At 44.9% G+C, this 71,262-nt stretch overlaps 2 protein-coding genes, 2 non-coding genes and 1 pseudogene across 7 annotated transcripts; 2 read left to right on the top strand and 3 right to left on the bottom strand.

Moving 5' to 3' along the window:
* Positions 1-330: 330 nt before the first annotated feature.
* LOC136659280 (procathepsin L-like) lies at positions 331-9,383 on the bottom strand. The gene is made up of 5 exons (XM_066636416.1): positions 9,293-9,383; positions 6,892-7,175; positions 4,232-4,400; positions 2,706-2,820; positions 331-724 (listed from the first exon to the last, which is right to left on the bottom strand). The coding sequence occupies exons 1-5, from the start codon at positions 9,381-9,383 to the stop codon at positions 625-627; spliced, it is 759 nt and encodes a 252-aa protein (XP_066492513.1). The 3' UTR covers positions 331-624.
* Positions 9,384-13,652: 4,269 nt separating this feature from the next.
* Positions 13,653-48,994, bottom strand: DPP9 (dipeptidyl peptidase 9). 4 transcript variants are annotated; one of them, XM_066635251.1, is made up of 21 exons: positions 48,823-48,994; positions 47,165-47,254; positions 42,502-42,758; positions 42,026-42,138; positions 37,975-38,148; positions 37,559-37,727; positions 36,641-36,754; positions 34,931-35,059; positions 34,357-34,418; positions 32,097-32,197; positions 31,760-31,937; positions 29,516-29,681; positions 29,328-29,407; positions 27,480-27,632; positions 26,424-26,559; positions 25,703-25,848; positions 22,385-22,531; positions 21,186-21,338; positions 17,485-17,627; positions 15,560-15,671; positions 13,653-15,039 (listed from the first exon to the last, which is right to left on the bottom strand). In XM_066635251.1, exons 2-21 carry the CDS (start codon positions 47,218-47,220, stop codon positions 14,947-14,949), a joined length of 2,682 nt encoding a protein of 893 aa, XP_066491348.1. In that variant the 5' UTR covers positions 47,221-47,254; positions 48,823-48,994; the 3' UTR covers positions 13,653-14,946. The 4 variants fall into 4 exon arrangements, with proteins under 4 accessions (XP_066491348.1, XP_066491347.1, XP_066491346.1 ...); XM_066635250.1 differs by having other exon boundaries at positions 48,819-48,994; XM_066635249.1 differs by having other exon boundaries at positions 48,828-48,906.
* A 726-nt stretch (positions 48,995-49,720) lies between these two features.
* On the top strand, positions 49,721-49,792 carry TRNAG-UCC (transfer RNA glycine (anticodon UCC)). The gene has a single exon. It is a non-coding gene; the product is annotated as a tRNA-Gly (tRNA).
* A 404-nt stretch (positions 49,793-50,196) lies between these two features.
* TRNAV-CAC (transfer RNA valine (anticodon CAC)) lies at positions 50,197-50,269 on the bottom strand. Its single transcript has one exon. It is a non-coding gene; the product is annotated as a tRNA-Val (tRNA).
* A 5,162-nt stretch (positions 50,270-55,431) lies between these two features.
* Positions 55,432-55,551, top strand: LOC136659647 (5S ribosomal RNA; annotated as a pseudogene).
* Positions 55,552-71,262: the final 15,711 nt, after the last annotated feature.

Raw genomic sequence — 71,262 nt, forward strand, 5'->3', positions numbered from 1 at the left:
CACCTTCAGCCTTCTTCCCGTTTCTAACTACAAAGAAACATTTATGGGGCAGAAGTTTCCACAATTATGAGAAGGTCGCTACTGCTGTGGAGAGCTGGTTTGCCTCCAGATCTACAGCCTTCTACGGCTAAAGAACTGTTCAACAGGCTTGAGAAGTGTGTGGCCCTAGGCGGTGTATATGCAGAGAAGGAAGAGTCAGCAGACCAAATTTCAGATCCCTAGCACATCCAGATCATGGTGAGGGTAAGAACTCTTTGGCCTCCCCTCATATTGTCAATTTTTTATGTGTTTCATTCAGTGAGCTGCTGTGGTTGGGAGGAGGCAGCATTTATTTATTTAAATAAGGGATACCTTGTCCCACAGTGGTGTTGCAGCACAAATTTATGCACTAACTTTCTGGAATTTTAAAATTATTAAAAACAGTGGCCAAATTCAATCTTCTCAATGCAAAAGCACACAGTGCCATCAGATTCAGACCAGCTTTCAGAGAAGTCCAGAATCACACAAGATTTCATTTCTGCCAAACACCATGAAATTTGAAGCAGCAGCTTAGTAAGTCACCAAACTGAAAACGCTGAAGTTGAAAAGGTTCCGGGAAAACAGAGATCCTGGCCACTTGGTTGGTTAAACAACAGGGTAGCTTGCTTGGTTGGTTACACCGCAGCGATTATAGACTCCTTTCAGCAATCGCATGTAACCTTGTTCACCCCACCGCTCAGACCAGCTGCAGGAAAGTGAATTCAAAAGGAGAGTGAAGGTCAAGAGATATATCTTACTAGGGGGCCATGTGTTTAGCAGAGCTTGCCTTTCTTTGAAGCAATGGCATATGAACTCCTAGATGACTCGCTAAAGGATCTAGAGAGAGGAACAGCTGGGGCTCCTACTAACTCTCATTGAGTTCTGTGGGACAGATGAATATAGGAAACTGACCAAAGTTGAACTTGGCAGCAGAAGACAATCTAGTTCAGTGCTGTCAATAATGACTGGCAGCAGCTCTCTGTGATCTCAGACCAAGATCTTCCTCTGCCCTACCTGAAAATATCAGAGATTGAAGCTAAGAGTCTTCTACATACAAAACGTATGCTCCAGCCCTGACCCATTTCACACCACATGGGTGAGAAGGCAAGAGACTGGTCAGAGGTCACTCTGTTCTCAAGCATGTCATTAGGATTGGTGTCACCCAGTGAGGTCACTCATCATGGTGTCACTCCCATAGACCACATCTACCCCCAGAGCTCTGGGTATGCCTGATCTGCCCAACCGGCCATCTTTCTCCTTCTTGTTGACTAGACCTGACCTCACAGAGAGCAAAAGTCAAAGGGTGGACCAACTGGGAGGCCAGGACTACTGGGCTGGTAGACCTGGGCTCCACCTTGGGAAACTTGGTAGAACTGGGCTCCAAAGACTTTTCCAGCTGCAGCAGATACAACAGAAGTCTCTCAGCCATCCTTCAGCCACTGCTTTCCCAGGCTTAATCCTGGCCCTTTTCATCTTGACAGACATACCAAAAGGCTGAGGCCAGGGCTGCCTTGGTCCAGGTACAGCTGGGCTTCAGAGTTTTGGGCGTCACCCTATGCGACCCCCACCCCCACACACATACTACCCTAGTGACACTGTTCTGGAAAACAGTTGCATCTGCATAAAAACAGCTCAGACTTACACTGCCCTTTGCATGTCATGGTTTTTTTTAACCCTCTGTTGTGTGTATCCTCTCTCTCTCTCTCTCTCTCTCTCTGCTGAGGATAACATTTCATGCATCTGTCTAAGTAGACTCTGGATCTCAAAAGTTTATGCCACAAGATTCTTTGCTGCCAGAAAGTAGCATGTCTCCCCTCAGGGCTCCTGCCTGGAAGGGGTGTCTGATCCCCTCAGACAGGCAAGAAAGGGGCCATATTTAGCCCCACCTTAGCAGCATTTCCTGCTGTATCTTTTATTCTGTTCCACGAATATTCTGCCACTTAACTCCTTGGAAAAAACAAAATAAGACCCAGCACTATTAAGGTTGGTCAAGATATGCCATTAGCCTCTGACTCTGGATGTCAGAGACTGACAATCTAGAGAGGCAAATTCCAATCAGGCCAACTGTAAAGCAAGTAAGTGGAGAGTCTGGGAGCAGCTCAATCTGTTTCCAAGTAATGAGTTGCTCATACTGAGTCAGGAGTTACCCAAGTCTAGGGGGAGCCCTATTGTTTCCCCATGTCATCTGCCCTTCTTGCTGATTTGGCAGCTGCAATACCACTCTCTGGCCATCCACTGTGGTTGTGGTGCTAAGGAACAGCAATCTCTGCTGCACTTGTGCTGGGAGTCCCACTGCCAGGATCCCCACCCAAACCAAGACCCCCAGAGGGTCCAAGACCCCCTGTACCTTACACAGGGTCCATATGAAGCTGCCTTCTACTGAACAAGACCGTTGGTCTAGCTTGAGTCTGTGTTTTCTATACTGTTTGGCACTGACTCTCCAGAGTTTCAGACCAACCATTTTTCTCCAGGCCAACTTAATATGAGGGATTGAACTTGAGATCTCAGAGGCTTAAACCAAAGAGCCTGTCCTTCCTACATGGGGTATCACGGCCTTCAGATGGAGAAAGAGTTGCCCTCCCATCACCCAGTTATCTTGGTTGGCATCTCATTCCTGGAGACAGGCCACCAGATCTGTTATGCCAAGCAACTTTTTGCCATGGCCCCCCAACTCCCTTCTCTGTTACCTGTTCTTTAGGATCCAATAATCTGTGTTCTTCCCATTTTCCTGGAATGTGCCATAGCCAACGGCCAGCATGGCATGGTTCACCAGTTGGCTGCGCCAGCTGCTATCAAAAATTCCTAGACAGAAGAGATGTTTGGAAGGTGAAGGGCTTAGAGAGAGAGATAATCGAGAATACAAACTCCCCGATACATTCACACACTATCTCTGCCACTGCCCCAGCCTTGCCACCCCCAAAATCCAGGCATTTGATATTGGATGACAAGAAAAAAAAATGGTAGAGAGGAGGGTACATATCTATGCTCAAAAAAATGCATGTAGCACCTTGGGCTGTTGCTAGTTCAAGCAATTGGTGGTGTGGCAATGAAAGACAACTTCGAAGTGAGAAAGAACCATTCCAGCTCAAACACCACAGGCAAATCCAGCCCAAGTCCTTCTAGTGCCTGAGGTGGCACACCAAGTGACGCTCCTTACTTGATTATGTGCCAGCTTCTGTTCCTCTGACACTCTAGCCCAGACCTGGCCCGGGGGCCAGATGCAGCCTCAATCCAGCCCGTGGCCAGCCTCTTGTCCCCTGAAAGCCTCTGGCCCACTTGGCCGAACATGACTGGAACTGTGCTCTGGTTGCATCTGGAGGGTGTTCTAAGGGCCAGAAAGTTTGAATGAATGAGCTCACTCATTCATTTATTCACTCATCGAAGTTCCATCTCTAATTTATTTATATAAATTTTATATTTAAATGTTTTTCCGGCCCTCAACACCGTGCCAGATATTTGATGCGGCCCTCTGGCCAAAATGTTTGGAGACCCCTGCTCTAGCCTACCACTCTCCTCTCTGCTCTAGTTCTGCTCTATCCTTCTTTTCCTTTTCCAATCCAGGAAGTGGAAAGAGGTAAATAAGATGAAGAGGAGGATCAATGGAGACAAGCAGGCAGGCAGAAGGGGGCGCCCCCTGCCAATCTGTTGCCTGAGGTGACTGCTTCAGTTGTCCTCATGAATGGGCTGCTCCTGACCACAGGCATACTGCTAGCACCAATTTATCACCTCAAAGACCGTTCAATACATATTCAGCTGAGAGACAGCAGAATAACTGGGTGACAAGACAGCAGCCAACTGACTCAAGAAGGGAGTCGATGAGAGTGCAAAGAAGCAATGGAGAGGCGAGGCTGGGGCAATGGCCAGAAAAGTCACAACCCGATCTGGACAACAGTCTCATTTATGCTAAATTAACCTCTGTAATGAGGTGTCATGTTTTGGGTATACTCCCTTCTTCAGAAGTGGAGCACAGAGTGGCAGATCCTGAAATGCAGGAATACTCGCTCTTCTAGCAGCCTCCATTCCTGCTATAACTTCATTCCTTTCCCTTTCTCTGTTGTCTCCCTTGTGTTGCTATCCAGAGTGTAAGCTCCTCAAGGCAGGGACCTGTCTTCTCATTCCTTGTAACGTGCTACATACATCGATATAGCCCCATATTATTACGCATAACAACGGTAGATATTTGGTTTTTCTCCTCTTCTATAGAGCATCTTACCTGACTGATAGAAATGGAACATGAAGTTCCTGGCATCCACAGCAACAGACACTGGCCCAACTATTGCCACAGTTTGCTCCAGGGCAGCCTCACTTCCTTCTTCAATCACCACGAGAGATGTGCAGTTGGCTGCCCGGTCCCGGGGATTGAAATGACAGCTGGATTCGTCCTTCAAAGATACTTTTAAGTCAAATTTGCTTTTATTGACTTACTTCATTTATAGACCAACTTCAACTGCAAAGAACCTTCAAGAGGACCAATGAGGGCTCATTTCAAACTGGAATGCTTTGAAAATTCCTACCAAATCATAAGAGCAGCCAACACCAACACCTCCCTCAGTCAGTCCCCCAACACTGGGCAGAATAAATCTGTTTTCTGCAGGTTAAGGCAGACATAGCCAGGTAGATCTGACAAGAATTTGCCATTAAAGCAGCTATTCCAGAAAAGACCCTGCTCTTGGAGTGTGACAATCTAGCTTGAAGTAACCTAAAGGAGAGCTCGTACGTCCGAATTGAGAGCCATTGGTCATAAGCAGAGGTATTTGTGTTTGTTAAACATGTAAAAAAAAACACAACACACCTCGTTTTGGTGTTTAAGATATTTTCCAGAAATTAAAATAGATTACTTTTTCAATTAGAAATGCAGTGACTGCATCTGCTATTTCACCTACCCAGTACACCTTTAAAGCATCTAAAATTAATAAAAATGAGAACAGAATAAAAACACATAACACCACTCTCTGCCCTTTTCATTTTTTTCCAAATCATAAGATCTGCCCCCCCCCTCCAAAAATAATTTTCAAAGACCCCTAGTCTTAAGGGCTGTGGGTGTGTATATCCTATCCTGCTCATTTTCCCAAACTTAGGTTGCAATCCTACCTACACTTTCCTGGAAGTAAGCCCCATTTAACACAATGGGACTTACCTCTGCATAGGATTGCATTATTAGAGTTTCAGTTACATTTTTACAGAGTGGTTTTCACCATCCAATGCAATCATCATACATTGTAACAAAATAATTATTGCAACAACCCTGTAAGGTAGGCTAGTATTCTTTTGAATCTTACATCTAGTTTGACCTTTAGAAGGCAGGCTAAGCATGTCCTTACTCAGGCCACCAGATGGTATCTACACTTACCTGTGATGCCATGAGCCAAGAGCTCTCACTAAACTCTAACGGAAGTAACGCCATTTTAACATCAGTTCTGACACTGGTCCTAAAATGATTGTTAGCAAGATGCTGTGAGCCACCCCGGCCCAGTGCCTGACTCTCTAGTGCAGCCATTTTCAACCACTGTGCCGTGCCACATTGGTGTGCCACAGGAATTTGGGGGAAGGTCATTTATTAATAGGGCCAATGGGAGCTGTGAGCCCCCATTGGCAGCATGGTGTGCCTTGTCAATTTTTAAGAACCTGGTGGTGTGCCTTGACCATTTTAGTGCCTTATCAGTGTGCCATGAGATGAAAAAGATTGAAAATCACTGCTCTAGTGCCTTAGTGCTTGAAAACCAGACAGAGCTGGTCTGTGTTATCTTGCCAAAGCAACAACCAATAGGAAGGTAAAGGGGGTGTTTGAGTGTGGCAAGGATGGAATTTTACTGAACCCTTTTTCTATGCCTGTCTATGTTTGAAACGAGTATTAAAAGTTAGCTGCGTCTAGCTACACTTGCGCATGATCTCAGGCAACTGGCCTCCTTGCATTGGTACCAGCAATAAACAAGCTGTTTTCTGCTGTACCTTCCCTCAGAGTGTTAAATTGGGATCTAGCACTCCTGGTAACAAACCTCACACTGCCTTTGTGGGTTCAAGGGCAACACCTGGGAGTAAACCCCATTGAATATAAAGGGACTTACTTCTGAGTAGACATGCATAGGATTGGTCTCTCCATTAGTTGGACCAGTTGGAGGGCTGGTGTAGTTTGGGGGGCTAAGAGCCTGAGTTGCAAATTGGGACTTCTCTGATCTGAATCTCACCTGTATAAACTTTCTAGGTGGTCTTAGGCAAGCTGCTCCCTCTCAGGCTCAGCAGCAATGCAGGGATGGTCATGCCTGCTTACTACCTTGCAGAGCTGTTGAGACAATTACATTGGGATGTGCTTTGCAGACTCAAAGAGCATTGCAAATGCATTGCATTTTGTCTGCTGTTCAATGTGTTTGATTTTTGTAATTCTCTATGACCGTCATGCAAATTGCACAAGCAGCCTTCGACCTTTGGTTTAAGGCAACATTTTGAAATTGTATTGCAGAAGGAGCACTGAGGCTGTCAGACGGTGGTTTCCCTAAAGCCAATAAGTGAGTCCCGACAGAGGCCTTGCACCTTGGTCTCAAACCAAGGCCTTGCAGACCAGGCTCTGAGCCACCATGCTATAACCAGTGTACTGCAGGAGTCCAATAAACTCACCAGGAGAGTGTGTAGCAGACTATAACTGGCAGCCTGTACCAGGTCTCCCCACCCAACTTGTCATCCAACTTTTTCCCTCTTGCCCAGTGCAAGTCTCAGATACAAATTGCAACCTCAATTTTTGTTTTCTTTTGAGAAAAGCAAGTTAAGTCCCAAAACAGCAGTACGGTATTTGGGATGCCAAGTTCTGTGCCCCACAAACAGTGGGTTCTGTGCAATCAAAAACACTGGAAGACACGCATACTTGTTCGCATATCATACTTTCTCCACGTAGGGGTAGGCAAGCTCCAAGTTCATGCCTCCATTACTATGCACATAGTCAAAGGCCCGGGTGATGTACCCTCCATGGCACCCATGGTTACCCAGCTTCCAGGAACAATCAATGAGGTTCTGCTCACTCAGCGAAACCAGCTTGCCGGTCTTGTTGAAGACCAAGGCTTCCAGGGCTCCAGTGGCACTGAATGCCCAACAAGCCCCACACTGACCCTGTGAAGAGAAGTACAGCCCTGCTGGGTCAGATGGAGAGATCCCATAGCCTCCAGTTTCTTTTCAACAGCAGGCAGCCAGATGCTTTGGAGAAGGCTGCAAGCAGTCCAGGTGGCAACAGCCCTTTTCCTACTGTCTATTCTCAATATTACTATTCAATGGTAGACTGTCCCTGAAGCTGGATGTTCAGTTTTAATGATGGGATGAAAGGAAACCAATACAATCCAGTAAACTGGGCTGGATTTGGGCGATCTTGGTTCTCACCGATTCTGTATCTTTGGACAAGATTCTCTCTCCACATGTACATCTTCCTCCTCCACCCCCCACCCCTCCAGGCAGAAATACTGAAAGGGGAAGAGAGAGGCAGAAGGCAGCAATTGTCTGAATATGGGGAACGAAGGGGAGAAAGAGATGACCAAGGCTGAATACTGTCATGATGACCTTTTTCTCCACAGAAAGAGTCTGCAAATGAGTGAAAGGTTTTGTTGGAAAATGAAGAATTCTGCCATTGCTGCATTCAACTTGAAACAGTCAGGACATCTTGGAGAACCACACTTTTAGAATTCTCACCCGGAATTGCAGAATACTAGAGCTTGAAGGAACCTCAGAGGTCATCTAGTGCAACCCCCCTTGCAGGCAACAGTGGTTCAAACTTTTTAGCACCAGGACCCACTTTTTAGAATGACGATCTGATGGGACCCACCAGAAGTGATGTCATTAACCTGGAAGTAATGTAGTGGCCAGAACTGACATCAATTTAGGCTTCAAACTTAAGGCATGATCTTTCAAAGGTCACAGCATACTTGTGCTGTTATTTTGCATAGCTCGAAATTCAAACTTTCCAGCTCAAAGTCAAAGCAGAACACAGACTGGAATCCTTCTCCAACCACACAGCCCTCCCCTTTCTAGCGTCCCATCTTCTCACCTATTCAGGGCAAAGCCTATTCAGGGCCTTTCTGCCACCAGGGGCCCGCCCCACCCCACCCTGACCGGCCACTCTGTACCTGTGTTTTCAGCTATTTTTTTCAGTGGTGCCCAGGGATGGACACTCAACTTGGAGACTACTGGAGTAGTGAAAACAAGTGTTTTCCATGACTTGAGTTGAGTTCACAGGCAACACCAACTTGGTGATTTAAGAAAGACTCAACTTAAGTCATGTCTCTCTTTTGTGTTTGCTTGTGACTTGGTTTTGTGTGCGTCTGTGTGCTTGCTTACTTTTTTCACTATTTCAGCATTGTGCCAAAGACCTCATGGGGCAATCTAGAAGCAGGTATTCAGAATGGCTGCAGCAGCAGATGTGATGGGAAGAGGAGGGTAGGTTAGTTTGGAGGTGGGGGAAAGAGAGGTTTAAATTTTGGGGGGGGGCTGGCTATATGACTAGGGGGAGGAACCAGAAGAAGGCGGGGCTTTTGACCATCCTGAGAATGGATGACTGAACAAATGATGGATGCCTGATTTATTTTTCTGGACAAAGAAGGGGAGAAGAAGGAGCCCAATGGAGGGAGAGGGGGTGTTACAATAGGAACAAATGGCTGGAAAAAAGAGATACAAGCCCAGGGAGGGAGTAAAGAAAGTGGACAAATGGGGGGGGGGAGGCTGCTTCCTTGAGGGAGAAGAGGAATGCCTTCAGACCTTGTGACTCAGTTTGCATTGAACCAATCGTTTTTCTGCACTCACTCAAATAACAGCACAGCTTTTGTTTACATAACTGAAATGAAAATGGTGGTTGAAGTGAAAGACCAACTCATCGCTGACCGCAGATGAGATGGGAAAATCAGGGGAGTATTAAATAAGAACTCCAGCACAACATCCCACCAGCATTTTTTCTGCAGTCGCGCATGACTCGGACTAAAGTAAAAAATGACTCTAAGTGGTTCCAGGATGAGTCACATCAGCCACCTGTTATGACTCATGAGTTGAGTCAGGGCACATTGAATCCAGTATATCCCCAATGGTGGCTGAGCTAGGTGCTACAAGACCCACGTAGTGGGTCCTGACCCACAGTTAAGAAACGCTGTACTACAGCATCCCTGACAGGTGATCATCCAACCTCTGCTTGAAACCTCCAAGAAGAGACAGCCCACTGCTGCACACGGCAGATTGTTCCAGTGCCAGACAGCTAAGAAATTCTTCCTCAGGTTTAGATTAGAACTACTTCCCTGTAGTTTCAACCCACTGGTTCTAGCCCTGACCTCAGGAGCCACAGAGAGCAAGTCCTCCCCTTCTTCTGCACAAAAGCCCTCCAGAGACTTGAAGGCAAATATCATGTTGCCTTTTAGTCTTCTCTTCTCCAGGCTAAACATCCTCCAAGCTCTTTAAACCATTCCTCAGAGAGGACTATATACTGAATTTATTTAAAAGTTCTCCCATCACTGTGGTAAAAAAGGAGCTCCTGGCCATTAATTCTTGCCAGGCAGTTCCAACTCACTCCACTGCCTGGCAGTAAGACTAGCAATACAATGTGACAAGCAGCTATAGGAAGCTCAACTAAGCGGGCAGAACTCCAGCGTGTGCTTTTAGCATGCTCAAAAAAAGCCCTCCTGTCTGCTCTCACTGTCTTACTAGTGCTTGGTGCATTACATCTGGCCTCCCAATCTGGAAGTAACTAGCAACGACATCATCGCTAGTTACGTCCAGTGGTACTTCCAGTAGGGGAGCCATACGAAGTGGTACAGTGGGGGACAAACGTTGATCTCTAGTGCAATTGGCTGTTCTGTTTTTCAGTGCTTTATACTTTTTCAATATGTTTTTCAATATTTTTATAGCAGTTGCTACTGTTTTTGATATGGTATTATTTAAGCCTGCTGTGGGGAGAGGTGGGGCTAGACAGAGGAAATGAATTACACATCTGCCTTGGTCTTCACAGCATTAAATTGTAAGCCTCTACAAAGCATCTACCACAGTCAGAATAGTAAAAAATACTGTATATTTGACACATAACAAATAGAATGAGATAGAAAGTTCTACCATAACAGTCTGTTAGATGGCCAAGCCTGCAATCAGGAACTGTTTTTGTGTGTTGTTTTTTTTTTTAAGAAGGTCTATACAGCACTTAGGCATTTTAAGTGCTTTATAAATAGTTTTTAAAAAATTTTTTTTCAATTTACACATACATAGTGTTGTTTCCAGCAAGCACCTTTCTTACCCTCTGTCCTCAGCCACAAACCATTATGTTGTCACCTTCCTATTACAAACCACCTCTCTAGATCCCTTTACAAAGCTGCCCCACTATTGCACCCACCCCACCCCCAACTTTCCAGACGCTCATCTTGCTCCATCACATTAACAGCAAGTCTGCCGAAGAGGATGTGGAATTGATGTTTTGCAAAAACTATCATTAAGAAAACGGTCCAAAGCAATCTGCAAACAGCTTCCTGTACCCTCCATTAGAGCTTTGAACAGTACATTATTTTACCCTTGCACATTCAGGTCATTGTGCATGCTGAATTCAACAATAATACCCAACCACCAAGTATCTGCTGCTCTTTGATATTCTTTTGCAACTGCATTAATATTTCCTTACAATTATTAATGCCACTATATAAAATACATTAAATGACTGGGTCCTTCTGGATTTTGTCTCATCCAGCATCCACTTTCCATCAATAAACAGGTGCTTCAGACAGTCCCCAAGCAAGGGACAAAGGCAACAATCTTCTCCCCCTCCCCCCCATAATTTAGTGTTGCCCATAAGTGAACTGCAGGAATCTCCTGTGTGCCTGGTGGATGCATGCAAGCTGGTACATCTCAGTAAGGCAACACTCCACACCACCTTCCCCATTCTAAGCTGTCCAGAATCACATGCAGTCTCCATACGGAACTTCCTCTCATGCACGATCCTGTGCATCCTTTTCAGACCTAGAATGGCTCTCCCTTCTATCCAGCTACCAACTCTCTCTGCATGCAAGTGACAAGGCCTGAAACTTGAGATCAATAGAAAGTGCTGAGCTCCAGTCTTTAGGGAAATCAGGCATTATAATATACATTCTAGCACTAACAATGCCGTTCAACTGATAGTGGCTGAACTAGGTGCATCTTGACTTGATCCTACACATCAAGGTCTGCTCTTAAGCAGGAGTGAAAACTCAGGACCATCCAGGACAGAGTAAAGATACCATAAGTAGTGAGAGTACTTGAGAATTTGTAAGTCTAAAGAACAGGAGGTGTAGACCAAGAGACTTTGGGACTAGTAGACTACAGGAGATTGAGCCGCAACCCACTGTAGGTCTCCATCTTCTAGGTTGCTCCATTGCATCACCCTCACATTCATTAAACAGTCCCACCCATCCAAGCCATTTTTTGGAGCATAGAAAGCCACTTTCCATCTAGTTTGGTCTTTGGTCAATCCAGCTCAGCACAACTGACTCTACCACTGAGCTGCAGCCCCATTCAAAGTTTGAGGAGGGCAGGATACAAGAGTGATGAAAAGTAAGCTGTCATGCCTTCTGTTTAAGTACTTTCATTAAATCTTCCAGGGAGATTCAGCACATTTTCCAATGCCCTTATGGGCATTTACAGTCAAAACAGGTGAATTAAACTGTCTGCACTGAACAGGAATCTTTCACGCTACTTGAAAACGCTTCCAGGGACTGAACAGGAGACCTTCAGAATACAAAACTGGAGCTCTGTCTCTGTGCCATGATCCTTCCCCCAAACTCTACTTGTTTATGCTCTGCACTACTCCCAATTGCAGAAAACCCCTCACATTTGTCTTTTTCTTTTAAGAATTAGGTTTAGGTAAAGGCACTTGAATGATGGCTTTCAGTCCCACCCCTGCCTTCCAAACTCATCCACACAACCTACCTCTCTTGCCTGCAGAAAAGGTTAGAAAAAAGGATCTTGTCTCACCTGTCTCCCTGGGAGAATATTACCAGTGCCTTCTATCAGGAGAGACTGCCCCCAAAGAGTGCTACTTCCTCTCCACAATCCCCCTCCCAATAGCCAGTTTACACAATGCAGCTTCCTGGAACTACTGGAAACTATGACAAAAAGACACACCACATTACAGAGATGAGACAGTTATTGGAGCCAACAACACAGCAGGAAAGATAAGCTACAGGATGTGGTGCTGACTGCACAATTCAGTCTGCCCAGAAAGTGCACCAACATATTGCTTTTGCAAAAACATAGTTGAGGACAAGGATGGTGAGAGCCACAATGGCTGTAAGGCACTGTTTTTCACACTGGGCTGCAGCCTTCCTGCACCCACCTTCCTACTTATTTTCTGCCTTTTTACTGAGGTCATAAGGCAGCCAACAACAGTATGCAAACCACAAAATTATGAAGATGATCAATACCAAACAAAGTAGGAGATGGAGAAAACTAGCAGCAGAGCAACAACAGAATTCCAGTTTCAGATTCCAGGAAGGATCACACACACACATGACTATTAAAGTCCAATAAAGCTTCCAGAGACCCAGGGCAGGTTTTGCTTGGGTGTCTAAAAGAGAGAACAGGGCCAAGCGAGTGTGTCTCACAAAGGAACATCATTGTGTTTGAGCACCACTGCTGACAAAGCCATCTCTCCGGGAGCACCCACCTAACCTGAAACAGCAGCAGCATTCAGAGAAGGGCCTCTTCTAATGGACACCACTATTCAGAGGCAATGGTCTAATGGTCTATTGGTTCATTTGGAGGCAATGGTCTAATGCAGTGGTTCTCCAAGGGCCCAGGACCCACTAGTGGGTCATGACCCAATTTTTGTTAGGACTCAGAACAGACACAGCAGATTATATGTATTGGTTAAACAAGCTCCTACTTGGGGAGGAGCACTGCTGCCCCATCACCATTATAGCAACACCTCTTGGCATTTATAAACCAGGCAGCAGCTTCTAGGGCCTCCAAAGAGTTTGGGAATCACTAATGGATACCCAGTTCCCAGGCCACTGAGGGCTTGAAAGACCCAAACCAGCCTCTTAAATTGGACTCAGTAGCAGGCAATGAAGCTCTGTTAAGATTGACATGATATGCTCATGCTGACCACCACCTCCACAGCATTTTGGGACAGCTGCAACTTTCAGACCTCCTCCAAAGGCAGCTTCACTGTGGCCGGATCATCTATATGCTACTTTAAATGGGCGGAGGGGGAGGGAGGAAACCTCCAAGAATACCCCAGTGGGAGTCAGGATAAAATGCCAAGTGGAGCCCTCTCTGCCCCTTGGAGGCTCAAGAAGTCTCTGAAAGTCCTGCCACATGAAGGGGGAGGAAGAGGACCATGGTTCAGTGGTGAGGAGGTCCCAAGTTTCAATCTGAAACCCTGAACAACCGATGGCCAGCCTGTGTGTACTGTGTACTGGCTTAGATGGACCAACACGAACCAGACGGAAAGAGGTCCCCACCATTCACAGGATTCATCCCTCCTTGACTGAGAGATGACAGATCTCTCTCATATGGTGGCAAAAAAAGAATTCCAAGGGAAAAAAAATCACTGGAACTATCCTGACCAACAAGCCCTTTCTGACTCGTTCTCCCCCCCACCTGTTTGCCTGCAGCTCAAAGAAATAAAACCACAGCAGGAGGAAGGAAGCAGCAGAGCACCAGTTTCCAATATTTTAATGAGTCACTACATCTTACCACTCATAATTATAAAAGAATAAGAATTCATAAAAATATTTTCTTTTCATAATACGCACTTAAGATACTCGGGCAAGTTGTTTGTGGTTCATGTTTCAGGCCAGTTGATGTTGCTTCTCATTTTAAATTTTGCCCACCCCAAAGGAGGGAAGGGGAGGCAGGGAGAGAAGGCATGAGCAAGCGGGCAGGGAGGCTCTCCCCTGAGGTAAAAGATGTGGCGAACTCCAGCCCAGCTCCTCTCCCCAGGCCCTCCCTAAGCTGCAGTTCATGCGGACCAGGTACAATCCAAGAACAGCAGGGTGGGGAGGAGAGAAGGGGGAAGAGCAAGCGCAGATCTGCCCAGAGAGGACAAGCAAAGGAATACAGTCGCTGACCTGCAGAGAACTGGACCAAGGACCTATGTTTCAAGGGCACACCTGACAGCTCAGGATGTGGAAACGGAACGACTGAGGATTGTGGGACAGGAGGGAGATACAGTACTGAGAAGGGAAGGACGAAGAGTTGCATAAATCTTGCAATGCAAAACACATAAGAAAAAAGACACCGATCTAGATGCCACTGCAGTTTCTGACTTGGCAAGCACTGACCAGCGGCCCATCCTTCTCCAAATAAATGGTGCCTAAGGACAAAGGGAGTGGAAAGAACCCAAACATCAGTGCCTCATGCTTCCACATGGATCCATTCTGCCACCCCAGAGTTCCCAGTTTCTTAGTGCATCACACAGCAGGGAAGCAACAGCAGCAGGCGCGGGGCTGAAGCCTGCCGGATATCGCCAGCGTCAAGTCTCTCTTTCTCTCTACTTGCCCTCATGTGCCCCCCCCCACTTTCCAGGCAGCTTCCACAGGACTCTTCCATCTCCAAATGAAGGAAAAAGGTCTCTTGCAAGGAAACTCAAAAGACGAGAGAGGGAAGGAAAAGAACAAGGAGAGAGAGAAATGTACACAGAAATGCAACAGTGGGGGGGCGCCGCACTGGTCATTTTTCCCAGCACAAAGAAATAGCAGCAAACAAAACATATATGGGGGGGGGCATGAGAAATGAAGAAAAACCATAAGGGAGAGGCTAGAGGAGCAAGGACAGAGCTGCGCCATCCAAGGGCAGTCCCAGCTTTCTTCTTTAATTCTGAACACAACTGGTGCAGAAGAGACACACAGACAAGGCGACTTGTGCTCTGGATCTGAAGGCTGCCAAGGGGCGAGGGAACTGGAGCAGAGCTGTGAGCCATCTGTGTCCGCAAGGGCGAGGCGGACTCCACCCTCAGAGGTATTCTTGGAGAAAGTGCAGCAGTGTGATTTCATAGTGCTCCCCGGATTCAGGGCAGCGAATACTGTGTCGCTCGTTGGGGTAGATCTGCACACAAAAGGAAAAGTCAAAAAGCAGAAAGACCTAGAAGTCTGTTACTGTCCACACTGCAAATCACCCCTCCAGATCTTAAAATAACCACCCAAAACCCAGGTTTGCATGCTACTCTGTGCATGTTTCTGCATGGCTGTGCAGAAACACTATTGAACTCAGAAGTTAGATTCCCAATAATGGTGTGCTTTTAAAAAGTACATTTTAAGTTCTTACAATTGTGAAGACATGCTTGACTACATGAGAGCAAGGCTTGCAGTGCCAAGCCTCTCCCTGTGATTAGCAAAACCAAGTTACACAAAGCAACAAATTAAAAGGTCACATAATTCAACGCTTCTTGGTGAAGAATTTTAAATATTTTAAGTTCAGAGTTTACAAATGGCCATGAAGATGCTTCCACACAATACGTTTGTGTTTGCATTTAGTTTGCATTTATCTGATGCCCAAACTTCCCCCCAAATAGAACTATATGACTTGGAAAGACTGCTCCATCTCACTTCCATCCCCTTCCTCCTACCTGTAGCTGATATGGTTTTCCAGCCCGGATTAGCTGAGAGATCAGGAAATTGGTGTGGAAAAAGTGCACGTTTTCATCCAGAAACCCATGAAGGATCAGCAAGCGGTTGGGCCTGGGAGGGAAAGGCAAAGGGCATCACTGACAGATGACCAAGGAGAGTGTGTGGGGGAGGGGGGTGTCTGAGCATAGCCAGGAGCAAGCTGCATAGGAGAGAGGTGTGGTCCTGTGAGCACTCAATGTCCACAAGCCCAATTACCAATTGTAGCAAAGTTATGCTCCCCTCCCTGGTAGCTGACTTACAAAAAATTAGGGGGGCGGGCAAAACAAAAGGCAAGGGGGCAAACCTCCCATCTTCTCCATTCTGCAATAATTCAAGCCCTGGGTCTGCGGGACTTAAGCAACCAGCATCTTAGGGAGAGGAGTGGAAACAGGGATCGAACAGCACCAATTAAGCTCTGCAGCCAGGCATAAATAGCAGGAAGAGGAACTTCTGAGTTTTAAGCAGTCAACATGACTTTGGGCTTGATGTTAACACAACCTGGAGGAATGAAGCTTATTGCTCAATATGGAGAAACCACTGGTGAGGAAGTGAACATGGTTAACACAAGTGTGTTAGGTTTTAATATGAATGATAAAAGGAAGACATTTATAGCATTGGAATATTCACTTAACACCTCTAAAGCAGTGCAGTATTTATTAGTCAACAAATCCAGAAGATTTATTAAAACTGAACGAGTACAACGTGAGAAAAAGTTGTGCAAAAGTACTATCATTCAATCAGCCTGGGCTCTGTAAAACTAAATTTGGGAAGACAAAAGGGATGGTTAAGTCCAGTTCAAATATAGCTATGACAGTATCATGGAAAAAATTCATGCACCCCAAGGCTGGATATTTCAGTTTGAGATCTTAGTTGAGAAACATAGTTTGAGATCTTCATGGGAAATCTTATGAACTGGGTTAATTGTAAAGTGATGAGGTGTAAAGATGTCATTCAGGAAGAAAGGCGTTTATCAAGGCAAGGCACAAACAAGGCAATTAAACAGAGAACCCATGTGGTTCCAGTACCTTCCGTTGCAGAGTTATGCACAACAAAATATTTCAAGAGGTTTCAGTAGATTAATTTCCTCTCATAAACTAGCATCTCAAAAGATGACAAAGGCAAAAGTTAACTTTTGAAACTGTACGACCCCAGTGGAAGAAGTGCATGGATGTGATTTTAAGGCCAGGTTGGAGAGATGTGACCTAACTGCAGTTTATTTTCACCAATGCCTGCCACAGCCTACCAAATCAGACCAAAAGTCCATCTAGTTGAGCATCCCATTTCCTAGAGTGCCCAGGTGTTTCTGAGAAACACAGAGATCCGAGACATCCATTTACACATCATGCAGAGAACCGAGGTGCGAAAATTCTGAATTGTTTCACTTAGGACTATATATGGGGAGTTGCACTTCAGGATGCTTCTATCCGCTGCTTCAGATCTGATTTCACTTCTATTGATTTATTGTTTTTGGCAGTACTGAGATTATTTTCAGTTATACTGGGACGTTTGTATTTGTTTTTAACTTTGCACCGAGTGCCACCCTAACGGCACAAGGAAAAGCACGGGATATACACTTTTAAAAGTTTAATATATAAAGTATGAAGTGATACGAGACGCTCCAACAATGTAACAGTCTTATCACTATACAAGTGGAGAAATGATGCCTTTTCTTTATGCAAAGCAGAGAGTGGTTTTAGGATGGAGGGGTTATCTGTTCTTGCTTCAGGTGCCATTTTCTGGCAAAGAATGCTATTTATAAATATTTCAGACTAAAGTGTTACTAAGACCACAGGCTGCAGGGAGGTCAAGAATAATACCAAGACAATCCCCACCACCAACAGCTAGACAGACACACATACACACTACCGCCTCCCTTCACACTTACTCATTGGGGAGTTTCTCCACATGCAATGCCACCGAGCCTGCTTCGTAGCCTTGCTGGTTGTTTTCTGGAACATCCATGTACCGTTCCGTGTATCCGGTGTCATACGCCATCCAGACTGTGACAGGGGCCCCTGCTATAGCAACCTAGGCATTAAAAGCAAAACAGTAAGTGGGACTTATGCTCAGGTCTGTGTTTACACCATCTTTAAAAGGAGACTGCACTAAGCAAGTTCATTTTTGCTACGTGCATAATAGGCACATGTGTAAACTTTTTTGGTACAAACTATTCCATTTCTGCTGCACATGGACAGCAGCAAGACAGCCACATGTGACACTGAAGTTCTAGCACTTTTGTCCACTGTCAAGCTTGCCTTGCCCTTGCTGAAACTTCAGCAAGTATCGCTCACCCACTTTCAAGTCTGTCTTTGCAGCCATGGGACCTAGAAGCTTTCTTTTGTTTGTTTATAAATGAAAAGGTGAAATGCTCAGGAAGCAACACTCCAAAATTTGGTAGTTTTTCTGTGGCAAAGAACAAGTTTTCCCATCAAGAAACGTTTGTGAAAGTCCCTGTTCCCCCCCACCAATTTTGTACTTCCCTATCCCACTAGGATCAGTATCCTAAAGGGGGTATTGAGTCACTCAGATCAAACCTTGCTATGGCATCTGTTGCTGCTTGCCCTTCCTCTTCCCCAATTGACTGGTAACAAAAGAACTTGGCTGTGAGCCAGCTCACAGGATCAATTTCGAAGAGAAGAATATTCAAGCCAGCACCAACAGGTGAAATTAACGTCCAGCAGCTGTCAACAACAGGGTCTCACACACTGCTTTGCTCATAGGTGGGACCAAAGTCCCACATCTACTGGATGCCCAAATCTATGGGCATAAGAACTATCATCCTGCACTAGCACATGTACTTAGGGCAAAGAAAGTGCCCAGCTAGCTGAAACTCGTGTTTTGTTGCATTTCAGCTTAGCTTATCTCAGTGCCTACTTTTTGCAAAACCTTCCCTTTGCTACCCAGTGCCTCATCCTTGCAGGTGCTTCGTTTATTCTCTTTTGTTCCTTTTCTAATGAGCATGAGTTCCTTTTCTAATGAGTTCCTTTTCTAACACCGCTTTAAGACAACACTCTTTATTTTACTGTTGTAGCTACCTCATCCCAGGTCATTTGGAGGACAGCTGTTGCTCTACGTCTCTGACCATCTGCATCCCGCCGCTGTCTGGATTTTAAAGGGATTCCAAATTTTAAGGGTCTCTGGTATGTTCTTATGTTCTTATTAAAAGGGGATTGGACAAATTTCTGGAGGAAAAGTCTATCACGGGTTAAAAGTCATGGTGTATAATGTGCAACCTCCCGATTTTAGAAGTGGACTACCTCAGAATGCCAAATGCAAGGGAGGGCACCAGGATGAGGTCTCTTGTTGTCTTGTGTGCTCCCTGGGGCATTTGGTGGGCCACTGTGAGACACAGGAAGTTGGACCAGACGGGCCTATGGCCTGATTCAGCAGGGCTCTTCTTACACTGGTTATCTGCAAGGGAGAATTTTTCCAAGGATTTTCCTTAGGCTGGATTTCCCTTGTTTGGGGTTATGGCAGCAGCTACCATTACAATTTATACCCCAGCAACAGATGAGGTGGGTTTTGGGATGGCATTGGTTGTCTAGGTCCTGACCCTGGCACCCCACCACCTACAGGAAATGTAATTAAAAAGAAGGTCCTAAATCAGATGTTTGACTATATACAGCCTTCAAGTCACCTCATGTTCCCTTAAGGCAGGGGTGTCCAAACATTTTGGCAGGAGGGCCACATCATCCATGACACTGTGTCGGGGACCAGGGAAAAAATAATTAATTTACATTTAAAATTTAAATAAATTTACATAAATGAATATATTAGAGACGGAATTTATATGAATAAATGAATTTTACTGAGTTTATAATACACATGAGAACTATAATACAGGCATGCTTTGATAAAAACACATGAGAACTATGAACTTTGTAATTCAATGTGAATGATGGAGCTGTTGTCTCAATCTCAGTAAAGGGGGAGCACAAAAAAAAATTTCTGACCACACCCCTCCTTCCCAGGAAAAAGTACAAAACATATGAAGTCAAACAGTTCAGAGGCAATGAGGCACGTGGAACAGTCAGGATGTGCTTTCACCAAACATAAAAATCAATCCAGAAAAGGGGGGGGAAGGGCTTGCAATAGCTCAAGGCTTGAGACCTGAAGGTTTTGCGATAGCTCACAGCCTATAAAAGACTTTACACAAAGCAAGGCCGGACTTTCATTTGCTACAGCTGCTGCTTCACAGATGTGAAACAGCAAGCAGCGGAGGGAGCCCTTGGCCCGCAAGAGGTCAAACAGTCAGCCCTTGCACCAAGAGCAGCTGCATCAGGTCAGTGCAGGCTCCTGCAAGTCTCTGGCCAGCCAGAGACTCTTTGGAGACTGGGGCTCCCTGTGGGCTGGATTGGGGGTCCCCGAGGGCCACAAATGGCCCCCGGGCCAGGGTTTGGGCAACTCTGCCTTAAGGCAAGGGCCTCCAAACTTGCGCACGCTGGCCGGATCTGGCACACCAGAATATTCATTTCAGGCACAGCATGGCAGTGGCAAAACCTTACCATTCCACCCGGCAGCCACCATCTGTCACACTCAATCTTCGCAGAACCTCAGGCCAAGCAGCTGCTTCCCCCATAAAACTGGGGCACAGAGCCTTCTGGGGCGACATGTAGCAGAAGAGACTGCCCAACACAAGTTTCAGTGAAAATTGGGTATGATGAACAGTGGCCGCCAGGCAGAATGGTAAGGCTTTGCCACCGCTGCACCCAGAATGAATATTTCGGCACACCACAGTTTGGAGACTGCTGCCCTAAGGGGGCGGTGAATGAGAAACTGTCTTATAAAGAATCAGACCAACCAATCTAACCCAGGACTATCTGCTACAAGTGGCAGAAGCTCTCCAGGAACTCAGCCAGAGAGAGGCCTCTTTTCAGTTGTTACACAGGATATTTTTAACTGGAGATGGCAGGGATTGAACCCAGGGTGTTCTGCATGAGATCACCAAGCTTCCTTATACAGAGTTCAACTATTGGTCCATCTCATCTAGTAATGTCTCCTCTGACTGGTAGTTGACCTCCAGGGCCTCTCCCTCTCCTTCTACCTTAGGTTCTTTATCATCACCACCACGTTCAGGAAATTAAGTTGGTTAAACCCGATCCTTTAAAACTAGAAGTGTCAGAGATACAAGTTCTGCCTCCAAAGCATGAGTTTTGTCACTGAGCTCTCAAGCTGTCTTTGAAAGCATTGTCAGGTGCCTTGGGCTGTGGAAAGGCCTAGGAATGACAAGAACCCTCTCATTCTGAATTTAGCGTGGCAGCTAATCTTGAAGTAGCATGGAGGGTCTAGGCAAAATAAGGGCACACTTTGTTTTTTTTAAAACTGCATGACATTTTCTAAACGGATAGTCACAAAAATCTCAGCATCAGCAACACCCCAAGTTGAGTTGGAAGCAGAAGACCAGGACATGCGTTCTGATTCACCTTTCCATCCTTGAGCAAATTATTCAGCTTTCAGTGCACCAGTCTGTAAAATAGGAACACTAATGCCCTGGCTACAACCTAGGAAGGTGAATACAACAACAATATTTTTAAGTGCCCCAAGATTTGTAGAATGCTGTACAGACAGAGCCAACTGCACACTTACCTTGAAGACGTGAGGCTTACAAATGAGCCCCATAAGGGAAAGGAAGCCCCCATAAGACCAGCCATGGATGGCAACGCGGCTGAGGTCAACAAACCCGTATTTCTCCGCTACATAATGTAAACCTTCCACCTGATCCTCAATCTCTACCTGACCCTGGAAGAACATAGTGAAAAGAGCATATGTGAGCAATGTGCTCACTTTGAATATTGAGCTCACATTCTCCCCATCATAACGACTCCCACCCTGAGCCAATGAGCATTTGGGGTTGCAAAGCTTAGCAAATCAGGTGGGTACAAATTGGAGGGCTACCACCTTGGGGGGGCAGAAGGGGGAATCAACCATTACTAATTATTTTTGTTTTCTAACCAGAAACGTTGCTGCTATGAATACAAATTTTCATCTTCCAGGAAGCTGCCACAACACAAATTAAAAAGCTTGCACTTCAGATTATTTGATGGGGTGAATCAGTGTTTCAGGTAGGGCAGAGCATAACAATTAAAAATACAACTCCTTGCCCACAATAGCTTGCTGGCTATGTTTTGAGAGAGGGAGAGATGGAGGCAAAAGCATAAGCAAAATATTCAGTTACTTATACTTAAGTTTGGTTTTAATAGGGGATGAAGACTGAGGGGTGATACAAAGGCTTTAACGACAAGATGAATTGTCAGAGGAAGTTCAGGGCAGAAGGAGAAGCAAGGTGGCAGTAGGTGTTGGAGCTAGTGAAGGAGAACCAGAAGGCAGGAATTAAAACTGGGGTCCTGGGAATACAATGAATTCACTGCACAGCTGGTCACATGAAGTCATCTGAACACAGTAAAGCTGTGTACACTCTCCACAACCCATATTAAATCTGAAATCAATCTACATACACCATCTTGTGCTTCTGCTTGGCCAGGGAGGTGGCAGGGCAAGGAGGTACTTTGCTCCGCATCCACTAACCAAAAGTGGTCTGCTCCATTCTCCTTGGTTCCTGACATGTCACTGGACACTGTCCACAAATTTGGAATAGACTGAAATTCAGTCATAAGAGCTAGAAACTTTTTTTCTTTTCCAGGCAGACATTCTCAAAGTATCAAGCAGAGTGCACAGCAAGAAATATAAGCCTTTTGCGCCATAAGGCAACTATTTCAGAATCTGATGTTCTGAATTGTCTGGTTCTGGACACATAGTTGGACCAATGTGGCAGAACAAGGGCTTACCATTTGATTTTTAAGAGCTCCTTCAAATTTAAGGCCTCTCTGGCATGATCCTCGCCCATCTATCACCACCACAGCATAGCCAAGGGATGCCAGCGTGTTGAGCCTCAGGTATTTGATGCCTTTGAAGGAGTTATTCACTAACTGGACCTATAAAGTAGATAAGAAAAGGGGGGATGCATTCATGTGTAACTTCCCCCAGTAGCCTCTTCAGTAGTGTCACTTCCCAGTGAATCATTCTCAAATACCATCTATTCCTCTGACCTAAGAGAATTCATACCACTATCATTCATAAAGCATCATGCAGTAAGAACTGATGATTTGAAGCCAAGTAGGGATCAAGGGCAACTCAGTCTGTGCCTGATTGAAGGGTGGCTCAGACTGAGTCAGCAGCTTTACTGTAAATGCAAAACTCTACAGCAGGGGTGCTCACACTTTTTTGACTCGAGAGCTACTTTGAAACCCAGCAAGGCCCGGAGATCTACCAGAGTTTTTTTACAATGTTCGCGCCATCATAACATTTATGTGTACAATGTATGTTGGTGTACCTTGCATAACCGCATGAGCCAATATTGCACAACACAACATAATTAACTATAAACATTTTTTGTAATTACTTGAGTTTACTTTGATGACTTGCACTGAAGTGAATCAGCCAAGGATGCATAGTCCGGACAGTAGCTGCTGACAGCCAGCCTCAAGCACACTTCCAAATGTTCATCAGTCATGGTGGAAAGGTACTTGGACTTAATGATCTTCATGTAGGAAAAGGCTGACTCACATAAATAAGTGGAGCCCTTCCTGCCTCAGGTGCTCTTATATCCCTGAGGGCCCTATTGCCTTCAAGTGGCTGCAGCTGTGCAGCACACTCTGCTGGATGCCCAGGCCTTACCCTTAAAGGGGCCACTGCTGACACCACATCTACCTCCTCACCAGAACTTCCTTGATTCCAATACAAGTGGGGGGGGGAGCAGATCTCTATACAGACCTGTGCAAAAACAGGGGAAAGGTGTGGGGGAGGGAAGATCTCTATATAGACATCACAGCAAGACCAGTGCAAAACCCCTTGCACACAGAACCAACAGCAGGAAGTTGGGGGGGGGGCCAGATCTCCATACATACCAGTGCAAAAGCAGGGGAAAGGTGTGGGGGAGGGAAGATCTCTGTATAGACATCACAGCAAGACCAGTGCAAAACCCCCTGCACACAGAACCAACAGATGGAAGTTGGGGGGGGGGGCAGATCTCCATACATACCAGTGCAAAAACAGGGGAAAGGTAAGTCAGCCCCAGTAGAGTCAATGGGGCTCACTCCCAGGGATGCGTGGAGAAGCCTGCCAGCGGCTCTTCTCCCAGGGAGGAGCCTGCCAGGTGCTCACTCCCTGGGCTCCCTGGGCTCACTCCCTAGGCTCCCTGGACTCACTCCCTAGGCTCCCTGGACTCACTCCCTAGGCTCACAAGCCTGCCAGGGGCTCACTCCTAGGGATGCGAGGACGGGAGAGAAGCCTGCGATCGACTCATTTCGCCTCACGCGACTGGTACCACAAGATCAACATATTGAGCACCCCTGCTCTACAGGTCTATTGTGTCACCTGATCCCTGCTGAGCTGTAGTTGCAGCACCACCCTCTGGCCACCTACAGTGATGGCACTGTAGAGCAGCAAAGGCCTTAGCCCATTCTTTGTCTACAAGTTCCAGGTACTATCCCTGACGTCTCCAAGAAAGTATTCTGACTGGAAAGTCACTGCCAGTGAGGGTGGATAAATACTGAGTCGGGTAGATTAAAGGTCTTAACTCAATAGAAGGCAGCCTCATACATTCAAGGAATATTCCATATAATTGATGGCAGGGAACCAGACCTTCACTTAGCCTCAATCTCCCCAAGCGTCCTTGGACTCATGGTAGTCTTTCCCAAGACTCAGGTGTGGTATAAGCCATTGCCAGGCAAACATGTGAAAAAGTATGAGATATGAACATGTGGAAGCCATCTTCTATGGAGCCAGACCATTGTCTACTCTCACTGGCAACAGCTCTTAAGTGGCCAGAAGAAAAGAACCTTCCCTAGCCTTCTGCATGCAAAGCACAATTCCTACTACTGAGTCATGGGCCCTCAGAATAAGATGCCGTACACTTAGTCCTTTAGTTCATTTGGGCCAAAACCGTCATCTCTGCCTGGCAGTGGTGTTCCAGGGTCTTAGGTAAGCGGTTTTCTCCAAACTTTCCACCCAAGTTAGCCGAGGACCTTCTGCATGCAAATCTACCAGTCTAGACTGAGCTACGGCAGCAAGGTGAACAGCAAACAAGAGCAGGCTACAGCTGAATTCTCAAGAAGAAACACGGGAACAAGAAGTTATAGCATCCTGCTGTTCCTACTTGGCTTGGCCAACCTTGAGCTATCTGTCTACCAGTAATAGTAGACATTAAGAGTCAGTGATCCAAAAAAGGTCTCTGATCATATAATAGTGCTATGTGAGTCCTCATGCTTTATATACTGAAGTAACATGTGGAGGCTGGGGTTAGCAACTGGCAGTCACTCTCCTCCCTTCAATTTGCCAAACTAGAGGCAAAGACAATGATACCTGTGACAGTCTTTGTTGACCAATCAGTTCATAGGGTCAAGATGTCCACTATCCCTGGCTTCCCTTCTCAAGACCACCCCTTCAAGAAAATTTGATCAGGGATCTCAGAGATGTGTTAATGACCAAACAAGGCTAATTCATTATTGGCTCTGGCATGTTTGCTTTAACAAACACACACTGTAAACTTGTATAAAGTAGCACATGTGGGGAAGGGGCTTAAACCTGCCCTCCCCAAGTCTCAATCTGAATCAAAGGCCTCAGCATATGCTATTTACCCTGGAGAAAATCCCCCATTGGAACTTTTTCCCAGAACAAACAACATGGTGGGAGGGGGGCAGGTCACACCACTCCAGACTGGGAGTGTGATGACAGTGGAAGTTTAAAGCATCCCCCCACCTACCAATCCACCAAGGTCCTAATCAGGATCAGGCCTCCTGTATCTGTTACAAACATAAGAAAAAGCAAACATGCTTGGGTCAAAGTCAGGACTATAAAGTTATATCTAGTTTGGTCCTACGTGTACATCTGAAATGTACAGCAAGGACTGAGAAGCAAACCTGTGTTATGTGCAAAAATGACTCTGATCATAATTCCTTCATCTCCTAATAACCAGCCTCCTTTCCCTGTGCATCAGAACAGGCCATATCACAGTTCTGCTACCTAAAGGCAGCAAATAGCTTGGATAAGAAACCAGGCAGTTCACTGGTCAGCACAGGTTTCGAAACTCCAGTTCAGCAACGTACCTGAGGCCCACCATAGACAAAGAGCACCGTGGGATGTTTCTTGCCAGGCTGAAGGTCATGGGGTTTGTACACCATCCCATAGAGCTCAATATCTGACTGGGTTCTGAAGTGAAAGATCTCCGGGGGGATGTAGTCAGCAGGACAGCCTGCAGAACACCAAGAAGAAGAGTCATCCAGAATACTGTCGTGCAACTTACAATCAACCCATGAAACACACTGTCACAGAATGTTGCTACACCCATTTGCAATTTAATTATTAATTGTAATTAAAATTATAGAATATAAAATAATTTTTAATTATTTAATTATAATTTTTAATTATAAATGCAATTTTTAATTAAAGCAAACGCAATCCACCCCCTGCTAGGAAGAAAAAAAATGAATTCTGAGGGTGGGAAACCCATGTCAGGCAGTCACTGGCACTTTAAACAAAATCATGGCAGTCATTTACTAAGTAAAGGCCCAAACAAATGGAATGGTGAGTTCTAGTCCTTTCCCCAGCTACATAACCCAACTCCCCAGAAAGAAAACTGGTCTGACTCTACTCCTTGTCCCATGTTTACCATCTAAATATCAACTGTGGAGGTAAACAAAATGGGGGGGGCAGGTTAGCACCAGCAATGTACGACACAAACAAGAACGTTCAGGCAAGCCAGCAATTCAGGTTCTATAATTTAATCAGGATTCAACTAGTACAGACAGAAAAGAAAGAGGGACTCACTGGCCGCTTCCATCATGCTTGCCCAGAATTTTGGCTGCTTGTGGAGAGGGTCATCTTCCAAACCGCTGAGCTTGTAAACATGCACACAAGGTGGGGTGCTGACACTGCTGTAGTGGCTGATGAACATATCAAAGTTCTGTAGGAAGACAGATAGGAGTTAAGGGTAGATCATCACCCCACCTGATAGTTTCCTAACAATTTTACCACCTTAGCTGTAGCATTCCATCTCATTTACTGGCAATCAACCCTGCTCCACTGCTGCACTAACTATGTGATTAGGAAGTAATAGTCATCCTCAACAGAAACTAAGTCTGAAGTAAATATTTGCATAAAATCTTCCTTTATAAACTGTCCCTCTTCAGTCCAGCACTGTGTCTTTTTTGCTGGCATTTCTTCTGTATCATTTTAGATGGTGAGCCCATTTGGGAAGGGAGACTTTCAGTTATTTGCTTTCCCTGTAAACTGTTTTGTGAACTCCTTTTTATAGAAAAATAGTATATAAATAATTCTTAATCTAAATTTTCATAGAAAGGAAAGTTATATATTCTGTCAGGGCAACTATGTTTTTTGTAATTGCATGCTGGATTAACTCCCAATACTAACTGGGCAAAGGGACACATTGTAAAGCAGCAGCTCTCTTATGTTTAGCCAAAGAGAGCAAATGTCCCTGTGCAAACCAGCACAGCATCTTTTCGAATGGCTGCTGGTTAGTGCCATCCTCGCACACATTAGATCATGAGCCCCTTTGGGATAGGGAAGACACTTCTTCCTTTTGCTATGCAAACCCTTTGAGAACTTTTGCACTGAAAGGCAATATTAACAAGGAGACCTACTCTGTGGAGCATCACATACATGACTGTACTATATAAATACAGTACCAAGTAGAAAAGCACTTCGGTTATTAAAAACAAAAGCAAAAAAAAATTAAGATCCACTGCCTTATTTTTGCCAAGAACCTCCTAAATACAAGTCATTCTGTCTGTTTAATAAGAACCATTAGCTTGGGCTTTGATTGCCTGGGTGCAAACTGTTAACATTTGATCTGGTGACACAGACCTGGCTCATAGAGCAGCTGTGGGAGAAACCCAGGGTAGTGAGCCGTACAATCTCTCCGGGAGACTCATAACTGACCACATAGAGGTGATGTTCCAGAGGAGTATCCTTCGTGCCCTGAAAGTACACCAGCTTCGTTTCTTCATTCACCCAGATCTGCAATGGTGAGACACAGTATGCAAGGACTGCTGAAGTTTGGATGCTACAAGCAGAGACACTCCTATTATGTGTAGGCTCCTTATGCATCTACTTTTAAGAGGTACACATGGTCTCTTTACACCCACCCCATTGGACTCCAGCAATCTGCATAGTTTCTTTTCCTTCTCCATTAACTCTCAGAAGTAAATTATGCAAGAAAAAGCATACATGTCAGTCTGCCAGATGGGAATCTGGTCAAGTTGCAGATTTGCCAATGCCTTCTGCACTACCCCATATAGTGGAAGGCAAGGGAAGATCTACTAGTTTCACTTTTTGTCAGGATCTCTCTGTAGTTTTTCAAAAACTTAAATCTTTTGTTAACCAGCACAATGTACTAGTTTACTGGGCAAGAACATCTTTCGCATTCAGTTGACAACGCAGAGAAAAACATCATTCTGCCTTCTAACTTCTGAATCAGATGATGCAGCTTGCATCATTCTACCTTCTGGATAAAAAAAACCTCCTCTGCCACCCCACATCCAGAAAGGAACATAATGGTACACACATGCTCTGCTGTCAAAGAACCACTGCAAATGCTTGCAAGGTTCGATACATATTAATTGGTCTACTCATGGAACTTGGAATTATTTTGCTTTTTGCCCAAAACAATGGCTCTTTTGACACAGAATTCAACTGTCTGAGAAGCTCAACTTATGAATATATTTGTTAAAAGTAGATATTTTGTCCCTATGGTTGCAAAGGTACACTTGAAAGAATGGCCACATTCAGAGGTCCTGTTCCCAATCAGGGGCAGGTTCAAGTGCTCTTTCTTCCCCCTCACACAAGTGCCCGAACACATCTTAAATCCCGGGGCTCTTAGCAAATGGCCTCCATGGGTCCCTCCTATCTGTGTGGACCTTTGAGGGAGTTACTCTACCACCACTAACACACAAAGGCAATGGGCACAGAAGTGGCCTCAGGGATCAGCAGTGGGCAACTCTAAGGCCTCTAGCAGCTGCCAAAGAATTCTAACCCTTAGATGCCCAAACTGCCTGGTACACCAAAACCGCATTTCACTTTTTCATCCAAACTGGCAAACTATAGTTCTAGGAAGCCCTCTGAATTAGGATCACACTGCATTTTTGCAATTCTGGTTCAGAGAGCTCACTGAAACTATTGTTTGCCAGTATGTGTAACAATAAATTATGGTTTGATTAAGCCATTAAGTTGATTGAGGGGTTCTATTAAGTTTGGAAGAAAAGATTTTCCAAGAGCAAAGTTGAGAAAAAGTTTTTCAGAACTGGGAGGGCTTCCCTCCACTTGTGAGACCACCATGACCATCTAGCTTAGAAGGCTGGATCAGAGTTTTCTGGGTGCCAAATTCGGATGGCCTAGATGTAGAACATGGGCCCAAATCCTAACCAACTTTCCTACACTGACACAGCTGTGCCAATGGGGCATGTGCTGCATCCTGCAGTTGGGTGACAGTCACGGAGGCCTCCGCAAGGTAAGGAATGTTTGTTCCCTTACCTCGGAGCTGCATTGTCCTTACCTTGATGCCAGACAGTTGGTTAGGATTGTGCCCCAAATAACTATTTAAGCACAGCATTCTGACAATGGCCGACAGTGATTAAACTTCAGTAAGTTGCAGAATGTTACTCTAGTACTGAGTATGCACAGCCATGGCTGTATCCTATCAAAGGCCTCCAGTACCTTTGATCCATGCCTGGCCAGAACCTCCCATTCTCCACTACTCAGTGCAACCTCCTCCTTGAGAGGGCATTTGAAATCCCCTGAAAAAGAGAGGAAGAGAGATTAAGGGACAAAGAACAGGTACAGGAAGGAGTTTCTGATGCCTACACAGCTGCAAGGTTTGTGTGCATTTGTCTATTAGTTCTCACCTTTGCTAGGGGCATATGGCTGGGTCCAGTCGTAGCTGTTCCGCTTCAGTAGAACCGTGACCCTGTATAGGTGGCAGAAGCCCGTCTTGCATTCATTGGCTCGGATAAAACAAAGCTCCTCCTCCTCCCCCTCTGGCTGGGTGAAAGGATAGAAAATGTCGTGGACCTGCCCAGGAGAGAGGCAAGGCAATTGATTGAAGAGTAACATTAGAAGGGCCACAGCTGGATCGCCTAACGTAGCACCAAAAAGGAATGGGGTTGGGATGTTGCCAACTCAAGTCTTAGCTCTGATTCAGACAAGCCAGCCGTCACATTAAACCTCCACGTCTGGAGTATCCACTACCATCTTTCTTTTATGGCTGAGGTACAGAAAATGGATGGGAAGCGCTTGGAGCACTAAGTAGTGCTACGAATAACGGCCGAGTTGTGAAAGAGTTGCTTCTCCATAGCCATCATAAACCTATAAGGGCTCATAGCTTTCAAGTAGAAGGTTCCAGATTCAATACCAGGCATCCCAAGATATGGCTGTGGAATATTCCTTTAAAAAGCTTGAAAAATCACCACCAGTCAGCAGAGACTATACAAAGCTAAATGCACCAGAGGTCTAACATAAAGTGCTTACAGAAGTTTCTGTGTGTTCACAGAAGGGCCCTAGCTGCAAGGAAGAATGCATTACCTTACCTCCAATTTGATACTTTTGTTCACCTCAAAATTTCTAGTCACCACTTTCAGAACTCTTCACCTCGACCCCAGCATGGTGTTCATTACAAAGACCATTTGCTGTTGTTTCCTTTGCTACTGTGGACCATTTATTTTGTTTTGCCAACTTTTTTGTGATATTCTTAAATCTCTGTTACACTCTTTTGTTTCCTCCTCTGTACAAACCCCACTCTCTCTCCCTCCCTCTCTCACACACAGACACACACACAATCCACCTCCTCACATCACTAGGAGCAAATCCCCAACCATCTCTAACCAATAACTCACCTGTTCCATCCCTTTCCAAGTCCTTCCTGCCTGTTCTTCCATCATGACCAGACAGTTGCATCAACCCTCTCCCCCATTTCCCCCACTGGTCATATGAACATACCTTTCACCACTGAATCATTTAGCCCAGTACTACCTACCAAAAGCCATAAATGCTTTTTTCCCATATCTAAGATATTCTAACTCTGGATTGAACCTTAGTGCATATGGCAGCAGGGCTATGACTAGCACTTGCCATGCTGATCGCATCTCACTGCCAATAAGAGATTTTTGCTGATCCTTGGTTTGTTTTGGGCATAATTCATTGCTGGTTTTGACCTAAACAGCGTTCTTCAGCCTGTGGGTTGCAACCCTAGCTGGGTCATGAAGCCTCATTTGGGGGGTCGGGCAACATTTTAAAACCTGTGCAGGAGAGGGCTTAGATCCAATCCAATAATAGTTCTTCCTTATCAAAACTGAGTCCTTGATATAATCCTGAGCAGACTGTTCTCACCATCTTGCCCCACAGCTCCAAAGGCTGGCCCTGCTCAGACTGCTACCTAACAGAATTGTTGTGAAGACAAAAAGAGGTAGGGGAAATGGGGCAGGTGGCCACAGGGGTGGGGATGGGCAGATCAGGTCCCAGGAATTGGGTGGGGTCAGCTGTGGGTCCCCAGTCTCACATTTCATTTGTTGGGGTCATTGCACAAAAAGGTTTGAAGACCACTGCCCTAGAAAGCCCTAAACAGCCTGTGGCCCCTGTCTGAAGGGGCCATTGTAGATTACCCAGACAACTTTTAAGAATTAATTCAAGGAAAAGAGAAATGCAGAGCTACACATAAAAGGAAAACAGAGGCCTTTCTTTCCCACTCCCCAAGAGCATCTACCAGCTGACTTGCAAGCTTCCATATGCATACAACTTCTACATGAAATATGCAGCTGGCATACCTGGAAGTGAAATATTTTTGTACTAAGCTCCTGTGCAAATGGCTCCTCCCAACAGACAAAAAAGCTGTCTGGTACTGTCAGGCCACTGCTCTCTTTTGACCAATACACTACTGCCTGGCACTATCTTTCTAGAGTCTCCGGGACAGGTTTTCCTCAGCCCTGCTGAGAACCCAAAAAACATGGCTTTGAGTTTGCACATGCAAAACATCTACAGCTGAACTAAATATAACCAATTCTCTCCAAATGCTCCATCACCTGCTCCAGCCGCAGAAATTTGCTCAAGATAGAGAGAGGTTTGTCCCCCCCCCTTCACAGCTCTTATCCCCTTACATTTATCCACACGTCAGTGACTTCTTCGTAAATAACAAATGGGTGGACGTTTTCGGGGACGGCTTTGGCAAATTCCAAGCGCTGCTCCTCACTTTCTGGCACTGGGATGAAGAGCACAGGAGGAAAAAGTACGAGTTGGAGCTGCTGCTGAGGTCTGTCCAGGAACATGGCCCAAGCACTGAGCAAAGGAGGGGAAGGAAGAGAGAACAAAGGAAGAAATCAGAGAGCCAGGAAATCAACCAAATGTTCCTTCCACTCCACACACACACAGACATCACTGGAGCTAACACAGCAGCTCACACAACACCCACATCCGCCATCATGAAATGTCACTTACTATTTACCATCGCGGGTCCACCCAGCTCGCGCAATATACTCCACTGTTGGAAACATTGTAGCAAAAGGGTGCACCAGTTCCTTATCCTGCGCATACACTATCTAGAACACACACAAAAATTTCAAAACATGCTTTAACAGTTGCACCTTGTTTTTCTGCTGATTGCTCCTTTTTAACCCAACACGAACACTTAAAATATCTAAAATGCCATCAGTGCATGGTTATGAAATACCATTTACAGTATACTTGTACTTCTGTTTATACACTATATGAAACTTACATTCAACATCAACACACTTATGTGGTATCAAGGCTATTAACTACAGACAGCACTAGTAGTTAAATATTGGAAAGAGGATCAACCAACAGTGGAGAACTTGGATGTGAAAAATATGTAATATTACGTTAATACTGTATATAACTGCAAATTATATTAAAATATAAACATCTGTGAGAACTGGTATCGGATAGTAGCTAAGAAGTTAAACTCTGAGCTGGGAAATCCCCAATTTAAATCTTGCCACCACCATGAGCCAACTAGATAGTTGTCCATCTCAGCCTAGTCCTTCCCAATTTGCAATTCAGGATGATCTGATTACCCAGCAGCAAGGATCCCCAAACTATGGCCAGATGTGGCCCCCAACAAGATTTTATCTGGCCCGCAGCAACTTAAAATATTTTTATTGCTAATTTTTCTTGGTATTTTTACTCATTATACGTATTTAATTTCTCAGTTTAATTGTCACTGTTTCTTCGTAATTATCACGTTTCTCTTCTGTTCTGAATCATATCATGATCACAAAATTCATTCATTAAAATTTCATTCATTCACACATAAAACTGATTTTTATTTTGGCCTTGAAAATGTGATATACACACAATGTGGCCTCCATACTGAAAAGTTTGGCGATCCCTGTGCTATAGGGTTGTTGGAAGGATTACATCTTTACACAATGCACACAAAGCATTTTGCATTCAGAAAGCATGATATAAATGCAAGCTATCATCACTGTGGAAGAACAAATCAAGCAACACCCTCCAGAGACAAAGGGGGACCATGTACTTGGTAATGGAACTGCACCATACTCTCTGAAAACATTAGGCATGGTGCTGGCCTCAATCTCTTAAAACTCTCATGGATTTCCAGTTTGTATGTGCGTAGCCTCCCCACAACTCAGAAAATAGGTTGGACCACGGATATCATTATATCTGCAGGAACACTGCAAATGCCAAGGACCGACCTGTACAAGCAGATTAAACCAGCCAATACAAGTAAAAACCTTGGAAATTAACCAAGTAGCACAACAGATGACATCCCAACAGGAGAAACATGCAACAAATAAGAAACTCGCTTTCTTCCCCTTAAACACCCTCCAAAACAGAAAGGTCTTAATGGTGTATCAGAAGGCCAGGAGCAAGGCAGCCAAATGGATCTCCCAGGAAAGCAGATGACCAGGTCTGATGGCTGGAAAGACCAGGTGTCCACCTGCCTAACTTCAGAAGGGTGAGGATGACACAGAACAAGACTTCAGCCAACAACCTAAGACAGCAGACAGGGAAGGAGGCAGGTTTTCATGACACCTCCTCGTGTGGGAGGAAGTAGCTCAGGTACTGCACACCCCTGGTCGTTTAGGGCTCTATGGGGATAATAGAACGCTGCATTCGAACAAGAAGCAGAGGATGTTGATGTAGTTGGCATACTTTTGGGATTGTAGGCTCCCTGCTACAGGCTCTAACTTGAATCCTCACTGCTGCGTTTTGTACTAATAGCCTCAGACTGCTTTTCAGGGACAGGCTCACACAGAGAGCATTGCACTGCTCTAACTTGGAAGTTATGCAAATATGTCTGTGGCCAGGTCAAATCTGACCAAGAAAGGACCCAGGTGGCACAATGACCTGAGCTAGGAGGGGATTCAGCTGACCATCACCACAAGCTAGGCTTCTAGGAGTCAGGTCAGCTTAGTTAAGCTCAACACCTAAATCTGGATCATGTTCAACCCCACTAGCAGCACCTCTATCTTGTCTGGATTAAGTTTCAATTTGTAATCTAGTCCTGAACAGATTTAATCCTGTACTACCTACAGACGCACAACAGAAACTGTATTATAGTTCATATATGAATTATATAGGGAATTATTTCTTTTTTATAACTTCCTCATTCCTTCTAACAAGCATTCAAACATCATGATTAATTTTTTTTTAAAAAAAAACAAGCTAAACTGAAGTTTTATCACACACTAATATATCAACAAACACTTACCTTTCCTTGGCTGTCGGTTTGAAATTCTGCCAGTTTTAATGCTATCTTGGGATTCTTGCTGCCTGAAATAGCAGATTGACAAAAAATGTGGACCTGCCCTTCAGAAGAACCAGTCTTTGGGGGGTTGTCAGCCCTGGTTCAAAATATGTCCAATTTCTCTGCACTTGATGAGTGGCAGCTAAAATGTGTAAAACGATTCCACTGAAAAGCACTGGGCACAAGATACAAACTTTTATTTATTAAAAGTATTTCTTTTTAACATGTCAGCTGCATAGTTTGCAAGCAGTTTATAACTCATCCCTTAAAACAATTGTCTACATGATAACCAAGACAATGACAAATATTAATGTCTGAAAGATACCTGTGAAGTTAAGAGAACCCAAAGCACGCCCCCCCCCCGCCCAATATCTCCTAATCCTGTCTGCCTTTTTGAATCTTTGGAGGGGGCTTTATCAGGCACATAGGCCATAGCTGCCCATCAGTACTCTGGAGACAAGTGTTTCAACAAATCCACAAGCAAAATATGTCCTGTCATATGGGCTCATCATCTTCATTCTGCCATGTCCCCACTGACCTGTTCTGGGATACCGGTAGGAGTCTGTCTTTCTTTCTTCCAGGGCTGGAGAAGGAACGTGAATTATCTCCACTTCTGATTCATCCACCTCCTCATACAGGATTCGTAAAGTTTTCCAGCCCTCAGGACCTAGAAGAAAAAGGTAAGATTGAACTAGTTGCTGCCAGGCAGTTTTCCCATACAGTCTCTTAAGTAGTTTCTGGAAGCCCAGAGGTTTGATGTTATGACTACAACACTTGCATAAATGTCAAAACGACCAGTTTTTAAAGCACACACACACACCCCATTCTCAGACCCAAATTGTACATTTCTGCTCAAAATCCTCCTTTTCTTGCTTCCTCCAATCTATGCTGCTTAAGCTTCACTCCTTTTCAGTTGTTTCTCCTCCACCACCTCCAATCTATGGATATAAGACCAAAGTCAAGGAGCAGCTGACACAAGAGTATGACATGAGTGTAGATCCCTGTCAATGTCAGTTGTAGTCAGGAGAGAGGCTACTTTCCCTGAAAGCATCATCCCAAGATGCCGCTCATCTTCACCAGTTACTTTGACACAGCTACTATCCATGCTATGAGAAGCAACATACTTTAAGTCATCAATTTTGTAAGTGGTACACAGCATCACATGAAGCTGAAAGTGGCTCATTGAGATTTCAACCACAGCTGTGCCTGGAGAGGCTGTGCCTCTGAACCTCCCAGCTGTGTCTGGAGAGGCTGCCAGAGACTGAACCAAGAACCTTCTGCATGAGAAGCAGCACTCTACCCGTGAGTTAAGGCCCCTACTGAAGAATCAGGGACCTAAAGGCCTGAAACCAGCAAATTTGTGGACCTAGCCCAGTGAACAGTGTGCTCCATTTATAGCTTCCTTCAGGCATCACTGGCCACCTGCAACTGGCAAGTAGAGATAAGCCTCTGTGTTGGTCAGGACTGATATAAGGGCAGTCTAAAGCTGTAAAAATGAAACACCATGAAATAACACCAAAATTGGGCTTATAAAATGTGATACCCTGCTCAATTAATGAAACACTGAAATTTACCTATTCAAATGGCTGCAGAGTATCTGTGAACTGTTCTGAGTACTTCTGACTGCTTCTATGCCCCTAACTCCACACGCAGCTCTGCTGCTTTCTCCTAACTGGCTGTAGAGTTTCGGAGCATGCTCAGAAGCTGCCAAGGAAAATGAATCAAGCCCTATAAAAAGTGAAACTGAGCCACACTGCATTTACTCACAAGTAGGCAAATGTGCCTCAGTCCATTGCAAAGGGCAGGCCAAGAGAAATGCAAAGCCACCAGAAGTGTTCTGTTTCTCGGTGCGGGGGGGGGGGGGGGGCGTGTTTCATGCCTATGGCTATGTCTGCTGATAGCCACAGGCATAAAACACATATATACCACCTATATGACAGTGACTACACTTGATAAAAATGCTTTAAAATTCATTAAAATGTCAATTTGGAATAAAAACACAACACTGCTTCCAGTCTTTTTTTTTTAAGATAACACTGAAATTCACAATATACCATTTTAGACTGCCCCTACTGATATATTATCTGAAGTCTGACTTCCTGCCTTTGCCTACTCAACAGAGTGGTACCTCCTCCTTCTAGCCGCAATCTTTCTAACTCAAGTTCTGAAAGCCTAGGGACCATAAGAACAGTCACTCCAAGTTCTAAAACTAAGTATGATCATTCCCAGACTGACCCTGAACACTCACCTTCTTGGCAAGATGTGGGACACCACCAGTACCCTGTAAACCGATCAAACTCTTCCTGAATAACAAAGGTGGCCACACCTGCTGATTTGGGGTCATCCAAAACACTGGATAAGCCTGTGAAAGGAAGAAAGAGGATTCTTTTTTCTTTGGATAGAGAACTGAATCAAGACATTATACAGCCTTTTATTTATTTATGTATACACATAAAGGAGGCTCCGCCAACACTGACCCACCTAGCCCTTTAGTCTCATCTGCCTGGCAGCAGCTTCCCAAGCCTCACTTGAGAAGTCTTTTTCCCCCCAGTCCTGGTACCAGAGATCCTTTATAAACTGGAGATGCCAGGGACTGAATCCAGAATGTTCTGCATGCAAAGCATGTGCTCTACCAGTGACCTACGGGGCCTTGCCCACAACTGAAAAGGCTTGGGTTCTAGGCATACCCAAGCACATGTCTTTCCCCCTTCTCCATCGGTACCTTCCATGTTCCTCTGGCCCATATTCTGACTGCCATCGCTTCGGTACATGCAATACTGTGAGAAAATAAGTATAGCCATGAGATACCGGGGGACGGAGCAAATGGGCATTGTCTTCAAAATGAGTAACCCACCCAACTAAGTTAAGTAAGAAGTACTGTGGTGGGTTCTCTTTTCAGCTGTATGCCAACCTTCTGTAGACAGGGTGCATGCTGAAAGCACATAGGAACCTAGGAAGCCAAATTCTACTGAGTCAGACCCTTGGTCCAGCGAGCTGATGTTTGACTATACTGACTGGCAATAGCTTGCCAGGGCCTCAAAGGGGGTTTTCCCAGACCTACCTGGAAATGCCAGGACTTGAACCTGGGACCTTTTGCTTTCAAAGCAGGTTCTCTACCACTGAGCTACAGACCCTCCCCTCTAGGTGCAAATAAAGATGAGCATGCCTTTCTGGCAGTAAGTCAGCCTCCGCTCTTCTCCCGTTTCAATATTAGCTACCCAGAGGTCATTGTTGTTAATGAAGGAGAAGAAAGATGGATCAGCAGGGCAGATCTTGGGATCCATCCTAGGTCCTGAGCATTGCGTCTTGATTTCTAGTGGCTTCATTGGGGAGACCTGTGGACAAAAGGGGGGGAGTGAGAACAAGTGAGGTTGTTCAAGGGAGCACACAAAAACCTGCCCAGAATTAGGATCCAGACTGAAGCCATCATGAGTCTGGCATCATGAGTCTGAGGCACAACAACATCTGAAAATTGCTCAGGCAGCACAGGGGTGGTGGCTTCTTAGGCTATTGCCTAAGTTGGCTATTGCCTAAAACTATGCCAAGTTGGGAAAGCCCTTTTTCAGTCACAGGCGTACTCACCATAAAACCATTTTTGCCACCATCCCTACAGTGGAAGAGGCTGTTGCTGGCCTGAAAAAGGAAAAGGCCACTCTCACTGTGGAAGTCGTAGGAGGTGATTCCAAAGACTCCTAGCCGCTTGCGCTCTCTCAACAGTTCTTCCTCCCTGGAGTACATCCCATGGTGTGGGGTAGCCTGGTAGAGAGCAGCAGAGTCAACGGGGTGGGGGGAGAAATGGCATACATGAATTAAGGAACATAAGAACATAAGAACAGCCCCACTGGATCAGGCCATAGGCCCATCTAGTCCAGCTTCCTGTATCTCACAGCGGCCCACCAAATGCCCCAGGGAGCACACCAGATAACAAGAGACCTCAACCTGGTGCCCTCCCTTGCATCTGGCATTCTGACATAACCCATTTCTAAAATCAGGAGGTTGCGCATACACATCATGGCTTGTACCCCATAATGGATTTTTCCTCCAGAAACTTGTCCAATCCCAAGGACAGGTCAGCAGACAGCAGGTGTATATAAGGACACCAAACTTGGCTAAGTTACTTGCTCCTGACCTTCATGCTTGAACTTATGACTCTGCCGTAGACTAAGTCAGACAAGACTGATCAGCCTAGCTCAGCATTGCCTGCATCAACTGGCATTGGCCCTCTAGGACTTCAGACAGGGATCTTGCCCAGCCCTACTTTGAGATGCTAACAGCTACTGAACTTAAGACTGTCTGTAAGCAAAACATGCTCTGACGCAGAGTTAGAGCACTTCTCCAAAGGCTGGCCCTCCTGAACACAGGCTGAATAGCCTCAATCACAAAACAGAACTGGATACAGAACTGGGACAGAATGAAGTGGGTCCATCTCTGTCCCTTGGCAGAAAAGGAAAAAGCCATTCTGACCCAGCAGATAGGAAGGAGGAATTTAAGTGGACTTGAGCAGCACCAAAAACAATTGCAACCTCATTTCTCAATTCGTTACCAGGAAACAGCAATCTCTCTATCCTAATGTGATCAAAGAGCAGAAAAAGGAGCTCCCTATGGCCTTCAGCACTCAATTTGAACAGCTATAAAGCCATGAAGTATGTTGAGCCCAGCATACTTAAGATAGCAATTTTAGCGAATGTGCTAGAGCACACAGACCAAGTCAGACTTTTGTATCTCAAATTATTACCACAAAGGAACGCAGACAGGTATCCTTTATTGCATGGGTCTCCAAGCCCTGGCCTCTATCCAGTCTCTGATCCCCTAGCCAGTCTCTGACCCCGAGAGCCTCTGGCCCAGTTGACCATACACAACCAGAGTTGTGCTTGTGAGGTGGGGGAATGGGGGTCTATTTAAGTGTTTGTGCTTTATTCCTTGAGCTGTGTTGGTGCTTGAAGAAATCCTGGACATTTGAGCCCATTCATTCATTTCAGTCATTCATCTAAGTTCCATCTCTAATGTATTTTTTTAAATTTTATATTTCATTTTTTTTCCGGCCCTTGACACCATGCCAGATATTTGATGCAGCCTTTTGGCCAAAAAGTTTGGAGACCCCTGCTTTAATGCATGGTTGAGCAGAAGGCAGGCTGGGATCTGCTGGCAGAACTTCAGGCAAGTTCCAGTAGATTCATAAGGTGCCAACTCCCAATAACATTGACTATAGCACTTTTGTCTCTGAATAGATGATGGTGGGTTTGGGGGAAAGCCAGGCATGGGGTTTGTGGGCACTCTGAGTTCAGTTCTGGTACAAGTTACTGGGGTGAACCTATGCCCAAAACCATACTACTCCTTCATTTTAAGTGCATGCCTGCTCTTCTGAACCACAGTTCTGAATTGGCTCCAATTGGCAGACCTTGAAGTTCTAGCAAAAAGCAAAGAACAGCCCACAAATCTGAAGTCTACTCAACTCTGTTTCAGTGACTGCCCCCTTCAGGTTTTATATTTTAACATTTTTTATTTTCAAGTTTTCAGGGCTACTGAGAGCTGGCACTGGGCCCAGGGCAAAATGCCTGATTGCCCCCCCTTCCTAAATTTTCTTACAAATCAGATGTCAATACATTTTAAAACAAGTTTTTAATCAACAGTTTTAACTTAGCAAGAGCAAGACTGAAATTACAGTAAATGAAAATACCTATCAGAGTTGGATAATTTCCTTACTTTGAGTAATGCTACTGCATTTCTTTTCTTCTACCTCAGCAAAGTCCTAATTTGCTTTTACTTCTTCTAATAATGCAGGGGCATCCAAGGACTGGATTTCACTATCTCCCTTATTATTGTATGATAATTTTTTGAAACAAATCCCTGGTGAAATAAACTTGTCTGGTCTTTGATCCCCCCTTTTTCTTTCCTGTGTTCCAGACTTATATTTGTACTCCACAGTGGCGTAGAAATGGGAGGCCAGAGTGGCCGCAAGCCCCAAGTGCCAAGATGCAAGGGGGTGATTTAGGCCGCCTCTCAATTTTTTAAATCTTGGTATTTTTGAATAATACCATCATTTGAGGAGTAATTTCCTGCAGAATACAATGAAACAACCCATGTTGAAATTTCTAATCTATCAAAAGTTATAGCCAAAAAACCAGAAAAGGAAAACACAGCTGCCTTATGTAACAAAAAGTGGATTATACTAGGATTACTACTGGAAATAAATAGCTCATTGTAAGCATTCTAGAAAACCAAATGTATTCTTCATAAATGTATGTATGTTTTGCCTTTCTTCTATATTTCAACAAAACTGCTTTTGTATGTATGATAGACCACAAACCCACTGCATATTATCTTGATAGGTATTAATTCCCTGTTTTGTTTTGGGTTATGATCTCTAATGTTCACTACATATGTGAAACCTATTATATATAAATTCAATAAGTGTTCACTGTCTGTGCTTCTTCTCTTGCCATTATTATTATTATTCATTTCATATCATGACTATTACTAAAAATTATTTTGTCATGGGGAGAATGTCAAAAATTTATGGGCCCCAGTGGCCAAATGACTTTCATATGCCACTGGTACTCCATACTGTTAATTTCGCATTTCCAAAGTTCCTTAAGATGCCAAAATAATAGTAAACTAAAACAGGCATGGAATCCCCTTTGGAGACTTACCAGTATCTGCCTACTTCCTCCACTGCTCCCCTTTGCTATCACCACTGAGACAGACAGAGCCAGAAGTCACACAATATCATTGACACCACCCAGTATTCTGGACCTGTCATCATGAGTGCAATGGGATCTGCTTCACAGTTTAACTCCGCTCTTGTGAACCACTCTGAGAATCCATTATAGTTCAAAAATGGTACAAAAATATTGTAATAAGGTAAGCTCAAGCCTTTTCCAAGTGAGTCCAAGTTCAACTAAGGATGCTATCCTTAGTTTTGGTGGGCTGCTGTGAGATACAGGAAGCTGGACTAGATGGGCCTATGGCCTGATCCAGTGGGGCTGTTCTTATTTTTTTTCTTATTTTATAATATATATATACACTTATCTAGGAGTAAGTCCCATCCAACTCAATGAGACTTTTGAATAGATATACAGGATTGTGCTGTAAAACAGATCAGATATTAGACCATGTGGTGGCCCAATCTTGTAGAGGTAGTGAGGACGTGTATCCCAACACTTCTCCAGGCCTGCCTCACTGCAACTTGGTCCCCACCAGTTTTGAAATCCCCCCAGCAAAGCTATAGACTCAGGTGGCAATCATGATTTGAAATAAGTTTCAAGTCTTGGGGAAGTTCTATAAAGTCTATAGCCAAATATAAATTCTCATTTCTCACTGGCAATTGGAGGCATGGGCCCCTGTTGGAAAACATGAGACTTCCACGTAAAATCCTAAAGAATGATTGAGAGGGGGAGGCATTTGCGATGGAACTTTTAACTTGCAGTTTTTAGCCTGAGCACTTAGTTATGCAAATTTCAAATTCTGCAAACTGTACAACTACACGAATCGTGTAGCACATGCAACTAAGTACACTCATGTATGTAAGTCTAAATGCAGAATTAGGGGGCATTTTAAACCCACCAAAACAGCACCCAAGTGTTAACTGTAACATCAAGTCACAAGACAAAGCACATGATCCAACCCTCCTCACCTGGAAGTGATCCAGCATCTGTTTCCATGACAACAGAAGAAGGGCTTCCTTCCGTACCTTTTTGGGAATCTCAGAGTAGAGCAGAGAGTTCTCCCTACTTCCATATGGCATTCCTATTGAAGCATAAAGGCATAAAAAGGTAAATAAAGACAGTTTTACTGGATCCAATGCCCAAATCCTCAACATGCTTTATAACCTTCCAGGGAAGCCCAGGATAAAAAGATTGAAGATGGACCAGAGCCATACAATGCATGGGGCAACTGGGGTAGCCACCCTGGACTCCATGCTTTCACAAACAATATATGGCCATAAATAGGGCCATACACTTGGCCTACACTTGGTTGTGTTGCCTTGGGCCTATGCTCTGCCTGCACCCTTCTAGAAACAGCTCTCCTAAAGATGCAAGTGCAGTTGGCCTACAGCAACTAATTAGTAACCAAACTCTGCTCAGTGACAGGCACAAAAAAAGACCTTACCCAAGTAATATAGTCGATGAGAGTGAGGGCTCGACTCTTCTGTTTTCCGGACAAACTGAAAGTCATGAGGCGCCTTATTCACGATCATCCCTGTGTACTTCCGGCTGCCATGAATTATGTCACGCAGCCCCTCCCATGAATGTTTCTCCACCTGGAAGTGCAAAGAGGATGTATCTTCCATCTCCACAACCTCAGCGCTATCCAACAAGGCATCCACTGCTGTCATCCTTGGCCTTCCTCCAGAATCAGTCAAGGAACTAGGAGAAATAAATGATATTTAGGGGAAGGAGAAGATGAGCAGAATCCATCCACTCCATCTGGAAGTTTCAAGTCTTCTTGGGACTTACTTGTACATTTAACAGCATGATAAAGCGTTCCCTGAACTGTGTCAATTCAGGAGGTTCATGGAATCAATCATATATTTAAATGCTTCCCCATCTAGAAAACTTATGTAGAAAACTAGAGTATCAGAGGACTGGCTAAGTTTTCTCTCTTGCATGGCATTTTGCTAAGGGGGGAAAGAGTCCTCTATGGAAAGGGCTGTGGAACATTTCAAACAGGGAAATCCTCCCCTTACAACCCAAAGCAATCATAGGACCACACACACACACTAGAGATCTTCAAGCTCAAGAACAGGAAACGAAGTGAAACCCAGTGCAAGCATGTGACATTCTAGAATCATTTATAACACCATAGGATAGTTGGGGCAGACTACTTGGATGGCACACTGTTGTGTCCTGCCATCCCAAGCTTCCCTTATGCTTCTAGAGCACCACATGCTGCAATAGCTTGGAGTGGCAAAAGTCTAGAAACAGGTATTAGAATCATGTCCAGAAAGCAATGCAGAACCAAAGCAAACGCTGGGGCACGGGGAAATGCGGTTTTGTTTGCACCAACACGATCAGCCCACACCTGAACCATACTGCTTCACAAGGCTAAAATATTCCTCCAGACCTACTCACCCACCCCCATAGCAAACAAGCATACTAGGGAAAAGGCCAGGCTTAAAGCCTTCTCCCCAACATCTGGCTGTCTGTATGTGAGAGATTATTTCATTTTGTCAAGAAATGTTCAATCTTACAAGTGCCCATCCACAGTCTATAAACCAGACACAGATTTACCACCTTACTGCAAACTAACCCTCTGCGGAACTCCTAGAGTACAGTTTGAAACCTACTGCCCTAGACTTGCATTGTTGTCTGTAACTGCTGCATGATTCTATGAAAACAGATTTTTCCACATATTACAGTAACAAAAACAAAGAACAGAGATACCCATGAAACCAGCAGCTAAGATACAGATTGGAAATAATGAAAATACTGCTGTACTCACTAAATTTTTCTATGATACATGAAATCCAAGACTGCTCCAACAGATGGGGAACAGGATACCATAAATCAAATGCTTGATTTGTTCCCTAACATTGTGGCATTTCAGCAGCAAGCACCACACCATTTAAAAATGCATGAAAGACAAAAGAATACTTTTGAACTTTCTTAAGAAATAAATCCAAAACTTTATATTCCTCTCTCTGCGCCTACGTATCAGGTGGACAGCACTGAAATTGTTAGCATTTCAAGTGCAAAATACAACATTAGAAAAGAGGAGGGGAAAATACACAGACACTTTAACACCACAGCAAGACAGACAGCAGCAAAAATCCACCATCTTCCCAAACCAAGGTGAGGCTGGGCTGGGAATTCACCTGAGAAAAATCCAGGTCTGCTTTTGTGCAACCTTCAGCCCTGTCTCACCCAATCACTGAAAAAAATCAGTCTTCAAGGCCAGCCATGTCAGTATTCAAACATCACTAAAGCTGTGTCTCTCTCTGTTGCAAGGTCAGATCACATTTCAGTGGCCTAAGGATGGCTCACTCACACATACAGAGATTTAACAAGCATGGACGTGGGCAAAGACATGTTCTCTGCACCTGCAAAGCACAAGACTAGATTCTAATGGGCTCTAATTAGAAGAGAGTCTATTTCAGTTTAACTTTAAGAGAAACTTAAAGAGTTGTTCCACAACAAACCTGATTACCTGTCAGAGGGAGACAGCTCTGCCTTGCTGGAGGTCTTCAAGTCAAGGCTAGACAGCCATCTGCTGGGGATGCTCTAGATTTCCTACACTGAGCAGGAGACTGGACTATATGGCCCCCCCAAATATCAAAGTGTCCAATTCACGAATAACGTCAAGCCAAAACACCAAGTACATTCTGAAACATGCATTTATTTAAAAACATCCAAATCCTGAATATATAACACTGAAGCTACACAACTCTATAGTAAGACCCAAAGGGCCCTTCAGGGAACTGAGTTAGCCCATAATGGCCAGGTTTGGATGCTGCTCCTAAGGGCAGTTCTTTTGTTCTCAAGGCTCAGAAACTTCCCTGAGCCTGGCCCTAACAAGCTACCTTGAGAACTGCATGGCTCCTCAAAATCTTGAGAACAGCCTTTTGAAATTATTTCACAGCTCCTCATAAGCAGTGCTTGCATCAAATTTGGACCAAAAGAAAGTGAAAAAATTTAAATCTTTACAGAATTTGTATATTTAAAAAATCACCTGAACTCAAACTCAAAAATCTGTTCTCATGAGAATGCAGTTCAGGAAGTGCAGAGAATGCACTTCCTTGTGATGAGGAAGGCTTGCAGGCACCCCGTAGCAGGATGCCTACATCAATAAACTCAAGGAGAGACCCAATGGGACACAGTCACCTCTCTTTTACAAAATGAACCACTCACTCATTCTTTGAGGCTCAACTTACCCCTTCTTTAAGCTATTATTTCCAGGGGAAAGACCAGCAGAGAGCTCTAGAGGGACAGGAGGGAGAGAGCATGGAGTCTATTTGGGACAACCCACACCACAGTGATTGGTGGTTGGCAACCTTCAGTCTCGAAAGACTATGGTATAAGCCTACAGCACCAGGTATTCCCAGGCGGTCTCCCATCCAAGTACTAACCAGGCCTGATTGTGGAACTGCCATGCCCCATCCTGCATTAAACGCCACAAAATCCTGAGAACTTGTGTTAACAACTTATAAAAATGGAGAAGGGCTGGGAAACATTTTACCTATCAATTCAAAAGGCTTTTTCCTCTCCTGTGCTGAGACTCAACATTTTTTACCCTAGTAAGGGAAGGGACAAATGGGAGACCATTACTACAAGTGATCACAGTCCCCACTACTGCACTCAGGACAGGTTTTAAAACTTACTCATGATGTGGCAAGAGAGCAATTTGCTTTTCATCTTAATTGCTCTCCTAAAGGGTCAAGACTGTGAATTCTCCTGCATTTCTATGCTATTTCCCCCAATTTATTTATTTCTTGCAGTATTTATGTACTGCCTTTTTCCCTTTCCTGTTTTAAAAGAATTTTGTATCTTCTTTCAAAAAGCAACTCACTGGCACAAAGAAAATCCAATCACAAGAGAGCAAGGGGATCAGAAAAGAGAGTGTACATGTATAGCCAATCTGTACACTTGGATGCCATAGACTTGTGTGTCTCACAACATCAGCCGATGAGCACAGGGGCACCTGTACCACAAGATGAGTGGCTACCTGAAGCAGCAGAGTGGTAGACCAATGAAATGGAGGACTCACCTCAACCCCCAAACTGCAATATGGGACTCGCCTTCAAGAGCTGGAAGGCAAGAACCACATGGTGGGCCACCATGTTCCTCCTCTTTTCCCACCTAATGGCAGCCAGTCAACACCTGCTGCTATTGTGCCGTTCTGCCACTTCTTTCCTTTCAAGTCATTTAGAGGGAGAGGAGGTGCAGACTGCATTAAGCATGAACTAAAGTCTTGAAAAGCAGAGGGCGAGGCAAGGCAAGAGAGAGAGAGCAGAGGGAACACATCAGCAAAGGAAAAGGAGGCAGATGGAAAAGGAGGCAGACTGAGGAGCTCTGCTGAAGACTGGTCGTTAAAGCAATGAGATATCTAGGACCCCAAGACCTCTCTACTAGTCAACTATGCAGCCTTGAGCCTCAAAAAATTTAGTGGCAGAAGCAATGATGCAACCCAATTGATGCTGCATTGCAACCCATTTCTGTGACTTGATCTACTTGCTGAAAACCTCTGCAGTAGATCACACAGTCTGACTCATCAGAACTCACTGGGAAGTTCTCCAGGAAGCTCCCAGAGGATTGAGATCCATGTTAAAAGGACAGAGAAGAGGGTAAAGATAAATAAGGAAGCTCGTTTGAACTTTAAAGTACAAATATATCACTGTAAGAAGACCTGGACATTAGTCTGAAAAAAAAATTAGTCTGAACATTAGTCTGAAAAAAAAATTGTACCCACAAAGCTGGAAAAGTCAAGACTATCTAGGTACTACATACATCTTTTTCTAGTCCCATCTCAAGTCTGCCCAGTGCAGCACCAACCACTAGTGAGACTTCTTCAAGTTTGGGGAAGGGGAAAATAAAACACCAGGTTCAAAACAAAGCATTCAGATGAAATACTTGTTAAGTGAACAAGATTCAGCTGATGGATAATTTAGACCAGCACAACTTGAGACATATTTTTGAGCTTCTTAGACACAAATCCAGAAGTCAGATATTCGGCATGTAGCACTTCACAGTACTTATGACCTACAGGTGAAGATTTCTAACCTTTGCATTTCAACTCTTCAAAGTTCCAAAGGAATGCATAGACTTAGGAAAGTTACCTTCTCCAACTTCCTGCAGTTTCTTTTTCCAGGCGAGCCCTCTTTATTTTCTGCATCAACTGCTTAGAATACCTTGGCCAAAGTAAGAAACTAGATGAGAAAAGAAAAATAGAAGCATTATTTCTCAGAAGCAGGTTGGCTGTTGCTGGTTTCCTAGTGGGGGAAAACCTAGTTGGAAACTCTCTAATATCCATAAAAAAAAAAACTATTGCAATCATGGGAGCAGTAACCAAAGCCTGCCACACAGCATATGGTAGTCTCCACCTTTTGGTCTCAATCTCATGGGCAGTTATGAAGATGCCTTACAGTGAGTCAGGCAGATTGTCCATCAACTCCAGCATTGACTGCTCTGACTGGAAGCAACTCTTCAGGCTGGGGGGAGAGCAGAATTTAATCATGAGTTGAGACAAAGCCTCTTTAGAATCACAAATAGAGACAACATAGAGCAGAAATTTTCAACCAATGTCCCACAGCACACTGGTGTGGCGTGAATGGTCTGCAGATGGGGGTGTGAGGCTCCCATCGGCAGCATGGTGTGCCTTACCAACTGTCAAAAGACTGATGGGGTCTTGATGACTGATGGGGCCTGATGGGGCCTTAAAGGCTTGACAATTTTACTGTGCCTTGAGATGAAAAAGGTTGAAAATCACTGTCATAGGGGATGCAGTGATTGCCAAGTATTCTTTACATTCACCACCTCTGCTCAATAAGAAATATATGAAGAATGAAAAAAAATCAAGGTGCCAGTTTGAAACAGAAGGGGCAGAGAGAGCAAAGATGCATTCACCATCAAGAACTGATGTAACATAACTGAGGGGCCTCGTTTCAAGCCTCCCCTCCGGAGTGCTTGGGAAAGCACCGCCACGGTGTGAGGCGGGTGAGGCAGAGCCTCCCCACTGGAGTCCTTCGCAAAGCGCTGCCGCCGTGTGAGGCAGCCAAGCACACACAACCCACGCGCATTTGCGTGTGGGTTGTGGGTGTGCTTGGGTGCCTCACACGACAGCAGCGCTTTGCGAAGGACTCCAGTGGGGAGGCTCTGCCTCACCCGCCTCCCCACCCTGCACCTCACACAGCAGGGCTGGGGAGGCTCTGCCTCCCCAGCCACCGCATGGCCTGCTTTAAAGCTCCCACAGTCCTGCCAGGGCAGGGCTCCCTTCTCCTCAGCACCCCCCACATGGAGGGCATGGGGGGAAAGGACCCCCCCACTCTGCCCTCAGAGTGCAGGTGTGGCCAGTGAGAGGAAGCCCCCTCCCAAGGCTTGGGGGGGACCACCACAAAGAAGCCTGCAGGCCCCTGAAGACCCCCCCCACTTCAGGAGAACTGCAGCCCCTTCTCCAGCTGTGGCCTCGTCTCGACTCACCCCCTCCAAGGGCGTGGCTGGCTCACTGGAAACCTGTAGGGTGGGGGCGTGGCCCAAAGACCCCCTCAGTCAACAGGAGGCATGTTCAGAGAGGCCCCCACGGTGGGGGCGTGGCCAAAAGCAGCCCCACCCCCATCGCGCACTCGTTCCAGGGGCGTGACCAGAGAACCGCCACACTGCAGGGGGATAGAAGTTTCCTCCCCTTTGGAAAGGGCGGGGCCCAAAACAGGCGAAGGGCGGGGCCTGGGTCTTAGCCCGCCCCCTCTCCTGTCAATCACTCACTCACTCACTCACTCACTCAACTTGTCGGGCTCTACAGGCCGCGGGTCGTTCAGTGCGGGGAAGGGGGGGAGGGAAGGGGTCGGGAGATCCCGCGGCGGCTTCACTCCCGCTCCATGTCCCGCAGGAACTCCCGGAAGCGGGGGAAGGGAAAGGAAAACGCCGGCCTCTGCGAGCCTCCTGGTGCGACCTTTGACACGGAACGGGAAGCTCCCGTTTGCTTTCTCTGTTCTCGCGAGAAGCAAAAGCAGCGTGTCCTGAAGCTGAGGGCATGCGGACGGAAAAGCAGAGCTTCCCGCAACTCTCATTGTAGATCTCGCGAGAAGAGCAGTGGAGGGAGGGGCGGGGCCTCCGTGGTTGACCCAAGGAGGGGGCGGAACCATTCAGGGTGTTGAGGGGGGGGTCGTCGAAGGGGGGGAAGGTGCAGGAGAGGGAGGAACCATTTGATAGGAGAGGGGGGAGAAGGAGGAGGCTCAAGGAACGGATTGGCAGTGGAGGAAAGGCGTTGCCATGGAGACTAAGGGCAGGCCAGGCTTCCTGCCCCAGCCAGAGGGAACAGGAGCGCTGGCAGACAGGAACGAGTGAGGCGTTGGGGGGGGGGCAGGTGAGGCAGAGCCTCTTCAGCCCTGCCCTGTGAGGCGCTGGTGCGGGGGCAGGTGAGCCAGAGCCTCCCCACCAGTCCTTTGAAAAGCAGCACCACCATGTGAGGCGCGGGGGGGGGAGCAGGTGAGGCCCGCGCGTGGGTTGTGTGTGCTTGAGCACCTCACGCGGCGGCTGTGGCGCTTTTCGGAGGCCTCCGGCGGGGAGGCTCTGACTCACTTGCTCCCCCACCCTGCACATCTCCGTGTAATAGTTTGCTGAAATACCGCAGCCCTCGTTTTTCATAGGCCGATACCAAAGCTCCATGTTCAGCGCCCGCGTTGGTGGTATAGTGGTTAGCATAGCTGCCTTCCAAGCAGTTGACCCGGGTTCGATTCCCGGCCAACGCAGCTCGTGCTTTTGCTTCTCTGTAAATAAGCAACAGGAACTGCCACCGCCTCCGACGTTAGAGATCATTTATCAATGATCTTCCCGAGGTCTTAAAACCATCTCCTCGGTTCTCTGCGTGCCTGAACCTTTGCCCTTCGTGTACGTGCAGTTTCCTCCCTTCGCCCCGGGCAGAAGGAGATTCTTCGACCCTCTAACATCACCGAGCCAAGCGGGCTTTTGGAATCACCACTGACTCTTTCCTCTCCCTCCAAGAAAACAAGGAAAGGGCTGCTCTTCCCACGCGTGCGCTTATTCAGAGACCGACATACTGCATGAGTGGACGTAGTCGGCAATCAATGGATCAAAGCACAAAGTGCGCATTGAAATCAAAACTGTAAAGTTCAACTGGAAGCACCAGAAAACATGTTTCCGCCCGGGATCGAACCGGGGACCTTTCGCGTGTGAGGCGAACGTGATAACCGCTACACTACGGAAACTTGCACGCTAAGGTAGTTGTGATGCCGCTTGATAGGGAGTCTGACCTCACCGCATTTCCTTTTCTTCATCCTGTGACTTGCTCTGAAGCGAGGCTTGTCCTTGCAAGCTGGGGGGGGGGGGAGACCTTCGCTTATTCCCCTTGCCAAGGGCCAAGCCCAAGAAGAACGGAACAAAAATGGATGGATTGGATTTGTAATCTGCCTTTCTCCCCGGAGGGCACCCAAGAGTGCCAATAAAGACAAAATTTAATTTCTTGTGTCAAGAAATTAAACAATTTCTTGTACTGAGCAATTATGGTACAATTTGTGAGAGTGCAAAAATTACTGAAACACAAAAAGGCACGAAACATACAATGCAAACGTATTTTCTGGCGCCAGGTTGCAGAGGCTGACTATATTAAAATACTAGCTATACACTGAATTTTTTGTACAATTCTTCTTAACCTGACTTCTCCTATCCTCTGTTTTCGTTTCCCCAACCCAGATCCAGCTATCAATATTTAGATCAGCCATTTTGAACCACTGTGCCGGAGCACACAGGTGTGCTGTGAGTGGTCCCCGGGTGTGCCTTAAGAATTTGGGGGAAGGTCATTTATTAGTAGGGCCATTGGGGGATGTGTACTCCCCCCCCCATTGGCTGCACAGAGTGCCTTGTCAATGGTCAAAAAACAGACGGTGTGCCTTGACCATTCTAGTGCCTTGCTAAGTGTGCCACGAGATGAAAAAGGTTGAAAATCACTTATTTAGATTGTAAGCCACCCAAGGCAGGGATCTGCCCTTTGTGTTTATTGATTTACTTCTTTATTTGTTCACATTTTTATATCACCCTTTCTCCAAGGAGCTCTGGGTGGTGAACTTCCCTTCTTTTGGCCTCACAGCAACCCTGTGAGGTAGGTGAGCCTCTGTAAATCAGAATGTAAGCCAAAGCTGTTCCATATCTAAAGCTATCTATATAAATAATAAAAATTAAAGGCTAATGTCCTTGTACCTAAATTGGATAAGGATATAAAGTGCAATCTTTCCTCCCACTCCCATGGAATTTTATATCATCCAGTCTTGAATAACAGTTTGTTTGTTTGTTTGTTTGTTTGTTTGTTTGTTTGTACATGCATCACATTTTGTTCCCTGCCCTTCATCCAAGGAGTTCCGGGTAGCATACTTGAAGTTTTCCCATTTTACCTACACAACAACATTGTGAAGTAGGTTAGATTAACAATGCTTTCTCTTGAAATGTCTTATTTCTAAATATGAGAGTTTAGATTTAATTTCAAGTCTTTCATTTACTGTACACAGTCAGGTTGCTGGGGCCTGGGGCAAAGTCCTGCTGTCATACCCCATGGTAGCCCCTTGCCTGTTGCTGTCACAAGTACTGAGGTCAAATCTGACCTCTTATGGGTGACAGTCCTTGGCCAGTGTCTGACCTGGCCAACTTCTGGCACCATTCTAATGATGTGTATCCTTTTTATTTTTAACTAATCTTTGGAAAGAAGGACTCGAGGTGTTTTAGCACCTTCCTCTAATGGTCAGAGTAGATGTTATGCAAGAAATCCACGATTGCACTTTCCAATGTAATTTTTTTAAAAACAACCATGGAGATGGGGTGGATTTTGATGGGGCTAGGACAAAAGAGTCTAACTCTTTCCCCCTGCGCTTATTCCCAGATGAAACTCATCCCCCTGGAACTATTATTGGCAATAAGGGAAAAAAATACAAGCTGCCTGTTTTCCTCTCCTCAGTTAATAGGGGTTGGGGCAGTAGCATAGCTGGGGGGGGCAAAATGATAAGTACTGCAGGCACCGCAACGCATTTTGTAAGTGGCCCCTTCCACTTGCCAGCAGAGCCATTCTGGGCAGTGACAGCAACATGCAGGACACGCAGTTTGGTTCAGGCCTGCATGTTTCTGTCTCTGCCCAGAATGGCTCTGAAGGAAAGTGGGAGGGGCTGCTTACAGAGCATGTTGTGGCACCTGCAGTATTTACCATTTTGCCCTTCTCTAGCTATGCTTCTGGTTGGGAGGGGTGTGGATTGTGGCCATGAGAGAAAGGGGTCAGAGCCCCAATTCACATCTTCTCACCATTGTGCAAAAATTACATTGCTTTTGCAAAGTCTAATCAAGGATCTCCCCAATAATGTTTAGTTTGGTCCTTACTGTTACAGATCCAGCAGTCTCTGGATCTGCATCTATTTACCCTGCCAAGCATGGATGTGATACACATTTTAGGATGGAACTTTCACCGCCAGATGTCAGCAGGAACACAGAAATCTAAGGCCAATGTTTCACTCTCAGAGTCGATCCAAACTCAGGAGATGCCTTGTTGATGCCCTGAGAGAATTCAGAGTTTCGACCTTTGTCTGTGTGTTTCTCTCACTAGGGTGGCTGCCAGACTGCAATATGATGGTAACTTAAAATTCACCATCTGCACTTAAAATCCACCATTGAATTAGATGTGTCGGTGCTGGCTTCCCCTGTCCTTTTGTAAACAGTTTCTGCAGCAAATTTTGGTGTAATTTTTTAACAAGAGGCCTCCAAGTTTTATATAGCTTAGGGCAGTGGTTCTCAAACTCTCTGTGAGTCTGAGAAGCACTAGTAAGTTTTGACGGGGGCGGGGATTGGGATGAGGGGGGCTGTCTCGACAGCACCACAGCAATTGCAGTGCTGTGGGCACCCAGGCGCATTTAAACATACCTGGGGGGACTGTGCAGCGTCCCGAAGGATCCTGGAGGCTTGCAGCCCCCTCCATGGGCCTCTCTTCTGCTGCAGAGGGCTCCAATTTGCAGTCAGAGCCCATTTCTGGTTTCAGAAACTCCACATTCCAGAGCTCCAACCGCAAACCGGAAGTGCGCTCTGACTGCAGATCAGATCCCACTGCAGCAGAGGAGAGGCTCATGGAGGTGGCTGTGAGCCTCCAGGACTCTGCACAGTCCCCCAAGGTATGTTGAAATGTACCTTGGTGCCCGTGGCGCCGCAATTGCTGTGGTGCCATCAGGACACCCATTTATGGGTCGCTCCCCTTATAGGCAAAGTGACCCATTTTGGTTCCAATGGTGGGTCGTGACCCACCACTTTGAGAACCACTGGCCTGGGGCCTCAACAAATCTAAATTCAGCATGGGTAAAGCCCAGTGCGTTGAGGGGCTGAGTTCACAGGGCTCTTTCAACAGCCAAAACCTTATAAAGCATTTCTCACTTGTGCAAAGAGAGAGAGAGAGAGAGAGATTGAAAAATACAAAATGCTTCATTTGAAATCTATTAGTCTCAAGGGCCTCCCCTTTCTGGAGGGCCAGGAGTTGATCCCACTACCCAGATTCAATGACAGGGTGGGTTTAAAAAAAATAAACTACATTGAAGGGAACCTCTTTTTATGCAGTGGATTATGAAAAATATAGAGCCAGAAACCAAAGCATTTCTCATCAATACATCTGTGTAAAATAAAATGCTTCATTCTAAAGCAGGGGTGCCCAAACCCCGGCCCTGGGGCCACTTGCAGCCCTCGAGGCCTCTCAATGCGGCCCTCAGGGAGCCCCCAGTCTCCAATGAGCATCTAGCCCTCTGGAGATTTGTTGGAGCCCACACTGGCCCGACGCAACTGCTCTCAGCGTGAGGGCGACTGTGACCTCTCACATGAGTTGTGGGATGAGAGCTGTCTCCACTGCTTGCTGTTTCACATCTGTGACGCAGTAGCAGCAGCAAAGGAAAGGCCAGCCTTGCTTTGTGCAAGGCCTTTTATAGGCCTTGAGCTATTGCAAGACCTTCATTCATTCATATAAGTTCATCTTTAATATATTCATTTATGTAAACTTATGTAAATTTATTCAAATTTTAAATGTAAATTAATTTTCCCCCCCCCGGCCCCCGACACAGTGTCAGAGAGACAATGTGGCCCTCCTGCCAAAAACTTTGGACACCCCTGTTCTAAAGCATACTGATATGTTTTGCTATTTAAAACATGCCAAGACATATCTCAGTGGGCAAGGGGAAGAGGCATTTTTCAAAGCAATAGCTGTGGCAGGGTAGGATCTGATCTGAACAGGATCTTCCAAAACCCAATACCCTTATCCTGTCTTTAAGGACAACTCCCTTACAGGACACTGAGCATTAGCATTTGTCAAGGGAGACTAGATGTGCAGGTGTGGAAAACATCAAATAGAGACAATCTATAGATTTTGCTGAGGGATACTCTGCATGTATCATTTACATTCACTTTATTTTGCAACATTTACTTTTACTGTACTTGGCGAGATGCAAATATTTTGCGATCTTGTGTGCTCCCAGAGGCATCTGGTGGGCTGCTGTGAGGTACAGGAGCTGGATTAAATGGGCCCTGAGCCTGACCCAGCAGGGCTCTTCTTATGTTCTTACTTATGTTCTTACTTTATCATACCATAAGTATCCATGCCAACCAAATCTTAGAATGTCCTTCTAAGTTCAACAATTTTCTATTTGCAATAACAACCATTCTTTAATACACAGAAACAACATGATGCATAGTAAATTTTCAAATCTGGCAGCCCTAGTGCTCCTCTTTCTTTTGCAACCTTCAAAATCTTAAACTTTACTTTTGGTTTTTTCCCCTTGCCTTAAAAATTTTGCCATATCTTTCTGCCATTCTTTAAATGGTTTATCAGAGAGTAAAACTGGTATAGTCTGGAAGAGAAACAGCATTTTCAGTAATACAGTCATCTTAATTACAGATATCCTTCCTAAAATAGATAACTTCGGTCTTTCTCATCTTGCAAAGTCTCTTTTGATCTCAATCCAAACTTTAGCATAATTGTTTTGAAATAACATACAGTTCATACTTGTCAATATAATCCCTAGTTATTTAACATTTTTCCACTTTAAACCCAGTTTTGTTCATCAGCCTTACTTATTCTTGTAGATTCAGTTCAGTTCAGTTTTGTTTTATTACGGTCACCGACCAGCATAAAAATAACAATACAATCATAGTATACAACTGAACATACATACGACCCATCACAGCATCCTAACATAGGCTCTTGACAACATAATATACTAAAAATTAATAGATCTAAGTCTAGATGAGACTAAGTTTGGTCTTGTTATTGAGGATTGAACTGAGTACAGTAACTGAGGAAGGTACTTCTGAAAGTCTTCTAGTCCACTTTCTAGTAGTCCATAGTAGTCCAGTAGTCCATAGTCTAGTTGACAGTAACTGTTACCCTGCACATGCCTGATCTCATCTGATCTCAGAAGCTAAGCAGGGTCAGGCCTGGTTAGTACTTGGATGGGAGACTGCTGGGAAATACCGGGTGCTGTAGGCTTATACCATAGTCTTTTGAGACTGAAGGTTGCCAACCATCAACTAGTCTACACTGAATTAAAAACTTATTCAGAATATAAATACTCCTCTATGAGCAACCTGGAAGGTCACAATCCACTCTGCAGCGGCTAGAAATTTAGCCACCCTCCGCATTACCTCTGGATTTGGATCTGATAGAAGAGAATGACTATAATCTTGATCTGGGCATTTGGTGAGCTCTTCGAAAAGTGGGGAGATAAGGGATAACCGTATATCCTTATAAAAAACGCAATCCAGCAAAACATGACTGGTGGTTTCTGGTTGGTTTGCCCCACAAGGACACAGTCGCTCTAAAAATGGGACCTTCTGAAAGCATCCTTCCACCACAGCTGAGGGCAAACTATCACTTTGTAATGTAAATGTAAACACCCTTCTGTGGCTTGGGATTTCCAACTGGAAAAGATAGGGAGCTGGGGCAGCTATATATCTGAGCTCCTCCTTGATACAAAACTTTCTGACATTATTAAGGTCTTCCTGGTGCTCTATGTCAAAGATCCGCTGCTTGACCCTAACTCCCGCCTGAGCCAGTCCCATGTCAAACAAAGATGGTATAGAAAATCCCAGAGAGGACAGTTTTCGTTCCAGCCCTTTAATCCACCTGGATTTATACTCATCTTGGAGGATTAGGGGAGCAGTCCCTAATGGGTATAGGTGTAGTCTTAACCAGTAAAAGCAAATGGTTATCCAGACGCGGGCCTCTATCCTAATCAGGCTTGATTCCAGATGTAAAAAAGTGTCCGAGACAGTACTGGATACACTAAAGGCAGCCCTAATAAACTTAGACTGGACACGCTCCATTATCGTGATGTTGGGAAAAGGTCCCAACTGCACTCCATACAATAATTGGTCCATCACCTTTGCCTCAAACAGTTTAAGGGCTGCTGGCAGATATTGGGCTCCTCTACTTCACATAAATTGGAGAATAGCAGAAGAGGTTTGCTGACCACTTAACACTACGTACTCTCCATGCGCTTTCCTAGAACAATTTGTATGGAATATCACCCCCAAATATTTAAAGTGGGACACCTGCTCTATTTTGTGGCCATCCATCTTCCAGCACTGATTTTTTGGTTTCCTGGAGAAGGCCAAGATCTTACTTTTACTATAATTCTGAGGTATTCAATCTGTGCGTCCCGCCTAGCATCCCAAATTATTCTCAACTCACTTCCTTTGTACATGTTCAGTTCAAAAAAACTCTTTTAATGTTTGCTTAGCTTCTTTCATTATACCCTCCTTTTGCAAAAATAAGTCATTCAATTTCCATCTATAAATTGTAGCTTTCTTCTTGATCACCAATACAATTGAATTAAAATCTGAAAAAGTTTTGCTAAGATTTATGTTTTGGAAGTTTTAACTGCTATAACCTTTGACTCTCAAACATATCAATCCTTGAAAAGGATCTGTGTCTCTCTGAGTAATAAGTAAACTCCTTTGCCTTCCCATTTATCTGTCACCAAATGTTCACCATCCCTAAAGCTTCTGCCAAATCAAAAAATGTCTTCAGTAATTTCCTTTGAGTAGTCTTTATCTCGTTTTCATACCTTTTATCCCATTGTGGGGACACAACTGCATTTCAATCTCCCATCAAACATTAACCAACATATGAATAATTTTAAAATATATCCAATAATTGCCTAAAGAACTCCACCCCACCCTGATTTGGGGCATACAAACCCACAATTAAAGTTTTTGTTCCTGGTATTGTAACCTCAACAGCCAACCACATACCTTTCTCATCTGAAAACACTAATTGTGGTTTTCAATTCTCTTTTACATATATTACCATCCCATTTTTCTTTTTGAATTTATTGAAAAAAATTCATGACCCATATTTTTCTGAATTAGATATTTTGTATCCTCGGTTTTTATATGAGTCTCTTGTAGGCAGATCACATCTTTTTTTAACTTCCTCAAATAATGAAATAGTCTTTTTCTCTTTGGCAGGCATTTGCTTCATGAATATTCCAAAGTAAAAACTTATAGTCCGTGATTAGTGTTTTGAATCGGTTGTTGCAATGTCCATAGCCTCTTTTTCATATATTTCTTGAGCTTGTTGCATATCCTTTTGTTCCGTTTCCCACTCCTTCTTCCCCTTCCTCAAATCTCCTCATAAATTCTCTTGCTTTCTCAACCATATCCAATCTAAAGGTTGTTTGCTGTAATTTAAAAATAACAACTTCCAATTGACCGCATCTGAAAATGATCTTCCTCTGTTTTAACATGTCCATTCTATCTTTTCTCTAGAATTCTAAGTGGGACTTCCTTCAACATGACGATCCGTACTCCATCTTCCGTGAGCCTTGATTTGCATGTTGCTGTAAAATCATATCTCTTATTCTTTTCCTTGCAAAATATACTAATGTTAACCTAGTGAGATTCTTCCATCTCACAAATCTTGTGTTTATAGACCCTGTCAAGGTCGATCTCCAGGTCTTCCTGAAGAAATCCTGCTCATCTCATTCTAATTCTCATTCTAATAATCTCTCATTCTAATTCTTATCTCCTCTCCCGTCTGCTCTGGTATTGCCCTGAATCTTAAAATTTCCTCTTTTTGTGCCATCAGTGCAAGCATATTTTGAGTATACTTCCAAATACTCAAATTTTGCCTCATGGGCTTTCATTCTGTCATTTATCCCTTTTATCTCTGTCTTTGTTTCTTTCCACCTTGTGTCTAAGCACAACATATCTTTTTGCATCTGGGTTTTCATCCCTTGAATTCTTGATTTAATGTTTCAAATTTTCCCTCTATCTTCTTCTCTAATCTGTCCTCCAACTTTTCCAATAGTTCTTTAATACCTTCCATATTTAATTAATAATTGAATACCTTCCATATTTAATTATTGAAGGGATTTAGGAAGCAATTTCCCTTTCTGTAGCTTTTCAAGTGTGTTAAGTTCAGCCCCATAAGCCCTCCAGTCCCCTTCTGAAGCCCACAGAGGCAGCACACGTCCTCCCACTGTGGGTTTCAGAATTGCAGTTTCAGGTCAAATAACACAACTTCCGGTTTCCCAAGAGAAACCAGAAGTGACGTTTTTATGCTATATAAGGCATTCTGAGGTCCCTCAGGTGGGGCCAAGACTGGCTCAATGCAGTCCAGGGGACCCACATTGAGCCAGATCCTCAGATAAACAACCCATGCATACAGAGGTTCCACTTGCTTATAGTTGTAGCCTGTGGCTCTTATGTTCATGAATGGGAAAAATATCATGAACAGGAAAAATGTGACATGCTGAAAAAGGCTGGGGTATGTAACACTTGGTTAACCCAGCTTTGGACAGATCTTTTTATGGGTGTCTCTAGAAATCTGAGCTTGTTTCTGTAATGGCTGATATTTTTAAAAAATCCTCAAGTACTCCAAGAGTTCATACCTAGGTGGGGGAGGTGGACTCAGGGGGGTCCAACACATACCTAAAACAACCAGAAGACGCCTGGCACTAAAAACTTGTGGTCCAGGATCATATTAAAGCATATAAAGAATGCCAAATGTGCAAAATTTAGACAAAGAAGTGTGTCACTGTTAAAATTTCTAAGGAAAAGCAGAACTCGTGTACCAGCCACCCTACAGGAGACTGTTAACACTTCTAAGGCTGCAATCCTGACCACACTTTCCTGAGATTAAGCCCCATTGAACAAAATAGGACTTACTTCTGAGTAGACCTGGTTAGGATTGAGCCATAAAGAACTGGGACTCTGCTGGTCCCACAAGAGCCACCAAATTATGATCCACCGTTTTACCTTAAACGAGTGGGACCTTGGGAGCAGTGCTCACCCGTTCACTGATTGATATGGAGAGACCTCCAGGTTTGTTAACTTGGAACAGTGTTGGCGCAAGACTGAACAGGGCCTGTTCAATTATATCAAGGACAGATTGCAAGATGGGGAATTGTGAAAAATGCTTTTATACATGCTGTACATGTTGAAGCCCTATTAAAGAGGGCTTCAACATGTTTTCGAATGCTTACTATGTCTGTTGATTTCTCAACTGATGAAATAAGTGGTGTGGGCTTATCAATATTTCCTGAGTCAAAGGACACTGGAAGGCATAAGCAATCATTCCAGCAACATGGAGAATAGCTTGCAAATATAGTTTTCCATAAATAATTCTCAGTTTCCTGTTTATCTCTCTTTGGGTCTGTGTGGATCTTGCCAAAAGAGAGCCGGGCTGATGCCCAAATGGTAGAGTCTTCACAACAATCATATAAATACTGATATAGACAGTGTTTCAAAACTCCAGCCCTCACAGTAGATCTCATTGCATCCCTTCAGTTTTGTTGTGAGACTGAAGGCCCAATCACATCCAACTTTCCAGCATTGACGCAGCTGTGCAGGGTCATGTGCTGCATCCTGCTGTGATGGGGGGACACAATCATAGAGGCCTCCTCAATGTAAGGGAACATTTGTTCTGTTACCTTGGGGCTGTACTTCAGCTGCATCAGTGCTGGAAAGTTGGATAGGTTTGGGCCCATAGTCGGTTTCATCTATTTGCAGGCATAACAGATGATTCAGTGTGTGATGTGGGTTGGTTGCACCAAGCTCTCTGCAGAAGGGACCTTGGAGATTTCCCACACCTAAGATTATACACAGAGTTATCCACCAGAATCCAAATGCTCTCTGATGATGCCAGATTTTTCTCAGTGCTATGGGGCTTGGCTGACTTTTCTTCTCCAAAATGGAGCCTTGTAGTTCAGGGCTCCTTTAGGAGGAGTTTTTAAAAATTCAAAACTGAGTATAATTTTCTTTTCCAACCTACTCACCCCCCCACATACACACTGAAACTTTTTCTTCCCAAAGGCTGCAATCCTATACACACTTTCCTGGGAGTAAGCCTTATTGAACAAAGTGGAACTTATGTCTGAGTAGACATGCATAGTATTAGGCTCTTAATTAGTTACCTGTGGAGGCCTGCTCTCAGCCTAAATGGTTTCCATCACATCAGCCCACATGTGGAAGGGTTCACTCTCTGCAGTACATCCACCATTACTCAGAAAACACCATATCTCCTCATCGTACCCGTTAGAGACTACGTATCATAATCAGAACTGATATACCACTTTCTGGGACTGTTTTTGTAGTGGGGGAGGCATGGGATGTTCTGTAGGCCTTAAAAGGGTCCCATATTCAGAAGTGCACAAAATAGTTTCTTTTACAAGCCTCCCCTGAGGTTTAAATTTATTTCAGTGAATGCCTAGTGAATGCCCTCTTTGACCATGATCCCAGGGGTCTAAACCCTGTTTTTATTGATCCAAGGCACCATGATAACTTCATAGAGGGGTCACATGGTACCCCCACATCTCTTCCGGGGGGGGGGGGGAATGCCACTTCCCAAGTGTCATTCCTTACCACATCATCAGTCCCAATAGCCAAAAACTCCTTTCTATTGGCTCAGGACCTTGGAGTGAGTTCATAGAGGCATCATTTCTGGCTATGTTCTTCCAGGGTGTCATCTCCAACATCATGGCTCCGGGCTGCAATCCTATGCACACTTACATGGGCATCTCATTTAACTCAGTGAGGCTTACTTCTGAGTAAACATACATAGGATTACTCTGCTAGTGACATGTTTCCAGCTCCAGTCACATGGGTTTTACTTGCAATCAACACCAAATGGAGCCCCACCACTCTCTTCTCCACCTCTTCCATTCTGTTCTTCTTCTTTTTGAATTCAGCAAGCACAGCAGGAGGAGCAATTGCTGCTCTTGGCACCTGCTGGTGTACAACTGGGTAAAAAGCATGACATTTGGCCATCCCTGTCTTCAGTAATGGGGCAAGCAGGATATTCAGGTGTCCTGGCAAGGGATGAAAGACATGGCATGAGCTCAATCAGGAGAGATGGGTCTCAGCATTCAGGAATTTCTGCAGGCACCTAAAGCTGAAGACTTCCAAGAGCAGGGCAGTGGGAGGGTGCTGCTGCTGCAGGCCAGGCCACATCATCCAAGTCAAACTGGGATGTCTTTCCAGTAGAGGCATAAGGCTGACTGAGGGTTTAATAACTGCTTAAAAGAGGCTAGCTCCACCTGTTCTCCTGAGCAGTCTGCCATGACTTAAATGTGTCCCTGCCTGATTTCTTAAACATGGATTCCTGCAGTATAGTGGAAACTATAGATCAATTTGTTACGTACACCCTCTTTCCCAAACGTGTGCAGTTCAAACTAACTCCATCTTGGTTTCAGAGCCAAGCAGACCCCCTGCTCTGCAAAAAGGGAGAGGTCGTGCTGACTCCCAGAAAGGAAAGGCTTCTCTGTGGTTGATTAAATTTGGGTGCTCAAGTTCTGACAAAAGGATAGCCAACAAAAACAAGGGCCTGCCTGAATATTAAATTAAATTACAATCATTCAACTGGGTAACTCTTTTCAGACTCTGGGCCAAGAAGCAGTGGCGTAGCTAGGTCATTTGACAGCTGGGGCGCATAAATTTTTGTCACTCCTATATGTTGGCAACCTTCAGTCTCGAAAGACTATGGTATCGCGCTCTGAATGGTGGTTCTGGAACAGCATCTAGTGTGGCTGAAAAGGCCAATTCGGGAGTGACAATCCCTGCCACACCAGGAGCAAGTGCACTCCTATACAACATAATTAATTTGAAGTGTGAAATTTGAAATCCTATACAACATAATTAATTTGAAATTAATGTGGAAATTTTTTTCACATTTTTATACCACCCTTCTTCTAAGCAGCTCAGGGTAGTGTACATGGTTCCTCCCCTTATTTTGTCCTCACAACAATCCTGTGAGGTAGTGAGACTGAGAAATAGTAATAGTCATGACGTGAAATGAATAATAATGATGGCCAGAAAATAAATGCAGTGAATATTTCCCCACAAGCAATAAAATTCTGCATCAAATGGTATATAACATAATGGTATTATTTCTAAAAGCCACAATTTCCACAATTTTGGTCACAAGGGTATCACCCCCCCCCCCCAGGATGTTTCATTGGTCCATTTTGAGTTCTAAAACTTTTAGCACCAGGACCCACTTTTTAGAATGACAATACGTCCAGGAACCACCAGAAGTGATGTCATGGCTAGAAGTGACATCATCAAGCAAATTCAAATAAATGATTATAAATAATTAAATTAAAGAAAAACAAATAAATAAGGGAAAGCCAGTCCTGTTCCACCAAGTAAATTTTCTCTGTAGCCTGCTTGCAATAACACCCCCCCCCTGCCAAAAATAAAATCAGTAAGATTTTCAACCCTAGCCAGTGCCTGGGTCAATTTAAGTTCTTATATTTAAACCATATTACTATCAGGACCCACCTTACAAGTCTAAAAAAAAAATTCAGCTTACCACCTCAAGCCTTTGTTTTATTCTTTTTGGGAGAGGGCTACCTTCTGGAGCATTTGTTGAGCTCCATGTTCATCAGATCAGGACCATTCTGGTGGTCTTGAATTCCCCTTTGCCTGACCTAACCATGAGCCAAGGCACGGTTGCTTACTCGCGACCATGTGGCTTAGTTTCGCTTTCCATAGGGCTCAATACATTTATCGGTTTGGAGGGAGGAACCAACTTCTTGAATGTTTTTTGGTTGCTGTGTTCATTGGATTGGGACCATTCTGGTGTCATTGGATTACTCTCAGCCTGCCCTTTCTGATGGACTAAGGCAAGTTCACCTACTCATGAGTAAACATGCGATATGGCTTGATTTCAATAGGGCTCCATGCATTTTTGTTTTCTGGTATTTTGGCCATAGCTTTTGATAGTATTGAGATGTTTCACTCCAGTTTTTTTTATTGCATTCTGCTGTAAATTCCACATCGAATGGTGTATAACATAATGGTATTATTTGTAAAAACCATGATTTTAGCAATTTTGGTTACCTGTGGTATCACCACCCCCAAGGCTGGTACCTAGGGCGGACAGCCTCCCACCCCTCGATATCTACACCACTGCTAAGAAGTCTCCCAACCAAAGCCTGAGGAGACACAACCTGCACGCATATTGTTCAGTGTGACCATTAAGCTCTTTTTATGTCCTTCTGGAAGATCCCAATCAAGTCCAGGAAACCCAGGCTCAGGGCCCTGGGGGAGGGGGGTAAAGGGGGTAATTTATACCTAGGCCCAGGGATGTGTAGCTGCTGCTACTGCAAGTCATATGTGCTGGGCCAAGCAATGCATACACTCCTTAACACAGTGTCAAATCTGGGAGGAAATTATCCTGCTATAGGAGCTCTTTGGTGTGTAGGAGGAGTGACACGAAGGAGAGTACATGTCCAACCCTGTTATACACAGTTTTTTTTATACACGGATTTGACTCAACACAAATGACCTCTGCAAATGAGAAAGAATGTACTGATTCCTGGAGAAGGGGAAAAATACATCCCTTTAAAATCACAGTTTAAAAAAAACTGCTTTTCTTACTGTTGTAGAGAAACAGTCATGCAAGCAATTACAAGTGTAACCTATTATCCATGGATTTTTCTATCTCAATGAGATGAGAAGGGCTCTTTAAATTAAAGGAAAACAATCGTTTAACAATAGCCTTGAGAGGGCAGCCAGCTGGCAATCCATCAATCATTCTCTGTCCAGACACTTAGAACGGCTTCACTCTGAGCCAGCGACCCCTCCCTTCCCCCGAGAACATGAAACAAAGATAATCACTGTGCACTCTTTCCTAGCTCTGGGTAAAGGGAGTATAGCGTTTCTAAGCGCCTGGAGAGAAACTGATTGATGGATTGTCTGTCTAATGATTCTGTCTTACATCACAAAGATAAGTAAGGCTGTTTTTAAATCACTTAGCAAAGGAACATTGTTTTTTAAATGGATTTGCTTTAATACGATTTTTGCCATCCACATGAGTTCTGGGAACGGCGCAAATAATGAGACTCAACCTGTATAGGAGCTCAGGGACACAGCTGCAGGGCTACAGCTGCTGTAGAAGCAAGTTTGGTACACACAGGATGCTTTCCATTCTGGTGTGAGCCTAAGTATAATGATGCTAATTTTCTGCAATTATTTTCCATATTTAAAAGATTTGAGAGAGACTTGGGAGAGCGTTTGGTTTTCCATATTACTGTATCTGGCTGCTGACGCTATGTCCCCCTTTTTGATCTTCATAGCAGTTCTCTCTTCCCCCCCCCCAATTTTTTTTTTTTACTCTCTCCAACTAATTCCTAATGTCCAAACACAGCTATCTGCAAGTATCTCTCTCGCTCTCTCTTACAAAGTTTAAGCTCTGAAACTGATTTCTTAAGCAAAGTACCTGAAATTAATTGTGCCTTTTACTGGAATCTATATTTCTTTAATAAACTCTGTCTTCTTTGAAAAAAGCTCTGAGTTGTAGTTACCGTTGGCATACTTTTGAGGCACTTTGAGATTGTTTGCATCACTCATCCACATCAACGATCCAAAACATTGTCATACTGCTGGGTTTGGCTTCTCGCTTGCTCATTTCCCCAATTTCAGTTATTTGTGTGTGCCTGCATGACACATGTAGGACACACATGCACATGTGAATGAGCAGTGTTGGCAACACCTTGCAGATTCCTTCAAGGAGTCCTCTGAATCAGAGGACAGAGGCAGGGCTGTATCCTCTGGCCATGGAAGCAGTGCTGACTCCAATTCCTGTGGTAGCCCCTTGTGCAGGGGCTTCTGGAAAAGAGACATCCTCATTCTGTTCTCAAAGGATTTCTGACTTCTCCTCTTCATCCAGCCTTTTTCCTGACTGGGGGACTCTGTCCTGGAGTCACGATTCAGGGCCAGCTCCAGATTTAAGGGGGCCACCAGCAAGGTGATCCCTTTCCCATGCCATGGTGGTGGATATAAATGTCTTTCATTCTTGGGGGGTCAGCAGCATGGTGGTGCCCCATTTGTTCTAGCTGGCAGTCAGTACCTGCTGTGTTTTCCTCCACAGTGCTCTGCATCCCATTGTGATTGTACATGAAACTCTGCATGTGGTGAGCAACAACTTCTGGCTAAAGAACTGTTACTGTGGTTGCAGCTGTTGGTGTGCTTAGAATGAATGAAACTCATGCCCACCACTCCATAGGAAGGGAAGGGGGCATCAGCAGTGCCCCCCACAAGGGTGTTGCACTCTTCAAAATTGGCCAAGTGTGCCTTGAGCTGATGCTGGTCCTGCAAACAAGGCTGACTGTATTTGCATTTTTATCAAGAGCCGATGGGGGCTGCTGTGGAGGCAGCGTGGTTTTTTAGTCTCTCTTGCCATTGACTTTTAGGGCTTGTGTTGAGATCATGAGCTGGATTCAGGGGCACTTCACCCCAGTGCACTGGCTGGTTTTCAGTCCCACAGCAGCAGCTATGTGATCCTTTTCCCACAGATGTTACCAAATTTGGTAGGGGCTGGCTATGTTGGTGGGTTAGATTTTCCACTTAGCTGCCTTTTTTTTCTGCTTCCCTTGTAGGTTGTGGTTATCACCATATGTTTGGTGGTTTGGGTCAATAAAAGAGGAGAAGGCTCTGGTGCTGCAGTGTGAAGCACTTGGAGGAGAGAGATGGCAGCAGGAGTTGGACAGGCCAGGTGAGGAGGAGGAGGATTGGAGGACTGGCAGTTAGTCTCTCCCAAACGAAGTCCCCATGGTTACCATAACCTACTGGGTCTTAAGAACTTGCTAATTAACAGCAGGTCAGTTAACAGGAAAACAGCTGCTATCCAGGATTTAATTCTGGATGAGTATGCCAACCTGGCACACATCACCAAGACCTAGGCAAATGCGGAACTGAGGCAATTTGCTCAACAGCATCCACCACGATTCTCTTCGATGCAGCAGCCCAGGCCCAAGGGGCAAGGAAAGGGTACCTCAGTCCACTGGATTGCCTTCCCCCTTTTTGGGTGCCCCATTCAGAAGCCCTGCTAGTTACTGGCATTGGGGGAGGTACCCACAGCCCCAGACAAAGAGGGATTATCACAATGAAGCCCCCTTGGGACTACTGAAGATTCTTGGTGAGAATTGTCAATGCCTGTGTGGATTTGGCCACTTCTGTGAACAGTGACTTTGCCCTTCTGCACCGTGTCAGCTCCTAATTGCTTGACATCTGTTTTCTGCTCTCTTTGGGGGCCATGGCCAATTTAATGAAGAGAGCAAGCCCCTGAAGAGGCTCTCCTCGTTCCACTTCAGAGATGATTAACATCAGCTTGGCAGAGGCAGCTTCCCAGGTCTGGCCTTTAGTGGACTGGGACCCTCAAGAGGCATGGCCTTCTCATGATCCGTGCCCGAAACTCGCCAACAAACATTAGCAACACGGAGCTCTGGGTCTCAAGTGTTGGGCAAGAGGGGTCAAAACACAAATGGCAGAGGTATCCCTCGAGGAAACCCAGTCCCCTTCTCCTTATTAAAACACACTAAGGCCTACTTGTCACTCAAGTGGTTAACCTTTATCTGAGCTGTACCACTTCAGAAAGTGCTTATATGATGAAACACACCTCTACAAAAACAAAATTCCCTGCACATTAAAAAAAACAACACAAAAAACCTAGCATTTCAAGGAAGAGAATTCTAACCTAGTCTTTTCCCTCTCATGCCAGTTTTCTGAATACAGCCTTGGGCCAATCACATCCATACCCACTCTGACACAGTGCTGGAGGATCATCTCCATCTCTTCTACCTCTCCTGCACTATCTTCAGAAGCAGGATATGTTGTGAAACACGAGACGTGTCCTTTTTAAAAAGCGAACGAATAACCATCGGGACATTTGATACACTTACTACAGAATTGTTGCAACTCCAACTCATTTCATACAAATATGGGAAGCTGCCATATACATGTGACAGTGATAGTTGGTGGGGCAGAAGCCCCAGGTGCTATGCCTGTGGGCCCTATGGGGGTGGCACCACCGTGCCCACTGCAGCTCAGCCACCACCCCCTCTATGCGCCCTCTGGAGCCATTCCAGGGGCAGGCAAAGCCCTTGGCTGTGTCCGTGGGTGTTCCAAAAACCTTTTGAAGTCTCTGGGGCACCCTTAAACAGCGCTCTGGAGGCCTCAGAAGGCTTTCGGAGCACCCAGGAACATTGTGCAAGGCTCCTATGGAGCTGGGTAAGTATACCCTGGGGAGGCAGCCCAGAGGCCAGGCAAACTGCCACGGGAGGCCATTGGCTCTTCAAACTCAGCATTGCTTACACTGACTGGAAGCAACTCTCTGCTGCCAATCAGTGGTATTTCCCAACCATCACCTTCAGACTGGAATTTCACAACCATGTCCTTGTCCAGATGAGGTGGATGTTCTACTACATCAGTGGTACTCAAACTTTTCCAGCCAGTGGCTCCCTTGACCCCTGTGGCTGTTGGCCATGACTCCCCATCATGTTCCTGAGGGCTGGAAGTGACATCATTAAACAGGAAGTGGCCAGAAATATTAACTATATTAAATATATTAAATATGTTATAATATTATATTTATTATAATATTGAATATTAAATATATATTAACTATATTAATATTAATTATATTAATGATATCATTAATTAAATGCAGGTCTTAAAAATATATTATTAATACACAGCAATATACATGCTTTATAAATGATCAGCTGCTGATCACTGTTGGAGACAGGATGCTGGAGTAGGTAGATTTTGTCTGGTCCAGGAAGACTCATTTTTTTAACTTTGTAAGCTTACCAATAGAATTGTTTTATCAAATGAACTTTGTGAACAACCAGTCTGACCAATATTACACACACACACCCCATGGACCCCAATCCAACTAGTCATTTCTCCCATTCTCCTTGGATAGGATTGAACCCTTTATTAATTTAATGAAATTAAATTTTTCCAGCAGCTGGTGGGGAAAACAAAAATAGACCATGAAAATATATCAGAGCTGATAAGGGTTTGGTTAGGAATCTGATTTGTCTCCTATACTAGGAGATGCACAGCTCAAGCCTATGCATGTCTACTCAGAAGTAAGTCCCATTAGAGTCAATGGGGCTTACTCCCAGGAAAATGTGGATAGGATTGGGCTGGCAATCACTTCATCAATGGGTGATAAGTATTCCCTTCTAATAGCAAGATTCAACACTTTAAAAATACAGCCTCTCCTCTTCAGTCAAACTACAAGATTAATAAATCACTTTAAAAACAGTACCCTTTTTCTGCTCCTGGCCAAGTAAAGTGTGTGCTTGTCTCTCCCCTCCCTCTTTGCCAACTGCATGGAAGCAACTTTAAGACCCCTGGTGACTGGTAAAATGGGAAGTGTTTTATTTGGGGAGGGGGAGGAAAGCAGGAAGGTTTGGAGATCGAAAGGGGAGAGTGGAAGAGGGAGGGGGTTGAAAAGAGAGATTTCACTTTGTTGAGAAGCGATCCCAGGCTGGGAACTAGGAACCAACCAGACAAGGATCAGTGAGGGTTAAGGACTGCAAGCTGAGCAAACAACATGCAGCGGCAGCCTCAGAGTGGAGGGAGAAGAGGGTGGGACGGCGGCAGCCACTCTTGCAGCTGAGCAACTCCCCTTTCTTCCGCTTTAAAAAAAAGCGCAGAAGATGGGCTCGTATTGTGCCCAGGGGTGTGACTGTATCACTGCAAGAGGACATCCCATGCCTCCCCTTTCAGTTCCTGGCGCCTCCCTAAAGAGCCACACCGCACAGTTTGAATAACACTGTACTACATGGTTAGGGTCCCTCAGTACTATATAAACTTCCTTTTACCAAGTCAGACCTTTGATCCACCCAGCTCAGTATTGCCTACACTGACTGGCAACAGCTCTCCAGGGGTTCTCTTTTCAGATCTATCTTTTACAGGGCATATTAGCCCCAGGCCTCCTTTTCAGGAAGTTTCCCCTAAATATCATGACAGCTACTCAAAGTTCTTGGATGCCCAATGGCATGAAGAAGCATCCTTCAAGGAGCTACAGTGCTGGTTAAGAGGGGCCATGTGATGGAAGAGACTAGTGCTCTCACCATCAGTGAATAAAGCAGTTTATGACCCATTTGTAACTGTTGTACAGTGAAGTCCATTCCACTGTCATGGTCTCATGCCTCAGCTAGAACACTTTGGTTGCCATTCTGTACATGACTTTTTGGCCTCTCTGGTTTTTTCACTCATTTCCCTAGACACCAGGGCAGGCCAGTTCATGAGGCCAACTTAAGCAGTTGCCTCAGGCAGAGCAGTTTCGTAGAGGGGTGCCCATCTCTGTCCACATATTTGTATCCCCCGCTCCTCCTTCTCCTTCCATTCCCTAGACTGGAAAAGGGAGAGGGAGATGGAGAGGAAGAAATGTGGAGGGGAGGAGAATGTTGAGCCAGAACATGGAAGAGTGGGAGGAGCAGAGGCTGACACATCAAGGGGTAAGCGTGGCAGCATTTGGCATGCAGCTTTAGGCTCCAGAAGGTCTTGGGCCAGCTCTGCTAAAAGCTATTGTCAATATTCAAAATATTTTCCTCTCCCCTCTCCTTTCCCGTCCTTTCACATGTATCTCCACCTACCCACCCTCTTGGAGGGAGTTCAGGACACACACACCTATCCTACCTAGCAATTCCACTTAAGCTTCAGCTGTTTGCATATAATGGTTAGATATCTTCTTATTGCATATCATTCTTGATTTTCCCTTCCTTTTATTGTAAATTTATCCTCACAGGAAATAGACTGTGTTGCACCTTTGTCTTTGTCTCTCTTGTCATTGTTCAATTCCTAATTCTATTGAAGTGTGCCACAAGCCAACTGCCTATCAGTCCTTGTGCCCATGTTTAGATTTCCTGCACGTGTCCCAGAGCACCCCTGGTAACACCATCTACCACTCAGTTATAGTCCTTCCTTCCTTCCTTCCTTCCTTATCTGAGTGGAAGTTACTGTAGAAAAGAGGGGAAGCGGACGCCAGGGAGTGGCAACAGGATACAGTTATCTTGCTGTCTTGTGTGCTCCTGGAGGCATCTGCTGGGCCTCTATGAGATACTTGAAGCTTGAGCTGGACTATGGACCTTTGGCCTGATCCAACAAGGCTCTTCTTACATTCTCATGTTCTGCACATTGGCAATTTATGCCAATTCAAACCTATTCACATTCACACATTCACCCCCCTCTCTCTAGTTCTCTCTGCTTCGCTCCTCTCCACACTGCAACTGCACCACAGGCTCTTGAGACCATAGAAGCAGCAATTAAATGGAGATGAGCCATTGTTCGGTGGTCAAGCACTTGCTTTGGATGCAGAAGGCGCCAGCTTCAATACTGGCAGCATCCCCAGATAGGAAAGATCTCCACCTGAGATCTGCTGTCCTTTAGAGTAGACAATAGTAGATAGTAGATAGATGGGCTTAATGGGCTGACTCTGTAGAAAGCAGCTTCATGTGGAAGCTATGCAGCCCTCATGCATGCTCTTGAGAAGACTACTCCAAATGTCAAAAGAGGGGCTATGTTTTAATAGGAACAGATATTAAAGTGTTTGGTCTACAGGTATGCCTTCCATCATTTCCCAGATTAAAACTAGAACAAACTTATAATAACATCCCCGTTGTCATAGCAAGTCACTTCCTAAGCCTCCCCCCCCCCATCCCACTGTTTCTCATGGCTGAAGCTCCACTCTACAGGCTGTATTCATTTACTCTGCTCTGTACTCTACTGAATTAAAAGTCAAACACAACAGTATTTTGTTCTGAAAGATGTTGTTGAAAACATCATTGTCCTACAGCATGCTAACAAGCCTATTATACTGCAGTATGTTAAACACAAAAACAGGCCTCGGTTGTCACCACTTAACAGACATGATCCCTTCATGTTCATGTTTGTGTGC

This window comes from Tiliqua scincoides, chromosome 8 (genome assembly GCF_035046505.1).
Source record: "Tiliqua scincoides isolate rTilSci1 chromosome 8, rTilSci1.hap2, whole genome shotgun sequence".
NCBI classification, from domain to species: domain Eukaryota; kingdom Metazoa; phylum Chordata; class Lepidosauria; order Squamata; family Scincidae; genus Tiliqua; species Tiliqua scincoides.

Coding starts and splice junctions, on each gene's coding strand:
- LOC136659280 (XM_066636416.1), bottom strand. CDS start 9,383: ATGATATTTGCCTTCAAGTCTCTGGAGGGCTTTTGTGCAGAAGAAGGG. Junction 7,176..9,292: donor TGAGGTCAGGGCTAGAACCA/GTGGGTTGAAAC, acceptor GCTGTTGAAAAG/AAACTGGAGGCTATGGGATC. Junction 4,401..6,891: donor CCTACCCCTACGTGGAGAAA/GTATGATATGCG, acceptor GTATCTTTGAAG/GACGAATCCAGCTGTCATTT.
- DPP9 (XM_066635251.1), bottom strand. CDS start 47,220: ATGCAGAAAATAAAGAGGGCTCGCCTGGAAAAAGAAACTGCAGGAAGT. Junction 42,759..47,164: donor ACTGCAGGAAGTTGGAGAAG/GTAACTTTCCTA, acceptor TATTTCTCCTAG/TTCCTTGACTGATTCTGGAG. Junction 31,938..32,096: donor TGGACCCGCGATGGTAAATA/GTAAGTGACATT, acceptor TCCTTTGCTCAG/TGCTTGGGCCATGTTCCTGG.